General features: G+C 42.0%; 2 protein-coding genes across 4 annotated transcripts; both read left to right on the top strand.

Annotated features, from left to right (window-relative positions):
- The first annotated feature begins 12,068 nt into the window (after positions 1 to 12,068).
- Positions 12,069 to 50,922, top strand: LIPA (lipase A, lysosomal acid type). Of its 3 annotated transcripts, XM_058543484.1 has the most exons (11): positions 12,069 to 12,220; positions 15,257 to 15,309; positions 15,560 to 15,671; positions 17,460 to 17,577; positions 34,137 to 34,335; positions 35,471 to 35,580; positions 37,006 to 37,142; positions 41,085 to 41,231; positions 42,066 to 42,137; positions 48,503 to 48,574; positions 49,466 to 50,922. In XM_058543484.1, exons 3-11 carry the CDS (start codon positions 15,561 to 15,563, stop codon positions 49,697 to 49,699), a joined length of 1,200 nt encoding a protein of 399 aa, XP_058399467.1. In that variant the 5' UTR covers positions 12,069 to 12,220; positions 15,257 to 15,309; position 15,560; the 3' UTR covers positions 49,700 to 50,922. The 3 variants fall into 3 exon arrangements, with proteins under 3 accessions (XP_058399467.1, XP_058399466.1, XP_058399468.1); XM_058543483.1 differs by lacking the exon at positions 15,257 to 15,309; XM_058543485.1 differs by lacking the exons at positions 15,257 to 15,309; positions 15,560 to 15,671 and having other exon boundaries at positions 12,098 to 12,220.
- Positions 50,923 to 59,413: 8,491 nt separating this feature from the next.
- Positions 59,414 to 60,675, top strand: CH25H (cholesterol 25-hydroxylase). The gene has a single exon (XM_058542681.1). The coding sequence runs from the start codon at positions 59,435 to 59,437 to the stop codon at positions 60,245 to 60,247; it is 813 nt and encodes a 270-aa protein (XP_058398664.1). The 5' UTR covers positions 59,414 to 59,434; the 3' UTR covers positions 60,248 to 60,675.
- The last annotated feature ends 11,256 nt before the right edge of the window (positions 60,676 to 71,931 follow it).

The following is a 71,931-nucleotide window of genomic DNA, read 5'->3' as shown; positions in this document are numbered from 1 at the left end:
GAATTTATCAGAATAATGGAAAATGTGTTTAATATATACATGAATCTCTGAATTGGAATCTTGCAAAGTGCTTTTCAAACTTTCCACATATGAGTCACCTGAGCATCTTGTTAATATGCAGATTGTGATTCAGTAGGTCTGGGATGAGGCTTGAGGTTCTACATTTCTTACACACTCCCAGGAGATGTCAGTATGCTGGTCCATGGACCACTCATTACGTAGCAAGGTTGTAAATGTTGGGATTGCCTGATAATACCAGCAAAACGGAGATATGAAAAAGTCAAGGTGTGCTTGGAAAAGCTGTGACTCAGAGGGAAAAAAGATATGGCAATTATCCGACACTTTGCTCATCGTGGGGTCGTATAGAAGACTTAGACTGTGGGAAGATAGAGACCAGGAAAGAGAGACTCCAACAAGTGCTGAATGGAGAATGGAGGGGCCGTGAGAACAGCTGTGAGTAGAGTCTAGGGATGGACTGAGGCCGTGGAGGAAAGTATTACAAAGACTCAGTACCATTTAATTAATGCCTCTTTGCCTGCATGATGGTTTGCAGATATCAGATAGTGTGTCCTGAACTTTTGCTTTGGAAAGCTCAGTCCAATGGTGTGTGCTAAATGAGAGGTAGCAATTGTATGCCTGCTCATAGAGGATACCAGGGGTATGTAAGTCCTCAGCACCAGTCGAGTAAAAAACAATCTCCCTTTCCTATAATCTCATCTGATTCTAGCTTGGAGAAGCCAGCAGCAGGGATTGGGGGTAGGTAGGTAGGTAGGGAAAAGCAAGGGAAGGGGGAAAGAACAGATCACATCCCCTTCTCAAGGCTGGAATCCATCTTCAGGTGGGTCTGAGATGGGCGGAGGGGAGAAACTCTGAATTGGGAATTGAGATTGGAATTGGACCTGTCAGGGCAAGGAACAGCTCAAGCAATTTTTAAGGGATAGGAAGGGGATTTCAAAAACAGCACATTGGAGCAGAGTAATGGGAGAGAAAGAACGTTGTTTCCCAATGTATCCCAACAAGTCCAGCCCATTCAATTTAAACTAGTATCAGATGCACCGGTTTGCAAAGGAACAGATCAGAAAAGGTGCAAGATGGGAGAAGGAGAGGTCTTTTCTCCTCTGTACGGTAGGATGGCTGGACTTGAACTCAACCAGGGGGTTCTCCCACAACTCTAAGAGATTTATTCTCTTGTAGTCAGGAGCTAGATTTCTCTCTGCTTTCACAGAAGACTTAAAGACATGAGGGCTTTAATTTTCTGCTCTGACAGTTTAAGCTCTGACTCACACAGGAAGGGGAAGTGTTGGAGGGTAAGGAGGGATTCTAGAAAGTTGCCTATATAAATAAGAAACAAGCCAGCACATATAAACACAAAGGTACAGAACATCTTTTAAAGCTAATGTTGCATATGCTAGTTCCATCTATATTGTAGTTGCTTCCTTAACTATGTTCAGATCTGTGCTTTCTAGGAACATGTAAATAAATTCCGTAATGCCTGGAAGGACTCATCTTATTGGGCACAATTGTGAGACCGGCCTGATTGTCTATAGTTGGGTGGAATTTAGAATTGACACTGAATTCCATATATTCCCAGGGTTCACAGTGTAACCAGGATCTTGTGGGAGAACTCAGCCCTGCTGGTCCGTAAGCCCACTGTGGCCCTTACTCGGGTCTCAGTCTGCTCCCTTTCACTCCTTCTTTTCTCCTGAAAGTGCTAGGGATTTGGCCCAGTCCTTCCCTTCTCTGGAAGATTCCTTCTCTATAAGAAAATGAACGGTACAGACAAAAAGTGTTATTGCCCACACTCTCTACTTTAATATTTTCCCTGAGTTTTTTTTTTCTTTTTTCATTTCTTTTGTTTTGTAACCACGGATCACTTTTTAAATGATAACATGTCACAGAACTCTAATAGCAATTTGTGAATTATAATGTGATAGGGAGATAGAAGGCAAATTGTTTAAGGACATAAGTACAATTTCATTGTTTTAAAATATTGTATAAGTGTATAATAGAACAACCACAAAATCCTCAATGATAACCACTATTACAATAAAACAACAAAAACATTTTTAAATCAGTAAAAATCAAAGTTTTCACAAGGATTTACAAGGCCATTCTTCATAGACTCCTCCATCCCTCCACCCAATTTGGCCCCTTGGTTGTGACTGCACATGCCAGGGGCAGTCGGGGGCACCTGCTGGGTCTCTACCTGGAATGCTCCCTTGCCGCAATATCTACAGGGCTGGCTCCCCCATTTCCTTAAGGGCTTGAGTCAATTGTCCCTTTGTGTTAAAATAAAAAATGGCCTGCTGGCAGCTAAACTATTAAGAGGGAATGGAAAATTGAAACAGAAACCACAACTTTAAAAGTACCCTGACTTGTGGGGCCGGCCCAGTGGGGTAGCGGTTATGTTCTTTTGCTCTGCTTTGGCAGCCCGGGGTTCGCAGGTTCAGATCCTGGGCACAGACCGACATAGCGCATGGCAAGCCACGCTGTGGCGGCATCCCATATGAAGTAGAGGAAGATGGGCACGGATGTTAGCCCAGGGCCAATCTTCCTCAGCAAAAAGAGGAGGATTGGCCATGGATGTTAGCTCAGGGCTAAACTTCCTCACAAAGAAAAAAAAAAAGGAAAAATAAGTACCCTGACTCACAAAAGCAGTAAACTGCCAGACCACACCTTGATATGCATCACAGCTCAGAGTCTTTTAACACCAGTTTGCTTAGACCCATATGTCTTTTTTTGACAGCTTCATTGCGATATAAATCACATACCATAAAATTTACCCTTTTCAAGTGCACAATTCAGTGGTTTTTAGTTTATTCACCAAATTGTGTAGTGTACAACCATCCCACTAATTTATTTAACTCCAGAATATTTTCATTATCCCCCAAACCCTGTGCCCATTAGCAGTCACTACCCATTTCTCCCTTGCCTTTGCCCCTGCCAGTCATTAATCTACTTTCTGTTTCTATTGATTTGCCTATTCTCAACATTTCATATAAATGAAATTAAACAATGTGTGTACTTATGAATGGCTTCTTTCACTTAATATAATGTTTTCAAGGTTCGTCCACCTTGTAGCATGTATCAATACCACATTCCTTTTTATTGCCAAATAACTTTCTGTTGCATGGATATATCACATTTTATCTATCCATTCATCAGTTGAAGGACATTGGGGTTGTTTCTATTTTTTGGCTACTGTGAATAATGCTGCTATGAATATGCATGAACAAGTTTTTGTGTGAATGTAAATTTCTATTTCTCTTGGGTACATATCTAGGAGTGGGATTGCTGGGTCATATGGTAACTTCATGTTTAGCCTTTGAGAAACTGCCAACTATTTTCCAGTGCAGCATTTCTTAAAGTGAGATTATCACATGGTGATTAGGATCAAACAACAATAACATTTACTGAGTGCTTGCTATGAAGCAGGCACCATCTTAGCACTTCACATGGAAAATATCTGTGCAATCTTCTCAATAATGCTATGAGGGAAGAGGTACTAGCAATAGCCTCATTTTATAGATGCGGAAATCAAGGGACAGTGATGTTATGTGCTTTGCCTCAGGTTACATGCTAGTCAGTGTCTGCTTGTGAGCTGGGATACAAACACTGCACTCTTAACAAAATTAAAGGTCTCCAAGTGATAAGCGTCTGGTATTTCTCTTACTTTAAGTGTATGTATTAAAAAGAAACTTTAGCAAAAAAAAATGCCACTAGCATCAATATATTCTGCAAAACATTTAACAATTGATAGAACTCTGGTGTTTTCATAAACATGGTTGGTGAACTATTATTTTAACACAACGCTCTAAAAACTATCTTCCCAAATGTTAGGTAAATTATACATTTTAAACATCAAAATAACTTAGAAAAAAGTTGTTTTAAAATAAAAAGGGGTAAAAGGTTAAAATTTTTCTCAGAGTGCATACCATAATCAATGGTTATAAACTCTATTTTCAATAAATTTACTTTCAGACAATACAATGGGTGTAATTGTTTTTAAATCTCAGAAATATGTCCAGAAAAATCAGATGACCTGATTTGTCAAAACAAATCAGAAATGACACACACACGAACATAGTCATACAATCCTAAAAAAGCAGGGTACAAAATTTTATATATAAAATGATTTGTTATTATAAAAATGAAATAATTATATGTGTGCGGAAAATGGGTCTGGGGAAACATAGAGCAAATGTTATCAAAGGTTTTATCTTAGATTATTGTAGATTTTTGTTTTAGTTATTCTCATTTTCTATTTTTTTCTTCAACTAAGATTACTTTTGAAATTACAGGAATGTTACTTGTGTAATTAAAAAACAGAAATAATAACAAATAAATGAGTACTTAGTATTTTCCAGGCAATGTTTAAACACTTCCCATGGATTTTTATATATAATACATGGAAATAAATAACTCATTTAAAACTCTTAAGAACCATATTAGATGAGTACTCTGATAATACCCATTTTACAGATGAAGAAACTGAGACAAGGAAAGGCCCCAGAAATATCTGAAAAGTGAACAAAAATGACTAAAAGATACATTGAAAGTTGTAGAAAAATCTGCATGGTGCCCACCAAATTACTAATGCATTAAAAGAAATCAGTTATTGGAAATATTGTTTTTACCAGGGTTTTGTTTTAACAATTTGTTTTTGACCAACTCATCTGGAAGGGGAATGGAGAAGCAGTTTCATTGAGAAGGGGTTGTTTGAACCAAATCTTAAAAGGTGACGAGATGTTCACCAAGCTGGCACATTGTGGGTCAGGGTATGGGATGGATGAAGGCATTCCGAGTAGAAGACACAACCTGTAGAAGAGGTGACCTCTGAGAGACTGCAAATTGTTATACATGGCTGGAATTTAGGGTCTGAGGGGATGTGTGACCAGAAATGAGACTGGAGACATAAGCAAGGGCAGACCATGGAGGACTGTTGTATGCCCTGTGTGAGTCTAGACACCACAAGCCCAGGCACCTATAGAGGCAGGCAAAATATCCTCCCAGAGTGAAGAAGAGTGGTGGGCATGTGGCACTTGGAAGAGCACATGCCTAGTTGAAAGTGACATCTGCTACTCAGCACATTGTTGTCATGCGGGAAGGAGGGCCCAGGAGCCCTTTACGTTTTTCAAGAGAAGACAATATTATGGATTTTTATGTGAGCTCTTCTGATTTCTTTTTTTTTTTAGATTGGCCCTGTGCTAACATCTGTTGCCAATCTTTCTCTTTTTCTTTTTTCTCCCCAAAGCCCCAGTACATAGTTGTGTATCAGAGTCATAGAGTTGTAGCTCTTCTATGTGGGACGCCACCTCAGCATGGTTTGATGAGTGGTGAGTAGATCTGCACCCAGGATCCAAACCGGTGAACCCCGGGGCCACTGAAGCAGAACCCGTGAACTTAACCGCTATACCACTGGCCCACCCTGCTCTTCTGATTTCTAATTGATGGCCACTAATTCAAGTTTCTAGATCACTCTGAGGGCCCAGCTGTGTTGGCAAATGAAACACATCTGAGGGCTTCTGGATATGACCTCTGGATTAGGCAACATGCCCAGTTACTCCCAGTCACGTGGGAGGGCACTGAAGGCTCCGACTTAGTCATTTCCGTGTCCTCAGCTCAAGGCTTGGTCTTTAGTAGGTGTCCATAGATGCTGCTAATGGGAATCAAAGGCTATTAGTGCAGGGAATTAATGGGCCCTTATGCAATCATTTCTAGAAATTCTTCTGGTGCTGGGATGTGCCACTGCCAGCCACCATTCACTTTTTGTGATGGAACTAACGAGAAAGCCCAGAATAGGAAAAGGAAGAAGCAGCCCTTGCTCTCCTTCTCAGGTCAAAGCCTGGGGTGTCCAGGATTCCTGAACTCTGTTGATTCTCCCTGTCACAGCTCCTTCCCGTCACCCTCAAACCTATTTTACCTAGTACTTTCAACTGCGTGCCAATAAGCCTTTTACCAGAGCTTCCAATGGAAACAGAACAAAACTAGGTACCTTTAAATTGCCTCCTTTTGGGAATTTATTGAATTTACTGAGTACAAGGGATGGAGTCCCTGGGACTCTTAAGCATTGAAATGTGTGTAAGGGTAAGGGGGGTGAGACGGATTGGGGGTGCGACAAACAGGGCCAAAGGCCTCTCAGACCCCAAGGCCCTAATTACCAGAATGGGGCAGGACCTCTCCGTGTGAGGCCCAAATGTAGAACCCGAGTTTTCTTGGGGGAACTGCTGCCACCTACTGGCAACAAAGGGTGAGACAAGATTCAGTTTTAATGGCAGAAGACAGCTCAGCCTATCTTTCTCCCACCTACCTGGCCAGGAGAGCTGGGCCTTCTTGTTTTGAGGCTCCAGTACCCCAACTCTGTGCCTCCTGAGCTATACTCTGAGGGCAGGAGCCAGGTGTTGTTCAGTTCTGAATCCCCAACACCCAAGAGCGTGCCTGGCACTCAAAAAGGAGTGATGAATGGAAATAGGTTGCCATTCTCTGGTAGCGAATAAGAACTGGGTCTTTGGCATCAGGCTATTTGAGTTTGAATGCTATCTTCATGCCTTTAGCCTCTGTATCCTCATCTGCAGAAGAGGAAAAATAATTCTGTTGGGTGGTTAATGATTCAACAAGATAACGAATGTGAACTATTTACGATTGTATCTGGCACATAGCAAGGGCTTAGTAAATGGTAGTTATTAGTATTTTTAAACAGGTTCATTGAGGTATAATTGATGAAGATTAAACAGCACATATTTAAAGAGTACATATTGATGAGTTTTGACATATGTATATAGCCATGAAAATGTCACCACAATCAAGATAATAAAATATCCATTCCCTCCAAAAGTTTCTTCACGCCCCTTTGTAATCCAGCCTCCTCTCCCCTGCAAAATAAATTCCTTCCCAAAGCAACCTCTAATCTTTTTTCTGTCAGTTTGGGTTAATTTACATTTTCTAGAATTTTCTATAAGTGAAATCGTACAGTATGTCTGGTTTTTATCTCAACATAGTCATCATCTCAATTATCTCAACATAATTATTTTAAGAGTCATATATGTTGCTGTGTGCATCAATAGTTTTATTATTTTTTATTCCTGAGTAATATTTCATTGTATGGACATACCAAAATTTGTTTATTCATTTACCTGTTGTTGGGTATATGTGTTGTTTCCTGTTTTTTAAAAAAAATTTGCCTATTACAAATAACATTGCTATGATCATTTGTGTGCAAATACTTTTCATTTCTCTTGGATAAATACTTAGGAGTAAAATAGCTCGGCCATATGGTAGGCATATGTATAAACTCTAAAGAATGTTTCAAAAGTTGTTGTACCATTTTACGTTCCCAGCAGCAATGTGTGAGATTTCCAGCTACTTTGCATCCTCATCAACACTTCTTAATTTGAGCCATTCTGGTGGGTAGAATAGTGGTGTCTCACTGTGGCTTTAATTTGCATTTCCCTGATGACTAATGATAGTGAGCACACTTTCATGTCTTTATTTGCCATCTATATATCTACTTTGGTGACCTGTCCAAATCTGTTGCCCATTTTTGATTGGGTTTTGGCCTTCTTATTAAATGGTAAGGAGCACATCTCATCATTTTTATAAAGTTTTCAACAACAGCTTTGTTGAGATATAATTCGCATACCATACAATTCACCCATTTAAAGTGTACAGTTAAAGGGCTTTCAGTTTATTCACAGAGTTGTGCAACCATCACCACAATTAATTTTAGAACACTTTTATCATTGCAAAAGAAACCTCATACCCTTTAGCCATCAACCCACATTCTCCCCATCCCTCCTACCCCCACCATCCCTAGGCAACCACTAATCTACTTTCTCTATATATAATTTGCCTATTCTGGACATTTCATGTAAACGGATTTTTTTTTTTGGTGACTGGTTTTTTTCACTTACCATGTTTTCAGGGTTCATCCATGTTGTAGCATATATCAATACTTTGTTTTTTTATTATGCACTAAGATTCCATTTTATGGATATATCACATTTTATTTATCCATTTATCAGTTGCTGGACATTAGGTTGTCTCTACTTTTGGGACATTATGGATAATGCTCCTATGAACATTCATGTATAAGTTTTTATGCAGACATAAATTTTCGTTTCTCTTGGATAAATATGTAGGAGTGAAATTCCTGTGTCATATGGCAACTGTGTGTTTAGCCTTTGGAGGAACTGCGGATTGTTTTCCAAAGCAACTGCACCATTTTACATTCCCAGTAGCAGAATATGAGGGTTCCAATTTCTCCACATCTTCACCTACACTTGTTATTATCTATCATTTTGATTATAGTAACCTAGTGGGTATGAAGCGGTATCTCATTGTGGATATAAAGTGTCTTTTTAAGAACAAAAGTTTTTATTTTGAAGAAGTCCAATTTGTTGATATTTTTTTCTGTCACGGGTTGTGATTTTTTTTTTTCCTGAGGAAGATTCGCCTTGAGCTAACATCTGTGGCCAATCTTCCTCTATTTTGTGTGTGGGTCTCTGCCACAGCATGGCCGCTGACAAGTGGTATAGGTCTGTGCCCAGGAACCGAACCCAGACTGCCAACTCGGAGCGCGCTGAACTTAACCACTAGGCCATGGGGCCGGCCCCGATTATGGGTTATGCTTTTTATGTTGTATTTAAGAAATCTTTGGCAAACCCAAGACTTTCTCTCCTGTTTTTTTTTTTTCCCCTGGAAATTCTATAGTTTTAGCTCTCCAAGTTGTTTATGGTCTATTTTCAGTTAATTTTTGTATAAGATATGAGAGAAGGGTCAAAGTTCATTGTTTTGCATACAGGTCTCTGGTTGTTCAAGCACCATTTGTTGAAAGGATTATTCTTTCCCCATAGAATTGTCTTGGCACTCTGGTGAAAGTCAACTGGGGGTCTATGTCAGGTATCATTTTAAGCAGCCTTACTCCAGGGCTAATTTTGCTCTAATACTGAGGCAACATTCTTATGAATCTTCTACCTAGTGCCTTGTATATTACAAGGGTTTCCCACTCTGGCCAGGTGTAACCTGAACTATTACCAGTCCTGTGTGGACTTGCGGGATTTTTCCATTTGTTTCTTTCAGGTGGTTTATTCTCTGGTCTTGTGTAGTTTCTTCACATGCAAGCTCCAATTAGTACTCAGCCCAAGACTTGAGGAGAAAGAACACTCTGCAGATCTCTGGAGTGCTCTCTCTCTCTCTCTGCAGCTCTCTCCACTCCAGGACTCTGCCCTGCAGACTCTACTGCTTTAGTCTCCCTGAATTCTCATCCATCTCCTTCATTCAGAGAAGCCACTGGATTTTGCCTTGGTTCCCCTCTCCCTGAACTGCAGCCTGGACATCTGGGGCAATTGCAGACTCACTTCATTTGTGCTCCTTTTCTCAGGGATTGCTCTCCTATACTGTCTTTCAGACTAGCCAGTGTCCGAAACCATTGTTTCATACTTTATTTTGCTAGTTGTTTAAGGTGGGAGAGTAAATTTTGTCGTTGTTACTTCATCTCGGCTAGAAGCAGAACTGCTATTAGTATGGTTTCAGTCTTTGATCCACCAGTCTGGCTTATAAGGTGCCCATCCCAAACACACACACACACACACACACACACACACACACACACACACACACACTCTCTCTCTCTCATACACACACACACTCTCTCTCTCACACACACACGCACACACACACACTCTCTCTCTCATACACACACACACGCACACACACACACACACTCTCTCTCTCATACACACACACACGCACACACACAAAACACCTTGTACCTCCTGTCTTCTATAAAGCTTTCTCTTGATAGTAAAAGTAAGGGTCATCCACCACGTATTGTGGATTACAATGGCCCAAAGCAGGAAGTGGGGAAAATCCCCCCTTACCTGGGTGAAGGAGCTTCTTGATTCTCATTTATTCATCCACTCATAGATGACAACCTGGATTTAATTTGCCTGGGTTACATTTTGGGCTGCATCTCTTTCTACCTTTGTGATTTGGGGCAATATATTTCACCTTTTAAGCCTCCATTTCTTCACCTGTAAAATGGGGATATGGAGGTACTTTTGAGGATTGAATGAGACATGATATGTAAAGTGCTCAGCACAATGTGTGATACACAGAAATGTTGCTAAATCCGATGCTCATTTCTCAGTGCTCACCTCACTCAAGCTATCATTTAGTGTAGACCAATCACTTTCTCTTTCTTGAAATTTTTTTCTTCACTTGGTGTCAAGTACAACACTCAGCTCTCCTCCAACCTCACTGTCTTCTAAGCTTTTATCTCTTCTGAATCTCTATGTACATTCTTTGTTATTTATGCTTGCTCTATAGGAGACCTCATTCAGTCTCATGGCTTCAAATACTGTCTCTAATTATCTCTCTCGCCTGGAACTTGACTTTGAACCTGAGACCTATATATCCTAGTGCTGATCTTTGACATGTTGTCTCCAGACCCATTCTCTGTCCTTCTTCTCTTCTACTTTGTATTGCAGAGGGGGGAGGGGTCTGACCTCTGCAGGCTGCATTTCTTAGGCTCCTGTGTCAGCCCGCTCCAGGCCGCATTTGACACGCAGGAGGGACTGGTGGGAGATCAGAGGGCACGAAGAAGGAAAAGCCACAGTATTTTGAGCTCCTTTCTTTCTGCCTTGGGCAGTGTCTCTGACAGAATCTGCTGCTCAACACTACAGCCTCTGGTCTGTGGTGACATCTTCCCCCAATAATGCCTCAGCCCTTCCTGCCGTTGCTAGTCTCTGTGGGGCCTGCCTAAACCCTGTTTGTCTTCCCAGAAATTCCGCTAGTGTGTAACCATTGCCTCTGTGTGGAATACCGAGAGTGGGTTCTGTTTCCTGATGGGGCCTTAGCTGATAGAGTTCTCTAACAGGGTCTCAAAATCAACACATCTAGAACAAACTCTTGATTTCTTTCCCCAGTTGCTCTTCTTGGTACTTTCTCCATTTGAATTCATGGCCATCCCACTATACTATACCTATTAGTGCCATCCTTGATACCACTTTCTCTCTCATGCCTGTATCCAACTACCAGCAAATCCTGTTGGCTGGACCTTATGAACATACCTGGAGTCGAGTACTTTTCTCCACCTCCAATGCTCTCACCACTCTGGTCTAAGCCATCATCAACTCTTGCTCAGATTATTACAGCAGCCTTCTAACTAGTCTCCCTGCTTCCATAGTTGACTCTAGTAGTCAGAGTGATCTTTCTAAATTGTAAACCAGATTATGTTGCCTTTCTATTGAAAATCTTCCCCTGGCTTCTCATCTGAAGAAAGAATAAAGTGTTTACAATTGGCCCCCAACGGACCCAACTATCTCTAGGACTTCATGTTCTATCACTCTCCACCAAGCACATTTTGTTCCAGTGACACTGACTTCATTGCTCTTGCTAGAATCCACCAGGAATGTTCCTGCCTCAGGACCTTTGCACGTGGTATTCTCTCACCCTAGAATGCTCTTTCTCTAGTATCTACATGGGTCTCAGTCACCTTCCTATTTGTGTTCAGATGGCACCTCATCAGAGAGTGCTTTTCTAATTACCTACACATAACACAGCATCCTCCTTCATTATCTCTTTAGTCTGTGTTATTGTTCTTCATAGCACTTGGTACTACTTTCTATTATATGGTTATTTATTCATCGTGTGTCTCTTCCCATAGGAACGTAAGGAGGAGAACAGGGACCTTGTTTGGTTGCCTGCTATACCGCTAGTGTCTCAATAATGCTTGGCATTTTAGTAATAAAAATAAAATGTACAGCAAGATTACTTTGCATCAGGCACAATGCTAAGCGCTTTACATGGAGCATATAATGTCTTTTCATCGATAGAGCCCACGTACTCTATGCCAGGCGCCGGCCCTGCAGGACTCCTGGGCAGCCGCTAAGAGACCAGGTCGCAGCGCGTGCAGGTGAGCTCAGGCTCTGCCCCAGGCGCGGAGGCTGAGGCCTGGACGCGCAGCGCTGGGCCCTCCCACGGCGCATGCTCCGCGGGGGCCGCGGACCTGCTCCGAAGCGGCGGCGCTGGGCGGGGGCGGAGTCTCCGCGCGCTTCCCGCTGGCCGGCTGCTCTGACGGGCGTCGCGAATGGCCTGAGCGGCGTGCGGACGTCTGTCCTCCAACCCGGCCGTCTCCGCCCCTCCAGGTGCCCTCCCCGCGCCCCGGGCCCCGCGAGCGGGCTCTGCGGCTCTGGACTGCGGCGGGGGAGCACGGCTCCAGGTGAGTGTCTGCTCCCGCTGCGCCGCCGCGTGCGGATGCGGCCGCCGCGGCCTGCCTCCTCGGGCTCCGCGGGGAGGGCCGTGCGCCGCCCCCGGGGGGTCAGCCCCGCCGCCCCTGAGCCTCTGCAGGTCAGCCTGCAGGACCCAAGGCCCTGGGCCCCCGGCGCGCGTCTTTCCTGGAGCACCTGCAGATGCCTGTTTTGCGGGCGGTGGCCTGAGGCATCTCCCAATGACCAGGAGTCGGGGGCTCTCGCAAGTTGCCCGCCCTTGCCCGGGCGCCCTCCGGTTTCCTGGACAGCGCATCGCCGCTCGATGAAGCTGCCAGAGCTCTGGGACTGCGGTGACAGCCAGAATTCCTGATTCCCGGCTCCTCGCCTTCCTCGTCCTCTGCTCCCGTTAGCTCCTTCAGGCAGCTTGCCCGACCTCTCTAACTTGTGAGCCTGCGGCGTGGTCGGGAGCGGACTTTGGCATCGGTCCTGGTGAAAATCCTTGCGATACGCTTTAACCAGTTGGCCCTTTGCTTCCAGTACTTAACCTCAGTTTCCTGAAAAAAGGATTTAATGGTATTGCATAGAGTTGGTGGAGGAGTAATTAACATAGTAGGTCCCAAGCGGTGTCTGGCGCATAGCAAGAGATTAAATGGGAGCCGAAATTGTTGTTGTTATAATAATAATAATTATTATTAGAAAGCTAAATGACATGCTGCTTTGGGGCTCTTCTTAAGCCACTGAACTGTTGGACTGCCCCTGTCCCATATTTCAAAATCTGTATTGTGCCTCTAATATGTGCGTGGCACTTCAGTAGGTCCTGGGGGTTCAAAGTTGACTAAGTCACCTGCTCTGCCTTGGGGCTGGGGTGAAAAGAGGGCAGACAAGCACTTAACTGGGTTGTTACAATATGGAAGGAACTGAGATAAAGTTGCTTAGAGAGCCCAGAAGAGCATGCGGAATCCAGGCTGGAGGGGGCTTTTTCTCCGTTTGAACTTCTCAGTCATCATCCTTATGAGAATCATTTGACTGGTAGGTTGAGAAACTTGCTTCGTGTTGTGTTGGAAGGGAAAGTTAATTGGGTGACTTTTCTATTTGAGTAGCTTCAGCTGTTGTACTCTCATGGCGATTCCTCTGTGGACAGCTGGTCCAGGTTCTGTAGGATAGGCGCTGAATGGAAAGCAGCCACTGCCGGATGCTTCGTTGTTTTTAAATTGTGGTTATAACCTTTCATTATTCCTTTCAATCTACTTCTTGTTGCCTAGTAGTAATGAACTTCTGGGAGGTTGTATTTTTGATAAAAGGTAGCCCGGGACTGTACAGCCATTCCCAACCACCTTAAAGAAATATAAAGTGGTGAGGAAAGGCAATGGGCTTGCTGTGCCAGTGCAGACTCAAGATAACATTCCCTCTGGTCTGGAAGTTCAGGGTTCACCACTGCCTGGAGGAAGATAGCTGCAGCACCAGCAGGAGTTGCATCAACAGAAAGGAGTCGGTTCACTTTTGCAATCTTCTGAGAAGCAGTTTCTTAAGATTTGTGGAATACTCGGTTTAAGCACAAGTCTTTTAAAAAAAGCTGTATTGTATTATTGACATACAATAACAAGATATATATATATATATATTTTTGAGGAAGATTGGCCGTGAGCTAACATCTGTTGCCAGTCTTCCTCCTTTTTTCCTTTTTTCTTCCCAAAGCCCCAGTAGGTAGTTGTGTCATAGTTGTACATCCTTCTAGTTGGTCTGTGTGGGACACTGCCTCAGCATGGCTCGATCAGTGGTGCGTAGGTCCATACCCAGGATCGGAACCAGTGAACCCCGGGCTGCCGAAGTGGAGCGTGCAAACTTAACCGCTATACCACCAGGCTGGCCCCAACAAGATATAGTTTAAACATACAATTTTATAAAAGTTTTGACACATGTATACACCTGTGAAACCATCAGTAAATTCCATATGATGAACCTATCCATCACCCCCAGAAGATTCCTTGTGCAAACCCGTTTGTAATGTTTTCCTCCCGTCCCTTTTCTCCTCAGGCGTTGATCTCCTCAGACCATTGATCTACTTTCTGTCAATATAGATTAGATTGCACTTTCTCAAGTTTTATGTAAACAGAATCGTACCTGTTCCTTTTTTTTTTGGTCTGGCTTCTTTCACTCGCCATAATTATTTTGAGATTCATCCGTGTTATTGTTATAGTGGTACTCAGCATTATCCATTCACTCATTTGGGGCATTTGGGTTTTTCCAGTTTTGGACTATTACACGCAAAGCTGTTATAAACATTTTTATACAAGTCTTTGTATGGGTATACGTGTATGTATCTTTTTAAGTGATTGTATTTGTTTAGAAAAACGCAGGAGGGGCCAGCCGGGTGGTGTAGTGTTTTAAGTTCCTGCACTCTGCATTGGTGGCCTGAGGTTCATAGGCCTGGATCCCGGGTGCAGGCCTACACACTGCTCATCATGCTGTGGCAGTGACCCACATACAAAATAGAGGAAGACTGGCACAGATGTTAGCGCAGGGACAGTCTTCCTCAAGCAAAAAGAGGAGGATTGGCAACAGATGTTAGCTGAGGGCTGGTCTTCCTTGCCATAAATAAATAAATAAATAAATAATAAAAAAACACAGGAGGCTTGGGCTGTAGTCCCAGCTTTGCCTCTAACCTTCTGGGTGTCCTTGGGAGACTCACTCCACTTGGCCTGTAACATCCATCTCTAAGGTCTTTGCTATGCTCTGACGTTATGCCATCACTGCCAGAAGCTAGATGGTCTTTGTTGATGGTTGGAGGCTCTCAGAAGGAGAGGGGAGTGGTCTTCTTTCCTTCTGTTTCTCTTGTAGGCTTTCTTTTTTTCATTTCACTTTTTTTCCTTGGATGACAAGTTTGTATCCTGATGTCTAATTTTGGGGAAGAATGGAAGTGAGTAGATAGTAGGGGGCCAGAACTAATATTAGGCAACCTTAAAAATGTTTAAATCACAATTAGAGGGGAAAAGGTGGGAGGTTAACAGGCTCCAGAATTTTGCTGATCTTCCTTTTCCTCAACCTAGTCTCTTCTAGGTTATTTCTCCAGAAATAATTTGTGCAACCTTGTGGTGAGGAGGTGAGTGGCTGTGCTGGGCTTCAAACGTCACATGTTAAGTGGAGGTGGTGGGTGAGGAGGTTTGCTAGTAAAAAAGAATTCCTCATATTTTTAATTCCAGATATGGCTGCAGTCATTTGTTTCATATTTGCTGTTCACCTAACTTTTACTTGACCTAAACCAGGTTCAGAACTTTATATGGGAGTGTTATATACCAACATAATTTTGTGTAGTAAAAGTTGGACAAATAACAATAGACTGTTTCAAACAGAATGAGAATGCGGCTCTTGGGGTTGGTGGTCTGTTTGGTCCTTGGGACACTGCATGCTGAGGCGTCCAGATGGAGGCCGAAAACTGTGGATCCTGAAACAAATATGACTGTGGTAAGTTTCTCAAAGTTATCTGCTTTTAAAATGCATCTGTGACAAATGTTCACGATTTTCTTAAATCCAGTTATATGGCTACATGAAGCCACAAACTCTATTCTCTTTATATCTCATTATGTTTTTCATGTTCTCTGAATCTTAGATTCAGTTTGCTAGACTTTTTCCACTAGGTAATGTGTGTTTTACAAACCTCATTTTACTGTTAAAACTATATACTTCTTAATAAGGTAAGTGATATTTTTATAAATTCATTTTTAAGTCTCACTGAATTTGTTTAAACAACAATAAAAAAAGTGTCAGAACTGTGCAAGAATGTTAATATTATTGAGTGCTGCTTTAATGATACATTGAGTAAGGACTATGATTAGCAATGTCCAGGGAGCACAGTTCAATACAAAAATCAAAGTATCTGGAAAAAATTCTGTTAGAACAAATAAGCAAAAATAATCCCTTGAGTAATTAAAACATTTCAAAGTTATTAATCTTAAGTAAAAAAACCTGGAAATACCTCTTTTAGGCATAAAATATTGGGAAAATACAGATTGCTAAAGAAAACAGCAGCTTTAAAACAGACAATGAAGTGACCCAACTGAAGAATTAGGCAGCCTTAGAGACTAAGATAAATTCATCGTGAGCCAAGAGAGTCTGACCTGATATCAGAGTCGTAAGGTTAAATTTTATTTCTTGTCCCAAATCTTTTCTTTTTTGCCCTCCCCTTTTAATTATTTTCCTGTAAGAGTGATAAATTTAAATCCTTTCAAGTATTTATGGTAAAGAGGATAATAAGCACTTATTTGCATTAAATCTTCTGGATAATTGAGTTCTCCGTATCCCACTGAACTCCTGATGAACAATTGCCCCATGGATCTTTCCTTATGGAGTGGTGAATTTGATCATAATTCCTTATTTTTCATCCCCCCCTAGTTTTATTGAGATATAATTGACATATAACATTGTATTTGTTTAAGGTGTACAACATAATGATTTGATATGTGTACATATTGCGAAATGATTACCAAAACCATTTCATTGTTTCTTATTCAACTCCACCTTGACATTCTAGTGTAATCTCATTAGTCCGTTGATAAAAAACAGGTGAATATTTTTTATGCTTTATTTCCCAGGACAGGACCTCTTAAAACAAGGAAAGTGGTAGATCACAGTATTAGCCGTCACGTTTAGAAAAGAAAAATGAGTGTTTATTTGTGCCTGGGAGCCAGGATGGAGACAAAGAGGAGCAAAACTGTGGTAAAATTAGACACACTTGGTGTGGAACATGCTAGAATGGTGAAACCAAGGTTTAACCAAACACCTGTGAGTAGAACACATAGGTAAAACAAGTGGAAGATTGGCTTTTGTGATGGGATGTTGGCTACTAGATTGAGCAGACTAAAATTTCAATAACAATTGATTTTTTTTTTTTTTTTTTTTGTGAGGGAGATCAGCCCTGAGCTAACATCTGTGCTAATCCTCCTCTTTTTGCTGAGGAAGACTGGCTCTGCGCTAAAATCTATTGCCAGTCCTCCTCGTTTTTTTCGTCCCCAAAGCCCCAATAGATAGCTGTATGTCATAGTTGCACATCCTTTTAGTTGCTGTATGTGGGACGTGGCCTCAGCATGGCTGGAGAAGTGGTGCGTCGGTGCGCGCCCGGGATCCGAACCGGGGCCGCCAGTAGCAGAGCGCACACACTTAACCGCTAAGCCTCGGGGCCGGCCCCAACAATTGATTTCTTAAATAAAACCTGGAGAATATCATTGACATTTTGCCTTCTCCTTTGCTCCACAGAGTGAAATTATCTCTCATTGGGGATTCCCCAGTGAGGAACATCTGGTCGAGACAAAAGATGGGTATATTCTTTGCCTTCACCGAATCCCTCATGGGAGGAAGAACCATTCTGACAAAGGTCTGTGTGTTTTCTGTGGCGAGATAGGAAAGCTCTGAAAAGTAACTGCATTGCTGGAATTTGACCAGTTTTTATGCCAATAACCAAGTTCAGATTTAACTTGAAAACATTGAAATGGGATTATTTTTAGACTGAAGTCCTAAAAGTGTTACATTTATGCAAGACATATAAAAAATACTTCTTTTAAAGAAGTAAGGATGAGAGTCATCTAATTTCATATTTTGCTTAAACATTCAAAGGTCAGATTTGGTTGAGGATATGCTGAAATCTCTGCTTTCTTTGTTATAAGAACGCACCTTATTTAATGAAATGTTTTGAGCATTAACTAAATAGCTTTTGCTATTTGAAAATTAATTTTTTCAATAGGTAATGTATTCACGTAGTTCAAAATCAAAGAGAATGAAAAGATACCTAATGAAATACCTCCCTCCCTTCTCATTCTCCACCGCTCTAGTTTTTTATGTATCCTTCCAAAATCTCTTTATTTTTAATTTATGTCTAAAAAAATCTCTTTAGAAGAAAATACAAACATAGGTTATTATTTTTCCCTGCTTCCCTTTTAATATAAAAGGTAGCATATAATGCACATATTTTTGTTCCTTGGATTTTTTACTTAATATTTTGGAGATCTTTCCATATAATACATAGAGTACTTCGTCATTCATTTCTGCAGACACATGGTATTCCACTGTAGAGCTGTATCATGATTTGTTTAACAAGTGTCCTATTAATGGGCATTTGGGCTATTTCCAGTTTTCTGCTGACAAATACTGCTGCTGTAAATAACCTTATATGTATGCAAGTTTATTTATAAGATGCATTTCCAGAAATAGAATTTTTGGGTCAGAGGATATATGGATTTGTGATTTTGAGAGATGTTATTAAATTGTTTTCCATATGGTCTTGTTCTGGTAATTACTCTCACTAGGAATATGTGAAAGGTCTTATAGCTTTGGCTTAAAATATGTATATATATATTTTCTCTCTCTCTCGTATAACTCAATCAAAACTGCAGTTTCCAATGCAGATGAAGGAATTTCTAGATAGATTACTTGAAATTATTAAGCAGATGTCATTATAAGGATCTGATCCTTATTCAATCATATCTCCAGATGTAGCTTATTCTTTAACACTGTCTGTTTCTAGAAGTTTTTCTTTGGAAATGAAGGTTGAGATGAAAGTAATTGGATAGTTCTCTCTTCCTCAATTAAAATTTTACATGAGCAGAAGGGCCTTGGTTGCCTCGGTTCCTTCCCAGATTGTTATTCAAAGCAAACTTAAAAACCCTATGTTAATGTGAGCTGTGTAGCATCATCTGTTTTTTCTTAATATAATCTGATTTATCTGTTTTTTTCTCCTGTAAATTCTAGCCTTAATAAGGCTTTTAATAATGCTTAAATGGTCAAGACAGTCAGTGCTCTTTTTGAAATTTAATTCCTGACTTGAGGTTTTGTGATTTACGGATCATAAATAAACTTCCTTCTTATGAGCATGTTACAAAATGAGTAGTGAGTCACAGTGAGGGCTTCTGTTTTTTCCTTTTGCTCAAAACATGTTTTATTCTAGAGTGAACATATGATTTTGGTTTCCTTCCTTCTTTAAACAAATTAAACCCTGTATACTGATTTCAGATCCAATATAAACAAAAATATTTACTGATATTATTTCTCTTAAAAGTGGTTAGTTGACTAATACAATGAGTAATGTGAGTCACTGTTATAAGATGCAGGGAAACTGAGTAAAACATGTGTGGAGAATGTGCCTCCTCTTCTTTTTCTGTATCCACCTCCAGGCTTCTCTGTCCATACAACAGTTAAAGCCGATAGTGCTACATGCCCTGCGTGTATGTATCTCGACTGTTGCAGGTGAAGGTGCTGTGCCCTGAATATGAAGAAAGTGAGCATGAGTCTTGATTTGCTCCTAGGTGGTAGGAAGAAGAGTTAGGAGACCCCAGTGCTAGGTCTGTGTCTGCCCCTAAGTACTTGTGTGCTTTCTCCTCCAGGGCTTGGATTCTTCATGTGTGAAAACAGTCGGTTGGCTGGGATGATTTCAAGGTCTTCATCACTCTCTGATTCTATGGGTTATATCCTATATTCTTTTTTTTTGGCAGGAGTGGGTGGTGTGGGACAGTGAATACCCTTGGTCTTTGGAATGGGGAGCATGGACTATAAACTAAATCTGGCCATGGCATTAGATCCCCACCTTCTTCCTCTGTTGTGCAGAGGCCTCCCTATAGGGGGTCACTGTTGCTTATGTATCACCTGCTGTGAGCTAAGTTCAGAGGGGGATTTTTAAAGGAAATCTGTGGCAAATGACTCAGTTATCTAAAGGGATTGGTGATTTTCCTGAGAACTGCAGAGGTGCTTCTCTGACGGTTTACATTTCCATGGTCCAAGACAGAGGATGGAGCTGAGGATCTTCACTGTCCGTCACACCTGCTCAGGAGCAGTGTTGTCAGTGGTGTCACTTTGGCTCATTTAAGCCAGACAGACAAAAAGAATACAGAAGGTCCTTCACACCCATCGTGGAACTCATGTTCTTTTCGTCCATGACACTTCTTCTTCTGACCTCCTCTATTAATAACACCATTGTCTTCCCAGTGACCTAGACCAGAAACTGCAGAATCGTTCTTGACTCCCATCCTCAAGTAGCTGTCAAGTCCTCTCCAGGCTACCCGTGTTACATGGCTTCAGTTCGTCCCTTTCTTCACTTTGCCAGGCACCACCCTACCTTATGCTCTCGTTCCCGTTTAACTGGACATCTGAAATAAGCTCAGAACCTGAGGGAGGCTTGAGCACTTCCCTTTTTGAGACTTCCCATATATTGAAAAAAAGAAAGAATTTCAAAACAGAAATATGAAAATTTAGTCTGCTTATCTTTTAAGAAATTAGTGCTTTTAATGCACACAAAGATAATGCCATACATCTGTACTATTTACAAGTCATTACAAGATACATTAAAACATTATCCATTTATCAAGGATAAAGTGAAACCATTCCTCTTACCCTTTTTAATGTAGTTTTTCACAGTTTTTGTGCTCTAATTTGGCACTGTGACCTTACCCCTAGGTTCCGGGATTCTAACAAAGGCATTCTTGTCTGAGGATAGTTGCTAAATTGGTGTTTCTGTGAGAGGACTAGGGCTGGGGACCTCCTATTCTGCCGTCTTGCTGATGTCACCTCCATTATTTATTTATCAGTACCACATTGCTTGTGGAGCCCGAGTTTAAAGCTGTATGGTGAGCATCTTTCAGTCCTGTCTCAGTGGTCCTCTCTGACTGTATGTAGAGCCTCACGTGGAGCTCATTGGAGGTTTTTTCCTGTCACAGCACTTGGCCACATGGCTCCTCTACCCATGGCAACTGCTTCGCTTTCTGCCACCCTCCCTGTTCTTGTCCATTTTACATAGTTTTGCAGGATTAAGCTTCTTAGAGCCCAAGTATAATTATGTAGTATTGACACTCAACAATCTTCAGGGGCCTAATAAATGAAGATAACAGTTTTCTTTAATATTTTGTCCTAGCTGTTGTCTGTACTATTCACTCTTTTTATACAGCAGTAGACCTTTGCCATTCACCATGGACGTGTGCAAAGAAATTCATGATTCCCCAAATTAGTGATTACAGTTACAGCCTATGTTGTCTATGCTGTCTTCTTCTGTAGAATGGGGTAGAAACCTCTTTCACAAGGTTTATGAGGAAGGCTTGAGAACCATTGGTTGTCAGCTGTGTTTACTCATTATCTAAGAAACATTTATTAATCAAGTACACAGGTTTAAATTGGCGTCGTAGCCAAATTACAAATGGTATAATTGAAGTTGTGTCTGTTATATTAAGAAGTATCAAAGAACTACTCTCCAACACTCTGTAATCCAAATGAGTTATTTCCTTTTTGCTAAATTCTCCCTGGGCGTCAGCTGGTGACACCTCTGGAATGATGCTCATCCTGCCCACCATATTCATTTCTATATATTTTTAAAAACAATTCTTTCCATGCTCGCAGGCCCAGTTTAACTGCCAACTCTCCCTGGTTGCTTGAGCAGGAAGGAGACACACACTTCCTCTGCACTCCCAAATGCCTTGCTAACACCCCTCTTAAGGTGCTTTTCTTATTCTGCTTTGGGGCTGACTTACTTGTGAACTTCTCCCTCCCCACCATCCCTCCCTGCAGCCACTCTTTGAAGGCAGAGGCTATGTCTTTGTCCCCTTTGCATTCCAGCAGCACCATGTCCTCTGCCTGGCCGGCCTAAGAGTTATATCAGGACAGTCTTCAGAATTGGAGTTCTTAACTGAATGATGGCAGTTGACCTTCTCTCTATTAAAATAGACACTTGTGCACACACAAATTTTACATATAGTTGCAGAGAGTTTATGGACCCTGTGAAGAATCCCCTGTGTAGACAATCATTTGCCTGTCTGGTTAAACCTCTAGTAACTAGGCAGCTTGGAAAGCAAATTTAGAAGGCTCTTGGTGACCTGTGGAGTATATGCGTGCTATTTCCCAGTGTTCAGCAAACTTCTGTATCAGTGTTGCGCTACCTCTGCTTTGCGCTGACTCCATGAGGGAATTGAAATTCAGAAATCCATCACTTATGGGGAAGTAGTTCTGTTTTCATCTACTCAGCCTTATTTCATAAAGTCATGAGATGTTAGCACTAGGAGGATCTCAGTCCTGCCTGAGCTGAGGATTTAGAGAGCTTGTATTTTTAACATACTCCCTGGTTGAATTCCAACGTCAAATCCTTGGGTTTGGGAGTTTGGTTGATGTTGGTCTAGATCAACACCCTCGTTTTACTGGATGAGACAGCCAGGTCCAAAGAAGGAAAGGGATTTGCTTTAGGATAAGGATAGTGGCCCAGCCAGTCTGACTGCAGATTCACTGTTCTTTAAACTAGAGAACGTGGCCTTATGTCCTAAGTATTGAGCAAGTTGATCCCATGATAGTCAGGATATTTATTTTATTTGGCTAAAAGAAGGAAATACATGTAGGCTTTTCCTAAAATACATAAATCAGCAATAACAAGGCAGACTGGCTCCTTGCCTAACTGGGAAATAAAGCATCAAATAAAACACTAGTAGTGGAACATTTATATTTGACAAGTTATATGTCTGATGGCAAGATGAGTGAAGTGGCATTCTGGAATGTGAATAACTGCCTTCAGCATGCAGAAACAGGCTTTTGACCTGTGGCCTAGGCAAAGGCTCCTCAGGTGTTGCCCACTGAGCTTTTTGAGTCATAATTGAAAATTCACAGCCTGGCTTGTGGGGAAAGACCATTGGCCTGTGTTTTCCTTTGATTATTGTCTTAGGATTCTGACTGATTTCTAGATTTTCTGCTCTTCCCTGACATGTGGTTCCTAAAGAAACTGTTTCCTAGGTGCAGTGTTATAACAAGCTACACAGAGGCCTTGATAAGCTGGGATGTCATTCCTCACCTCCTAGCAGTACTAGACAGTTGTGGGGTCAGTGATCAATGCCCAGGCTTGTTGACTCTGGCTGACTGAGCTCATGCCCAGGCTTGCTTGGCGCTCTGATGGCACAGTGGGTAGGGGACTACATTCAGACCCTTTGCCAAAGGAGCAACATAAGTCAGTGTCAGCTGCACAGTTTGTCTCGTATATGCAGGTAGGGGCTGGAGCAAAGAGCCAGAGTGGACAGGAAGAGAAGGCTCTACCCGGCACCCCTCCCTCCTCCAGTATTCCTTCTCTTCCTCCTGCTTAACCACTCTTACCTGTTCTCTGTCCTCAAACTCAGTGTCACTTCTTCAGGGTGGACTTCCCCAGCCATTTACACCAAGTCAGGCCCCTGGCTACATATTCTCGTAGTTCTCTGTGTGTTTCCTTCATAGCAGTTAAGACAATAAATAATAACTTATTATGTAGGTGATGATGTGTGTGACCTCAGTCTTCCCCACAAGACTGAGCTCTTTGAGGGTGGACGCCTTTTCTGATTGATTACTTGATAATCACTCGGGCCCAAGGCTTCAGTCTGTCCAGCGCTCTTACAGTCCTGCAGCCCTCCTGGGACTGGGCGAAACACACCGTCGACGCTTTACAGTGTGCCTTGCTCAGGTCAACATTGCGTTAAGGAGTCCCCACTCCTGAGCTCGGAGGCACCCACAGACACAACTCAAGGGCTTCCTGTGGTGGGTAAAATGAGAGGCCGTGCACCTAGTGGTTAAGTGGGAGCGTGTTAACAGCACCAGCCTTGGGTTTAAGTTCTGGCTCTACTACTTTAACTAGCTGTGTGACCTTGGCAATTTCTTTAACCTCTCTAAGTTTTAGTTTATTCGTCTATTAAATGGGAAGAATAATACTTGCTACTTCATAGGTTGTTGTGAAAATTAGATGAAATAAGACCTATAAAGCATCTCACTCAGTACAAATGGAGCTGTAGTTTCCGTTTTTAGTTTTTAAATATCATCATGGATTTGATGGCAGTCTCTGATGTCTGCTTCCACAGTATCCAGACCTCCCTGACAGGGACTGTGCTATAGGCTGAATGTTTATATCTCCTTAAAATTCACATGTTGAAACCTAATGCCCAATGCTATGGTATTTGGAGATGGGCTTTGGGAGGTGATTCAGTCATGAGGGCAGAGCCCTCATGAATGGGGTTAGTGCCCTTATGAAAGAGACCCCAGAAAGCTCCTGTTCCGCCACATGCCCGGCTGAGTGAGCAGTGTGGGATAGGTTGCCAAGAGACCGAAGAAAAGACCGGGAGACAGTGAATGAGGCATATGGGTTTATTGGGGAGTTACTTACAGAGAAGGTCTAGTGGCGGCCAGCTGGACAGGAGATGTGCACCCGCTACCGCCCCCTGAGAGAAGCTTGCTTAAGTAGGCAGAGGACCAGAGGCTGCATGCTTGCCAAGGGGGATCGTCCCTGTATGACCCCCTTTCCAAGGTCCGGAGCGCCCCCTAGAGGGCCTCCGTGTTCCCTCAGACTGCGAGGGTCTCTGTGCTAACTCTCCCACGAGAAAACAGCTGGTTTAACCAAGCCCCGGACTGTTACCATCATTGGTGCTGGCACAAATGTCTGGTGGCCCAGACAAGGAGCCTCAAGGACATATAGTTTAAAAGGCATGTAGGCTAGTGCCCCTACAGCTCCCTTGTCCCTTTTGTCATGTGAGGACACAGCAAAGAGACTGCCGTCTGTGAACCAGGAGGTAGGCTCTCATAAGACACCAAATCTGCCCGTGCCTTGATCTTGGACTTCCCAGCCTCCAGAACTGGGAGAAATAAATTTCTGTTGTTTATAAGCCACCCCGTCTGTGGTATTCTGTTACAGCAGGCTGAATGGACCAAGACAGAATGTATTCTAAACTATATGGAAGGGAGGAAGGGGTTTATGTCAGGATTTATTTACCGTGGGCAGAAGGTGCTGAAGTGAGAATGTGATAGAAAGAACCGTGCCTGGGGCTCAGCGTCGACCTCTTGGCTGGGTGCCCTCCGGTATGTGCCTGCCTCTCTGGACCTCTCTGTGCCTTCTGTGAAATGAGCGTTTTGGACTAGCACTAGATAATTTCGCAACATTCGTCCAACTGTAAGGCTCCAAGAGCTCAAGATGCCACACTGTGAAGCTGTTGGAAGGTGGGCTGTGGTAGCAGAGAAGGGCAGGGGAAAGCAGGAAGGCGGTTTGGCATGGAGATGACGGGCACTTTGGTGTCACGTGACCTGGGTTTGGTTCCCAGCTCCACCATATACCAATTGTGTGTCCTGGGGCAAATTCCTCTCTGTAAGCCTCAGAGTCCCCATCTGTAGGGTGGGAAGAATGACATAAATGGCCTAGCGCCCTCTTGGGTAGAGTAAACTCTAACTATGGCAGTGTGCTGGAGAGTGAACATGGGTTTTGTGTCTTTATGTGTGTGAATGTGCAATGTTTTTTATTTCTTTCCTTCGTTATTGCATTTATTCATCAAATTTGTATGGAGCAAACGCCATTGGCAGGTTCAGTGTGAGGTGCTACTGACACTGCAGTGACTGAGACAGACCAGGTCACTGCCTTATGTTGTTTAATAATCAGTGACTGTTGCTGGTGGTGGGGAGGACAGCATTCTGAGGGATGGGATGGTTTTCTTCCCGGCTCTGTGATCTGGGCGCTATTGTGTTCACTCCTGCAGAGGGTCACCCGTTTGCAGCAGGGTGACTGTGAGATGTGAGCACGGTGGTCTGGACAGTGGCAAAGTGTGCACACCTTTCTGAACACTTCCTGTGGATGGGCCAAGTGCTGTGGTCCCTGCAGATCATCAAACGAATTCTCATGCAACTCTTGGATGTAAGAACTCTTATTATTCCCCTATTACAGGTGAGGAAACCAGGGTTTATAGGGGTTAATTAATTTGCCTGTGGTAACACAGCTGGTCAGTAGTAAAGAAAGGATTCCCATGGCTTGTGACTGAATTCCTACCCACTTGGCTCTGGGGACTGTAGCGATGTCTCTGATAAAGCCACAGTGTAGCAAGTGCTTGATTTAGATAACCTGTATACCGGCTTCTGTTGCTTAAGTTCCTAGTGATAAATGCTTTGGAGATTAGCCTCTCCTTAGTTTCTCCAGTGAATATAAGTGTTATGGCTGAGGCTTCCCACTAATGTTATTTATTTATAATGTTTTTGGCTGTTTGTTGAGGCCAACTCTTCAAACTAGAATTAGACCAAATTAGTAGCAAGGGACTACTAAATTCTCTCAGTAGCCGCCTGCTTTGGATAAATGAAAGTCTATTCTCAATAATTCTTGAGAAGGAGGCTCTAGGACTACCTTGAGGGGCCTGTTAGATGCTGACCAGGGATCGCCATGTCTGATTGGCCACTTCTCTGGGCCAGCCTGGTACAGCCGAGGACTGGACATGCTCCCTTTAGATGAGTCCACTTTGAACACAGCTGTGATTGGGCTGCATCAGAAGAGCCAGGGAGCTTGTCAAAAGTAAGTATTTCCCGGCTCCGTCCCTGGAGTTCCTGATTCCCTAAATCAGGGCCAAGGCCAGAAATGGGTGTGTTGTCTAAGTGCTCCAGGTGGTTTTGATATGCAGCCAGTTTTGGGAAATAAGGCTTGGCTTGCTTTGAAATGGCTGGGTACAAATGGAGTACTTATACCTCCTGTCCCCCACCACTTTATTTTTTAATGAAATGTTTTTAGAATAGTGCTTAAAAGTAAGGACTTCGGAATGAGGCCAACTTGGGTTTCAACTCTGACTCACTAGTAGGTGAGTGTTCCAGGGCAGGTTACTTAACCTCCTTCTCCAGGTCCCAGCTACCTCATTTTAACGTGTGGGTGGATGGTAACATCTCTGTTGTAACAGTGTAATCCCTGTGAAACACAGTGCCGGGCACATAATTGGTAGCTCTTATGACGAATACTAGTAATAACAGCAAATCAGTCGGAGGCCAGAATGCTTACTAGGGTTTATCTTAAGTGGTTGGGGCAGGTTCGGGAAGGACCTCAGGCCCAGAGCTTTGGGTGATCTAAAGCCTGTCTTAGGGATGGTTGAACCCGCTGTTGGACTTTGGGTTTGTGCAGAGCCAAGGGCGTACTTTGCTGAGTCTTGAGCTTCCTTGAATTGTCCAGCCCCGTGGATGATTGCAGAGGGGTCTAAAGTGAGGGGGCTTCTGACTTTGCGTCACTCAGTATGAAGTGGTGGGAATGTATGTGTGCCATAAGCTAGGCCCTTGTTGCCGTTTTGTCTAGAACCTGCCTTTGCAGAAGGTGAAGGGGGCCCTTATGCAACTTATAGCCTATCTTCTAAGCCATTCCAGAAGGTTTCAGGTTATACAGGCTTCTCCCAAACCAGCAAGGATCAGGCCTCTCTCTTCTTTAGGCACAGGAGACATACTGCCCGCCTCTGAGTCTTGGTTTGGGATTGCTGGCTGTGCAACTATGCACAGATACTTAGCCACACTGTGCCTCAGAGTCATTATCTGAAAAATGGGGGTAAAAACTTGTTCCTAACTATATTAGTTTTCCATTGCTGCTGTAACAAATTATCACACACTTAGTGGCTTAACACAACGCAAACTTACTATGTTATAGTGCTGGAGGTCAGAAGTCCTAAGATCAAGGTGTTGGCAGGGCTGCATTCCTTCTGGAAGCTCTGGGGGAGAATCAGTTTTCTTGCCTTTTCCAGTGGCTAGAAGCTGCCCACTTTCCTTGGTTTCTGGCCCCATCCTCCATTTTCAAAGCCAGCAGTGTAGCATCTTCCAGTCTCTCTCTCTCCCTCCTGCCACCCTCTTAGAAGGACCCTTGTGATTACATTGGGCCCAGCGGATAATCCAGGATGGTACCCTCATCTTAAGATCCTTAATGGCATCTGCAAAGTTCCTTTTGCCATGTAAGGTAACATATTCACAGGTCCTGGGAATTAGGATGTGGACATCTCTGGCAGGCCGTTATTCAGCCTGCCACACCAAGTCAGAGAGCTGTCAGCTGACTCATCTTAGACAGTTCATGCAGAGTGCTTAGCATGGTACCTAACAGTCAACACTTAGTATGCTGTTACTGTAACTGTGATTACATTCTCTTGGCTAAAGAATGCCACTTCATTTTATCTTTCTTCACAGTGCTTGTGTTCTAATAACATTTTATTGCATTTATGTATTTATTATTACGAGTGACTATTATTTATTGAGCTTTACTTTGTGTCAGCCACTGTGTGATTCCCCCTTTAGAAAAGGGCTCTTGGCTTCAGAAACATGGTGTAAATCCTCCAGGGTTTCATATCTAGTGAGAACCAAGGTCTGTGTCATGCCAACGCCCTCGTCCTTGTGATCTCCTCCTTGTTCTTCTTTTGGTTCTTTGTTAGACCTCAGCTGATTTCTCACAGCCGTTTCAGAGCATAGCAGAGGCCTGTCCAGACACTGTCCTTGTAGAGAAGGCCAGTACCTTGGGAGGCGGGAGGAACTTCCCCTTCCACCCGGCCATCTTCCTCTTGTGCGACTGTGGGCTCAGCAGATTCGTTTTCGGAGCTGGAGTAATCCCCTCCTGGCTTCCACCCACGTTTGGGCCTAATCAGGCCGGCAGCACTGTGGGCAGTCACCAGCTGCTTCTCTGCTGGCTCTGTGCTAACTTTTTAGGGGCCTTTGGCGCTCTCTGGGCCAAGATGCTTTTAGGCCTTTCACTCAGCCCCAGCCCTCCTAGAACTAGTTTGGGACAAACAAGCCAACCGTCGGGCCCAGCGGGGAAGGCAGCCCTTGTCCTGTCATACTGGTTTGTTGCTCAGACACCAGGCCTCAGGAGTGCGTGGACTAGGCTGGTCTTTGCGCTCACTGCCTGAGTGGGCAGGTTTGAATGTGGTGTTCCTGCCTCCCATTCTCTGTCTCCCCCATCTGCTAGAGATTACTTTCTTCCAAGCACTTGGTCCAACTCCCTCCAAAACAGCTTCCCCTCTTTGGCCTGTCATTCTCTGAGGGCCTTCTTTGTGTTCTGGAATGACTTCTCTCTGATTAACCTTCTTTCCCATAGCAAAGCAGTTAAGAGCATGGGCCCTGGCCTCAGACATACCTGGGTTCAAATCCCAGATCCCCCGTTTACTAGCTCTTGTTTAACCTTGGGCAAGTTACTTGACTTCTCTTAGCCACAGTTAAATGGGAATAGGACCAACTTGGTGGGATTTTCAGCACAGTACCTTAGAGCATATAAGTGTACACTCATAGCTAGCTATTATTTCAATCAGCTGCCTCTCAGCAGGGTGAAAAGAAACCCAATTAAAATAATTCACTGGAAGATGTGAATGGCAGTAGGTTTAAACCTAACAGAGAGAAACATCTCTTGCCAGCAAATCCTTAAGTCCTTGCTTGAGTGAGATGGAAAAGAATGACATAATACCTTCCTTTCTTCCCCCTGGTGGGAGCAGGTGAGAGATGCTGGCAGGCGGGTGGGCAGGCCTGTTTCCAGTGCCCTTGTCTGTTCACTGAATGCCAGAGGGAAAGTATGAGCAGTTTAGCACCCATTTTCCACCCCAGGCCAAGCTTTGTTAATATTTTCTCTTTGCGATGACCTCTGATGTCTGATAGAGGCCCCCTCCTCAGAGGGGCCCTTTTGTTCTGGGAAGAAAGGAAACTGGCCCAGCCTGGAAGGATGTGCACCCCACGAAGTCCTTGAGATCCCCTCTATTCCCAGATCAGACAAGGCACTGAACTTGACCAGTGGTTCCCCAACCTGCCTGCACATCAGACTCATGCAGGGAGTGTTTAATGTACGCTCGGGGTCTCGCCCAGCTGAGGCCTGGGGTGCAGTTGTCTACAAATTCAGGCCCCCGTTTCTTCACCACAATGCTTTATGGGGCAGTCTCTCTCTCACAATCATGCTCAAATATTCCTCCCCCTGGGTGAGTGACTTGCTCTTTCCTATGAGCTTTCCTGGGTGGTGGCCTGGCTTTTTGCACACTGGGCTAGAAGGTAATTGTGTGTCTGTCTCCTCGACCAGAATGGAGCTCCCTGGGGGAGGGAGCATGGCTTACCCACCTTTGTGTCCCCCGCATCTAGCACCGTGGCTAATACATAGTAGGTACCAGGAAAGGTTTACACAAAATGTAACGTGTATTTTGAATCACTTCTTGATTTTAACTTCTAGTGCTCTGCTTATTATACAGCAGGTTCTCAGTAAAAATTCTTCAAATGAATGAATAGGACACAGCTGAGGTCCTGAGGTTGCTATCAGGCCATGCTATTTATCAGCCATTTACCTCCAGTGTCAGCTCCTTTCCTCACCTGCTGGCATTTCCCATGAGAAAATAATGGGGTCTGTGATGCCCTTTGCAATTCTCGGCCCACATCCTCCCAATTTGAAAACATCTACCTTTTAAAGAACAGATTCAGTATTTTCTTCCTATCTGGTACCACCTTTGGTATCTGTTGTTCATTGAGCTTTTGCATTTAGCTTGAAGTGAGGGATGGGGAAACCCCAACAAACAAAAAGGAGAATTGGAAAAAAAGTGACTTTGATCCACTCCCTTTCCCTGTTGCAGATGTCTTAAAAAAATCGTTGAGTTTTGTCAACCCCCCCCGCCCCCGCCCAAGAATGGCTTTGCTGTCCCTCTGGGGTCTACACAAGGGGCTTGATTGTGTGTGTGTGTGTGTGTGTGTGTGTAGCCGTGTTCTCTTTATTTTCTCTTTCATTCTGTAGGATCCAGCTAATTGTGGCGTAGAGTTAGAGGCAATGAGTATCCACAGATTACCCCTTAATGTAAATAGTTTATCAAAATTATAACTAGACTGTAACTAAACTGTCATTTTCTTTATTCCTTTTTCTGCTAAACATAGACTCTTTATAACCTGGATTGCAGTCGTGGTTGTTTTAGGCAAAGCCAAGTCCATGGAAATTTAATGTATGGGGCAAATATCAGAGCTTTGGGAAACCCTTCCGTGGAGTGTAGAGTGAGGGGTCTGGAACTATTTTAAGATGTTCCTTTGAAGGATAAAGTCACTCCTGGAGGTAAGCCATGTGCAGGAGTGAGTGGTAGGTGCAGGCTGAAATAGGGGTATTTACAGACGCTGTTAGAAGCCCCAGATGTGCCATAAGCAGCACACATATATGAGAGCATGTGGTTGAGCTGGCCGCCTGCATTTCCTTGGCTTCACCCTCACCTCCTAGGAGTGTGCTAGTGGCTTTTCGTTGCCCTGTTGCTGTGGGAATCCAGGAGTTATTTATTGGTGGTAAGAGTTTCCTGGTGTATCTTGAACTTGCCACCTCCCACATTTCTCCTTTGAAGCTCCTAGGGGTTAAGCAGGAAAGTACGGAGAGGTTTCAGGGAGATTTTAAACATGTGCCGTCAAGAAAAGGTAGGATGCTGATGCCTGATGCTCATAAACTGGCAGCTGCCTCCCCTTCCAGCCGCAGTCCGGGTCTGGCTGCCCCACTCAGTATCCTCCTCGCCCCTCCTCCATTTTCACGCCCCCATCAGACCGTTCCTGCCTTTCTCAGTAGTCTGCCCTGAGAAGTCAGCTAAGCAGCCTCAGGTTTTCCACTAAGTGTCTGAAGAGGCACAGGTTGGCCACCTGTCATGCTTTCCTTCTGCCTCACTCTCACTCTCTGTTCTCCAGGGGACAGGACTGCATGGCAGACACCAGGTGTTATGTTACTGATGCCCAGCAGGAGTGCTCCTTGGAACAAGGCAGTCCTGTCCCAGTGGTCCCCATATGCTGCCAAAGTCTTTCCTTGGTCAGCCTGACTTTCTGATCTTTTAAGAGCAAATCTTCTTCCTCATGGCCCAGCCCCAAAGCACCTGTGATGGGTGAAAAGTGTCTTAACGTGCCGAGGGATAATGTTAGCACCTTCATGCAGCTCCTGGGCCCCCTTTGCACGGTATTGTGTGGTTACCGCTGAAAGATGACTGTCCCAATGAGGCAGCCCTGCTTTGGAGGAAGTGATATTTAAAACACGTTTCATCAACTACAATTTGACAATGAATTAATTTCAGTAATTATCATTGTCACTTACGGTGAAGTTTGTAATTTTAAGTTTTTATGATTATTCTTATTTCCCCAACTGGATTATAATCTTCATTGAAGGCAGGGAGCCTGCTCATAAGATGCTGCATATAGCACAGTGCATTGTACATAGAAGTTTCACAGTAAATTTAGTCTTGTTAATGGAGCACTATAGTGAACATTTTTGTTTGTTTGGGTTGTTTTTTTTTTTTTTTGGTGAGGAAGGTTGGCCCAAGGCTAACATTCGTTGCCAATCTTCCTCTTTTTGCTGAGGAAGATTAGCCCTGAGCTAACGTCTGTGCCCATCTTCCTCTATTTTGTGTATGGGATGCCGCCACAGCATGGCTTGATGAGTGTTGTGTAGGTCCGCGCCTGGGATCTGAAACTGCAAACCCCGGGCCTCCGAAGCAGAGTGTGTGCACTTAACCACTGTGCCCCCAGGCTGGCCCTACAATGAATATTTAAAGTCAAAGAAGGACACAGAAAGCTGCCCCAATCTTGGCCTATTGGCTTTCTATTCTCTCCCCACTAATAGAAGTTCACCCACGTGTCCCTGGCAGTCAGAGGGCTGCCATTTTGTGATTAAGAAATCATAGGGGGATTTTGCTGGGAGGGGATCCCACTATTTTTAGAGATGAGGGGAGTGGCACCCCGTGTTGCAGAGCTCCAGCAGTACCGTGTGTGTTTGTCAGGTTTTGAAGAAGCTCCTGGAGTTGTCTGTAGAGGCCACCTTGTATCAGAGGAGCTGTCATTTAAAAATCACTTTAATACTTACTGAATCCATATTAGGGCATAAACAGAAATAAAAATTTGTCCCTTCCCTTCCCATCTGACTATCCTGATGAATCATTCTTCCCATTTGTCTGTGATATTTTATACTCCTCACTTGCGGACATCATTGCTGCATAGCTGGAGTCTAGAGTAGGCTATAATTTTGTACTTGGTGTTTTTTGCCCTTTCAAGGTGAGGTTATAAGCTTTTCTGGGCTGCCACAGTCTTTGTCGTTGTTGACGGCTTAACTATAGCACCAAGTGGATTACAATTAATTATTTGACCACTCAACAATTAGCTTCTTTTTATTGTTTCACTGTTATAAAGAATGGGTAGAAGGCAAAGGGAGCTCTTCTCTGTTCATTTTGACCTATGTGTCAGTCACTGTGCCAGACACTTCATTATCTCATTTATTCCGCTTAATTATTTATAGAACTGAGACTCTGGTTAAGCAACTCAATAATATGAGCTAATGTTTATTGAACTCTTACTATGTGTCAGACACTTTGCTAAGACCTTTTCGTATAATATCTCACATCTCATTACTCCCTATGAAGAACATATTACATTTCCACGCTGCAGGGGATGTTAAAATTTCAGGGTTTGTTGAAATACCTTGCCCAAGGTGACACATCGAACTTGGAGAGGACAGATTTGAACCCAGGTTTGTCTGACTGTAAAACTCATGGTCAGTATAAAACTCACGGTCACTCCATGGGGGTGAGTTTTTTCCTCCTGTTTTTGTTCTTGGCTGTGTTCCCAGTGCTGAGAAGAATGCCTGGCACATAGTTGGTGCTTAATAAATGCTTGTTGAACGAATGACTGAATGGTTTTAACACTGTCTAAGCAGCCAGAGATCAGGTTTATTCACCTTCAAAGACTTCAATAAGTCTTTGTTTTTCCACTGCATCACTGTCTCAGGTATAGGTGAGTAGAAAATAAATTTGCATATATGTATACACACACCCAAAAGAATATATATTTATAAATTTGTGTTTGTATATGTGATGTTTTTCTTTCTTTTGATTTATTTTGTCAAGATACATTGTAAGAAATGCAGTTGCTAAGGCAAATTGTAGAAACATTTCATAAGTTCTTAAGACTATATATTAAAAATACTTTTTGATGGTTCAAGTCAGTGTGTCTTGTTACTAGATATGCAAAAATAGTCTAGTGTCACTGTTACTTGTCAGCACTGTTTAAAAATATTCTTTACTAATTTTATGTAAGAGTACATTGCTACCTCAGTATTTTAATTTGTTTCTATTTCATTATTTGCTTTGGGATCTTTTATGAATTACCTGTTTAGCAAGGTACCATGTTTGTTTTGAAGCTTAGTGCTTCTAACTCTTAAACATGAATGTTTTTCAGGTCCCAGACCAGTTGTGTTCCTGCAGCATGGCTTGCTGGCAGATTCCAGTAACTGGGTCACAAACCTGCCAGACAGCAGCCTGGGCTTCATTCTGGCAGATGCTGGTTTTGACGTGTGGATGGGGAACAGCAGGGGAAATACTTGGTCTCGGAAACACAAAACTCTTTCAGTTTCTCAGAATGAATTCTGGGCCTTCAGGTATATTCTCATTGATTATGACAGGGGTCTGTTTCCTTAGGACCCTTAACGCAGTCACACGGGGAGGCGGATAGATGGGTAACTCAAGGTTATGTGAGAGGGGAGACTGATGGCTCGTGAAAGATTTTAAACCTTGTTAGGGAATCACAGTAAGGTAAATTATAAGTAAATGATTACATTTAAGAATTAGATTCAATTTGGGATTTTTAGTTATTTTGGTATTCCTGGTGGTATGGGAGCTGCTTGGTAAATTGTGTCCTGTAACCTTCTTCCTTCCTCCATAAACATGCACTCCAAATGTTTACTTTTTTACTTCCAGAAACTCTCCTCTCTCTTACTTCTGGCTCTGCCAGTTAATCACATATGATATTGGGCATGTTGTATCAGCCTCTGTGTCTCAGTTTTCTTTTTGTAAAATGGGGATAATAAATACCTGTCTCATCAGGTCACTGGGGGATTAAAGGAGAGGATACAGGGAAAGAGCCTGGCACATCGTAAGTGGGGGTAACAATCGGCTCATCCATTTCCTGATGACAGACACACGCACATGTGCACAGGTCCAGGGCTGTGTCAATACCAGGTATTAGAGAAGGTCGGTACTGTGGGCCCCTCAGGCTGGCTTCCCATGTGTAAAACCAGAGCCTAGCTAAGGATATGAAACACAAGAATGAGAGCTTTTACCAAAGGCACATACAAGAATGTATTTGTCACACTATTTGTAATAGTGAAAAATTGGAAACTACCAAATGCCCAGCAGCAGTGAATGGACCAATTGTCTTGTATATTTACACAGTGAATAACCTACAACTATGTGCAACAGCACAGGTGTAGCCAGATACAGAAGAATACATACAAGAATACATACATACTGTTTGATCCCATTTATAGAAAAGTTCAAAAATGGGTAAAACTAATTTATGGTGAAAAGATGAAGATAATGGTTACCTTTGGGAGGCACGATTAGAAGGGAGCACTGGGAGGCTTCTGCAGTCCTGGTAATGTTTCCTGCACTCAGGGCCAGCTTACCCAGCTGTGTTCAGTCTGTGATAACTCATCAGACTGCACACTTACCATTTGTGTGCTGTTGTATTTGTATGCAATATCTCTATGAAAGAGTTGCTTTTTTGAATTACAGTTTTGATGAGATGGCAAATTATGACCTACCAGCTTCTATTAACTTCATTCTGAATAAAACTGGCCAAGAACAAGTGTATTATGTGGGTCATTCTCAAGGCACCACGATAGGTATGTATTTAATAAAGATTGGAAGTTAATGTCTTATTACAGAGTTTGCATTTGTTCTTAAAAGTGAAATATAAAAAAATAATGTTAGTTCAAATACAGTTTTGTTTTTGTTTTTTAATGCCAAGCAGAAATAATGAATAGGGTAAGGAATTTTGGTAGTATTTAGTCTTTTCTGGAAATTCAGACGTTAACATAAATAGGTAAACATGGTGTATGGTTTTCTTGAAATGGAAGGAATTAACCTAAGACACAGCCTATTATGTATTTTCCTAGTTAAGCAATATGGGGATGTGAGGGGGAGAAAACAAGAAGTTTTATCAGCGCAGAGACTTTTATATAGAAAACAAAAAAATACACTGATTTTTAAAGTTAAGTGGAATAAAACTACTAGGATGCCGTGTTACACTTTATTTACAAACAGTTTTTAAAAGTCATATGCATTTTTTATTTATGCTGATTATAAAAGTAATGTGTGTTCATTATAAACAAAAAGAGAACACTTAGCAAACTTTAAAAAAAAATAAAAATTGCCCATAATTCTAGCAAATAAGAGTTCCTCTGATTAGGGACTTGGGGCCTGTCCCATAATTTATTCAATTCCCCTTTTTGGTGTTTACTATGACTAATATCTTTGTGTTCATCACACGATCTCCTTAGAATACGTTCCTAGAAGGAGAATTACTATATGAAAGGTGTGAATACTTCTAAAATGTCTTGATATATATGGTAAAATTGCCTCTCACTGTCACGGACACTCTTTGCCAGTTTGAGAGGCTACAGACAAAAAGTAATGTGGATACATTTGCCTTTCTTATTAATGGAGTTAAGCATTCTTCTTCATTTATATTCCTTCTTCCATGACTTGTCTACTTGTGTCCTTTGCCCCGCTGCTTTCTAAAGTGACATTCTGGGGCCAAGTTTAAGGCAAGAAGTGACCTGAGAGGAAGCTAAAAGATATTTTAAAGCTAGAGCATTCTAAATGTGTAGGGTCCTTTTGAGTCTTTGGTGATCTATCTGAAAGCCTCTGTAAATCATTCTCAGGGACAGGCCGAGGGGCAGTGGGGCATGGCGGTGGGGGGTTGGAGCTGTTAGGAACAGTACCGTCTTTCCTTCGATCGCCTTACACTATTAAAGGTACATGGAACGTCTTCTGGTTCCAGCAACCTGGATTTCTTCCAGTGCATATCTACATTGAAATTTGAAACAAGCCCTTAACAAATACCTGATTTACTAGTTTAATCAAAGTCAGTGTTTGCGCTCATGGAAGTTCGGAGGGCGGTGTTTGAAGTGTTTTGCCCCCTGGTGGCCATGTTGCATGCATGGTTTTCAGGTGGCCACTAGAGGGCGAAAGGCATGACTGTCGTTAGCTTTTCAGAGAAAGTCCTAGAAGATGGAATTTCTGTTATCTTCCTTTTGTTCCCACAGGTTTTATAGCATTTTCACGGATCCCTGAGCTGGCCAAAAAGATTAAAATGTTTTTTGCCCTGGCTCCTGTGACTTCAGTCAAGTTCTGTACTAGCCCTATAGTTAAATTAGGACAATTACCAGATGCTCTCCTTAAGGTACTTGGACTCCAACCCCCTATCCCCACCCCTGCCTTGCCTCACAAATTTCCTTTTCAGATCTGAAGAATTGGCCATTAAAGGAAGAATCTGTGCCTTCCTCCTGTATATTTTCTGTCAGTGGAACAGTGGGATTTCTTCTCTGCATGGTTTTTCTTCCCCCCTACTTCCAGATCCTGGGGAGTCAGGGAAGGCATATCATTAATTCTACACCAGAGCCCCACATTGTCATGGTGAACATATCAGCGCAACTCTCTACCTGCCACACAAGGAGAACACAAGATAATCTGAGAGAATGGAGCTTAAACCTTTATTCCAGGTGGGGAGCCAGTGCATAGGAGTAGGCAGAAGATGGGAGACAGGAAATGTGCCGTTCCCACGGCCGACCCTGACCACGCTGAGGGCAATCTAAAGACATGGTTACTATTATATTTTATAATGTGGTCCCTAAACACAAGCCAGTAACTTCATCAGGGCTCAGCCCTAGAGCTATGTGATCCCCAAACTCTGTTCAAGGAGGAAGCAGTTTTTACAAGAAGGAGTTGAGAATCAGCTGAGGCCAGATGGTCCATTATGCATGTACTACATATGTTTTGTGTATGATATATTTATACACACACCCACATGTGAAATATCCTATAGGAATGTATACTTAAAATCAAGTATAACATATTCTATTAGCCATTTAAGAGACTCTCACCACAGGAAATACAGACTATACTCTGACCTCAGAATCTGACTGTCACATAAAATGGAATTCTCTGCACTGGTGACCAGACATGCAGATAAGATGTGGCCACCCAACTAAGTTTATTTGTAATGTCTTGGGTAATAGAAGCATGGATTTTCATTATAAGCAACTCAGAGGTTACAAATAGTACCCTTCAACTAGCAAGGCTTCTTTTAGTGCCTTCCTCAGAATAAAGCACAGTACTCAGTTTGGGATCTTTTCCTATAGACCTTGTGTGTGAATTTACATACATATATAGGTCCAGAGAGAAAGGTATCATTTTGTTTTAACATTGATGGTATCCAACTATGTATGTTGTTCTGCAGACTGCGTTTTTCATTCTTGGAGAGCTATCATGGTAATACATAAAGCTATCACATTCTTTTTAACTGCTGCATAGTAAGTTTTCCATTGTAAGAAACTACTGCTTTTTTAACCAGACTCCTGTGGTAGACATTTAGGTTGTTGCTAATTTGCTGTTGCTGTATCCTTGTGCCTTTTTTAATGGAGAACTGAAATTGCTGTGTCATAGAAATGTTTTTAAATTTTTTTTTAATTTATTTTTCCCCCAAAGCCCCAGTAGATAGTTGTATGTCATAGCTGCACATCCTCCTAGTTGCTGTATGTGGGCCGCGGCCTCAGCATGGCCGGAGAAGCGGTGCGTCGGTGCGCACCCGGGATCCAAACCCCGGGCCACCAGCAGCGGAGCGCGCGCACTTAACCGCTAAGCCATGGGGCTGGCCCTGGAATGTTTTTAATTTAATTTAATCCTTGGAGATTGTAATTTAGTGGCTTTGTAAAGACACAAACTCCCGCTCCCTCCCTTGGAGATGGTGTTTTGTTAAATCTGGAGTGGAGCCCAGGATCTGTCATTTTACAAAGCACCCTACATGATTCTAATGTAGGCTAAACAGACTGATATTTCCAGACAACAGTGTTTTATAATATCCTGGGACAGTGACAAGTGAAAGAATGAATGTTCATAAAACTTTGGAATTAGCTGCTCTAAGTATATGTTGCCTCCATGAAAGTTGAATATCTTAACTTTTTATCAGAATACAAAGGTACAAATTGTAAAGACATCACACTTGATATGAGGAGGCCTATAAATGTGTAATGCGAATTTTTTTTTTCTGTATATGCTGTCCTGCTTTGACATAATTTTCAATGGAGTTTGCCGTAATAGTGTTTGAGTAACAGTTCTGAAGTACAAGGTCAACTTCACATACTTTGTTGGTCAAAAGGAAAGCTTGGCTTATTGCGATTTAAGTCAATGATGTATTATCCTATTGTTTTTAGTAGACAACCTCAAAGATATATGCATTTGTCACATGTGACCATTATGTAGTCTCAAAGCCAGGAGTTTTAAATACTGATGCCTTTTCCTGTTGCATGACATCTGCAGGTGATATTTACTTGGTTCTCCCTAGCTAATCTTAATGTGATTAGTCTGGAGAAGAGGAACATTCGAGGAGGCCTGGTATCTGTTGGTTGTCTTGTAGAAGACGGATCTGACAGAGATCACAGGCTGTGTGTACGTGGATAGAAATTGCCTGAAGAAGTCTTGAATATGGTCCATAGGATGTTATAATTTTAAATTAGTGGCACGTTTTAAAAAGCAAGATATTTAACATTGAAATCTTGATAATAGATTCTTTTGGGGGGAAAGAAAAGCTGTGTGCCACAAAGCAGTTGTACACGTTAGGTTGAGCAAAGGCTTTCCAGTTCACCGCAGTTCTCCACCCTCCCTAATCATCCCTCTGGGCAGGGTGGCATTTTCCATTTTCTGTTTTACTCATTTATATTTACATGCCTGCCTGTATTAGTTTGTTAGGACTGCGAGGAAGAATCTGTTCTGTGTCTCTCCCTAGCTTCTGGTGGTTTGCTTGGTGTTCTTTGGCTTGTAGAAGCATCACCCCAATTCCTGCCTTCATCTTCACGTGGTGTTCTTACTGTGTGTGTGTTCCTCTGTGTCCAAATTTCCCCTTTCTATGAGGGCACCAGTCATATTGTATTAGGGCCTACCCTAATGACTTCTCTTAACTTGATTACCTCTATAAAGACCCTGTCTTTAAATAAGGTCTCATGCTGAGATACTGGGGTTTAGAACTTCAGAATATCTTTTTTTGGGGGCGGGAACACAACTCAATCGATAAAACTGCCTTTATAGGTATTTGAATTTTTCACTCCTGCTTGTCCCTCCAGAGGGTAGGCATCACCAAAAGTTTAAATTATAAGGGGACAAATTTGGGTTCAATATAAAAAAATATCTTTTCCCTATTTCTTATTGCACGAGTACATGAAGATCTGCCTTGAGGGCATAGTGATTGGTCTGGAAATACTTGAGCATGAGTTCAGTGGCTATTGGTCAGGGCTGGTATAGACCAGGAGTCAGCAAACTTTTTCTGTAAAGGTCCAGATGGTAAATATTTTTAGCTTTGTGGGCCCTATGGTCTCTGTTGCGACTACTAAACTCTGCCATTATAGCGTGAAAACAGCCAGAGACAACGTGTAGAGAAATGAGTGTGGTTGTGTTCCAGTAAAACTTTATTTATAAAAACAGGCAGTGCTGGTTGGGGAGGAATGGGGAGTTATTGTTTAATGGGTACAGAATTTGAGATGTTGAAAGAGTTATGGAGATGGATAGTGGAGATGGTTGCACAACAATGTGAATGTACTTAATGCTACTGAACTGAACACTTAAAAATGGTTAAAATGGTAAATTTTGTGTTATGTGTGTTCTACCATAATAAAAAAAAGTATTAAAAGAAACAGTAGCAGGATTTGGCCCACTGGCCAGTGGAAGTGGATTAGGTGATGTGCTCTAGGCATACCACTGACCAATCATAGTTTCGACTTTTTCTCGGAAGTCACTACCAGTCCTTCCAAGTCAGATGAAACTCTTTGGGGATGGCCCTGGGGTGAGTGATCATGAAGCCCTTTCCCCTTGTAAAAGTCTACTGTGAACTTACTTGATTTTCTGCCTCCTTTTCTTCATTTGAGACGTTAAATACACACCTATAATGTCTGCTTTTACCTTAGTAAACATGTTGCGTAAGTTTCCGAGTTTGAGCGTCCACTGGTTATCCTTTCTCTCCTGGGGCCATCAGTGGAGATACTTGGCACATGTCTCTGCTTCTGAGGTGGGTCATGGAGGCCAGTGTGCTAGAATGAAATGCTGAGGTATTCTTGGATTTCTTTTTATTTTGTAGGACTTATTTGGGGTCAAACAGTTTCTTCCCCAGAGTAAGCTTTTGAAGTGGCTCAGTATACATGTTTGCACTCATGTCATTCTGAAGGAGCTCTGTGGAAATATCTTTTTCATTCTGTGTGGATTTAATGAGAGAAATTTAAATATGGTATGTATGTTTATAATAAGACTTGCTTTAAATTTTCACTGATTTTATTCTAACCGGTAATGTGCTTATTTGTGTTGGAGGATGTGGGAGAGGCAGGCAGGACCTCACTAGAACTCTAAAGGGTTTCATTTTAAGAGGCTCAAGAATCAACTTCGGCAAGTGCCTGGAATACCATCCGCTGCTATCCTCAGGCCAGCCATTGTCAACTTCCTACATTGTACCTATATTGAAACTATTGAATGAGGAGGTCTGTCATACTTTCTCCCAATATTTATATTTATTCTAGTGATTTGATTCTTTTAAAAAATTACTATGTGTGTTTAAATTTAGAATGGCCTTTTATTTATACATTTATTTACTTTATAAAATGTAAACCCTTGGCCAGCAATATGCTGGTATTTCTAAAGATATTTGTAGTTTGTAATGTAGCATTTTGAAAACAGGTTTTAAAATTCTGGAATGAAGGCTCTGTGGAATTTTTTTAAATGATATTAATTTTTCTTGTTTCTGATGATAAAAGCAAGGTGTGATTATTATTTAAAATTTTGGAAATTCCGAAAAGTATGAAGAAGAAAATAAAAATGATCAATAATCTCAACTCATATAGCTCCATGGTTACCATGTTGCTATATTTCCTTCATATGTACTCTGTATGTGAGTGATTGTACATATTTTTGTTGGACATGTTTTATAGGACAAAATTGTTTTCTTGCTCTTGATCTCATATATTTGATATTGTGGCTCTATAGTCTTTAATGCTTTAAAGTGCAAAGTATGTTATTATCAATGCCTCCTTAATGCTGTTTTCATTCTTTATTTCAATTTATTTTGCAGTCTAGAGTGGCTGTGTATACAACACACTCTCCTGCTGGAACTTCTGGGCAAAACATGATACACTGGGCCCAGGTAGGCATTCCAGGAGTGCATTTGGGGTTTGTGTAAAATCAGCTTTAGAAAGATCTGTGCATTTCCTGAAGCACCTCTCTGCAAGCCCTTCCCCAATGGAAAGAGTCTACTTACAAATCTGAGCTGGTTTCCTTCCCCAGAGTTCTGGGTTCCTGTCGTCGTGTTTGTGTTGCTTTGTTATCCTTCCTGGGGCAAACTCTACTCTGCGTGAGTTCACCAAACAGTTATTGGGATTGACTTCTTTCTTTTCTTTCCCCTTCCTCTGTCAGTTTTTCATTGAGTCCCAGATTTATTTTATTTCTGTGTTGCTTCATAAAGCCAGATTTTAGAGCAGCTTTAGCCTAGAAGCTGCTATTTCAACATTAACCCACGGACGTAATAAGCCTGAAATATCAGTGGAGCTAAACCAATCATGGACGAAAGTGGGAGCCACTAACTTTTAAAACAGAGTTTTATCACATATCACAAAAGTAATGCATGTTCATTCTAGAAAATTTAGAAATTACATATAGGCAAAAAAATAAAAATTCTCTTAAGGTAAAAAATAAAATTATTCTATAATCTTACACAGAGATAGAGGATGTGTATCCAAAGATATGAAATGTCTGAGTTCTACTCTGTACCTCTTGCTGCATATCATTTCAGAAAGAAGTTGTTAAAGGTATAGATGGGAATGATAGTTGTAGAAATAGATTAAATTATTTTCTTCTACTTTTTTGTAACTTGCTTTTTTTTTCCTTTCCGTCTAACAGTATATCAGGGACTTATTTCTACCTCAGGACATATTTTTGTACAATTTTTTTCTCTTTAAATTCTTTTTAAATAAGAAATAACTCACTATTTAAGCTCCAAACCAAGATGTTATGGATGTCTTGGATAGCAATTTCCAAACACCGGGCAGTCACTGCCTGCATCAGACTCACGTGAGTTGCCTTTAAAAGTACACCTTTTAATAAATTATTGCTTAAAAACAATAAAGGGAGTTGGGTTCTTGGTAGAGCAGTTGTACTGGCTACATTCTAGACTTCTAAAACAAAGATTCCCGTGTCCCATCCCTAGAGATTCTAATCCATTTGGACTGGAGAATTTGTAATTTATTTTTTTAAAACAACTTTATTGAAGTATAAGTGGCATCTGATATTTAAAGTGTACAATTGAGTATGTTTTGCCATAGGTATACAGCCACGAAACCATCACCACAATCAAGTGAACATATTTATCACCCCCAAAAGTGTTCTCATGCCCCCTTTTAACATCGTCCTCCCCAGTCTCTCCTCCTCCATCCCTAAGCTGTGACTGATCTGCTTTCTGTCACTCTAGGTTAGTTTGCATTTTCTAGAGTTTTGTATAATTATACAGTACGCACTTGTTTTTGTCTGGCTCCTCTCAGCATAATTATTTTGAGATTCATCCATGTTGTCGTGTGCTTCAGTAGTTTATTCTTTTTTTTTTGCTGAGTGGTGAGAATTTGTATTTTTAAAAAACTCTGCCCAGTAGCTTCTTCTGCCCGACCGGATTTGGGAAGCACTGATCTGGGACATCACTGGTGCTTTAGTATCCTTCCTCAGTTGTCCCAGAAACCCTGTCTGTTAGGAGTGCTGTAGTTCACCTCTCCCTGGGCTCACCCCTAAGGAACCAGGCAGGAGCGTGCCTCAGGCTTTTAGCCCCGTGTAGTGACTGTAAGGCCCAATGTTAAATGTCAATGACTCAGTGCTGGAGCTTGCTGTGGCTTAGAAGAGGGGCCTCTGGGATGTGGGCAGCTCACGACATGCTGAAGAGCACATCCTTACCTCTTCAGGAGTGTCCTGGAACCTTCCAAAGTCCTCAGGTTCACGAATGTTCAATCAGGCCCCTGCTGTTCTCCTCAGCCACGTGTCTGTTTACAGTCACTTGTTTTCTTTGTATCCCCTGTCGTCAGAATCCTCCTGCCTTTTTGAGCGTTGTTACCCTCTTACATAATGGACATTTTTCAAAAAGGCCCAGTTTCTGTCACCTCCTGACTTAGTGCAGTCTTGCGTGAAGGATGGCTGAAGACAGATGCTGAGCTACCACGCAGCTTAGTGACTGTTGCAGCCCACATATGGTATGCCACATGCCTCCGCAAAGTACAAATGACTACCGGAGCCCGCCCCTCAGGGGCTTTGGGAATGTGGCATCCAAGACTACTCTGCTGTATATTACAGAGTGGTGATAATTCACCCTTCTGTGTCACAGGCCTCCACTGGGGCATTGGGTTTGCAGTAGATCGGCTTGCAGTAGATCTTGGATCGGCTGCAGTCCAGGCCTCTGCTCTTGTCCCAACCCCTTTTATCCAGCAGCTGGCTGGGTCAAAGGCTGAAGGCTGAGGTTCAGAGCACTGCTCTCAGGCCCAGTTGTGACTTTGTGGTTTTAGGTCCTAACCACATTGGAATGTTCCTCGGGAACATTGCCGGAGCCCAGATTCATTGCAGAAGGCAGCCTGACCTTTGCTCTTCTGCTCACTGTGTCATCCCTTTGGCATGAAAATAGTTGCTTTGTGCAGCTGTTTTGTAGGATCTTCTCTATTCTCCCTCCTCTGGGCTGTTGGCCAGGGGCTGCCACTCTCTGCCTATCAAGGACACGCTGACGCAGGCAGCCCGGTACCTGCTGGGAGAGACTTTTGCGAAGGTGTACTGGACATGGATGCTTGCAGGCTGAGGGCTACAATTCAGGAGTGAAGTTTGGAGGTTCTTGTGTTAGGGGCTTAAGGGTGCCCTTAAAAGGCATTTTATTCATGGCACCTTCAGAAGTTTACTTTTAGTTTAAATAATTAGCATTCTTTTTAAGAGTTCTAAAACCTAGTTCTTTACTGGGTTTTTAGTTTCCAAATCTTCTTATTCTCCTTATAAACCTGACAAGTTTCAGAGACCCCCAGAGCCAAGACTCTCGTTACTATCACTAGCTCCCCTACCAGCTATGCCCAGAGCCCAGGCACTCTCTCCTATTTGAAGAAGGCCAGTGCTAGCGTATCTTTACAGTGTTGTTCAGAATTACTTAGGGTGCTATAAAAAATACAGATTCTTGGGCCTACTGAAGACTTACTGGGAATCAGAATTCCTGGGGGTGTGTCTCTGGGATCTGCTTTTTAATAAGTACCTCATATGATGTGATGTTCTCTATTGTTTGAAACCTGCTATTGGAGAAAACAAAACAAAACAAAATATACATTACGTAGGCTCTTTAAAACATTGTAGAAAGACATTTAGTATAATTTTTATTATACATGTAATTTATATTCATTATGAAATTTGTAAAAATATGTCAGTACAAAGAAGAAAATACATCACCCATATGTCTGCCACCAGGGATAACTACTATCAGTATTTTGGTATCGTAGGGGAGGTAAAATTTTTTCTTTACCCACTTAGGGTTTCTGACTGGGACTGATATAAAACAGATTAGCAAGAGAAAAGCATACAAATTTTATTTACATGTACATGGGAGCCCTCACAAGAAAAATGAAAATCCAAAGAAGTTATCTAGGCCTAAATGCTTATATACTAGGTTGAACAAAGAGTAGCAATTGTGGAAAAGTAACTAAAATATATGGGGAGGTTTAAAGGTAATAAGAGTTATTTTAACAACGTCTTTTTGTATAGATTTCTCTCAGCCTCCACTCTGTCTCTGGAGATCAGAATGTTTCTTCCTCCTGTTATAGGGAGGGCTTCTTTCACAAGGGAATTTGATCTCCTGCTTTTAGAAAGGAAAAGGAAGGTCAGAGTGCCTTCCTTGTATCTGCTTTTTTTCAAGGGCCTTTAATTCAAAATAATCAATATACCAAAGTGGCGTATTTTGGCGTGGCATGTTCTGAACTCTTTCAGTACAATATTATAATTTTTTGGTGTAATTGTTTCCATTACAAAAGTAGGATCATGCTGCATGCACTTTTAGGTAACTTTCTTTTTTAATTAATTAAACACATTATATTTGTTAGATACAGGCTAAGTTACTGTATCAGAGATTCTAAAATACAGCCTCTAAATGTGTAGTTCCTCTTTCTCATAACACAGTCCAGACATTGGTGGCACAGGATTGTGGTGGAGGAGGCGTGACTGTGCTCCAGAAAGTTGTGCAGGGACTCATTTCCCTCCACACTGTAGCTCTGCCATCCCTGGGATGCTGTCCTCTTCTGCCTGGCTGAAGCTGGGTCACCTCCACGTCTGTTCCAGCCCACAGGGTGGAAGCACATGAGGGATGTGGTTCCTATCCTGGCAGCCATATGCTTAGTGAAAGCTGTAGGGATTCTGCTACTGAAAGGGAGAAGGCAAGGATGGGAACCGGGAGTCAGGGGGGAAGGGGGAGAGGCGGGGGAATTAGCGGTCTCTGCTGTAGTCAAAAATACCTTTCCAGGTCAATAACTAAATTTTAAAATATTTGTACTCTAGGACAGTTTCCTGTTTCTTGAGTTTATTATTATTATTATTATTTTTGGTATGATAGGGTTTTTTTTGCAATAGTAAAACATCCTAGGACAACTATTCTTGAATTAGAGATCTGTCCTTATACATTAGGCAGATTACTTTCTAAGGATACTGTCATAGAAGTAGACTTAGGGGTCAGAGGGAAGGTGTATCTTTAAGACTTCTATTACGTATTGTACTTTACAAAGGTTGAACCTATTTTAAGTTTTCATTACCATTCAAGACCTAAAAATAATTTTTAAATGTCTCTTTAAAAACCGTCTGTCCTAATATTGTAAGTGTTTCCTCCTGGCGTTCATCCACATGTGATTATTCCATAAGTGTAACCGTAGTGCGTGTTCAACTTTATTTTCTGACTTTTTCCCACTTAATATTATTTATAAACAGTTTTTCTATTTTATTACATTTGTATTTATGACAGTGGCATACTGTTGTATATATTGATGTAACGATGTATTTAACCAAATATCTCTTATTGGACTTGAGCTTATTCCCAGGTTTTTGTTACTATAAATAATCTTCACATTTCCCTCCTTCTGAGATGCCCTTTCAAATGGATAGTCTGAAGTCCTATGCCTTTGAGCACAAGTCAAGTCTGAAGTTTAGTCTGAGCTCTAGGCAAGTTTTTCTTTTGTATTCTATACTCATTCTGGGTGCTTTATATAAAGGCCCCAGGACGTGTGTGAGAAAGTGATAAATTGATGTCTGCCTACAGTGGCAGAACAGCTTGCGTTGATCTATTTTCACTGACGACTAGAGCTGGGGAACGGATACACTGACAGGTACTGTAAATCCATACTTGGTTCTGCTTGTTCAATATTCCGCAGGAATTAATATCTGTCATTCCCTATGACAAAAGCAGATGCTAAACATTTCTCCTGCAGTGTGTAATCTCACACTGTCTTTTATTACATCAAACAGGAGAATTTTGTGCAATTGATAAGAACTGAAACTTCACATGAATTAAAAGCAGTTCTGACAAAGAATGTCTAGATTTTTCCTCTTTACCAGGCGCCACTATCTGGCCAAAGCTTAAACAGTTTCTAATTCGTTTGGGTTGCCAATTTTGGATTTAATTCTTGACATATTTTTAATTTGGGAGTATCGAGGGAGTATGGATTTCCATTATTTCAAAATTTACAAATAGGTGAATTTTTGTTAATATTTTTATATCATACTGTTCTAAATATGCATAAATTTAAATTTCATATACAATATCATCCCATGGCTCTAGTATCTCCAACTAGTTAGAATTGTGCTGGTGTGCGGTACAACTTGGTGATTATACTGGTATTCAAGAAAAAGTGTCAGATAATCATTAAAATATTAAATAATATAACTAGTAGAGTGGATATATAGAAAATATGGAGATTTTATGTAATTTATATAAATATATTAATTTATATATTAATATAAATATAGTGTTTACACTAATCCCTAAAGTATGTAAATATATAATTAATGTATTTACATACTAACATAAATGTATTTATATTAATCCATAGAAATATGTATTAATCCATATGTAAATATATATTAATCCATATATTATATGTAATATCTATTTCTTTCCCAAGTAAGATAGTTAACTCTAAGTTTAAGATTCAAATTTCAGTAAAAAACCGCAACATAAAGTTTATCCAATGGGTACAGACGTTGATCTGGTATAATTCACAGCATGTGTGTGTAGCTGCTGTATTGTGTCATGTAATAGCTACTTTCCAATCATACAAAGAGAAATTGAGTCATTTAGTAAAGGAGAGCAAAATAATGCCATTTTATTTTAAATTGCACTTTGGAAATGAAGAGTAAATCTGGATATTAGTGTAAAATTGATTTCTGAGGACGTGGCTAACTCTAGCAACCTGTGATGTTATCTCAGACTTCTTTGTAAGATAACTTTTTTCCAAATTATCTTCTTTTTAGGTTGTTAGATTCCACAACTTTCAAGCCTTTGACTGGGGAAGCAGTGCCAAGAATTATTTTCATTACAACCAGGTAAAGTGTTAAAGGTCTATAGAATTAAATTGGACCCTGAAGACTCATCAGGGAAGCCAGCCTGAGTTATCAGGGTTCTGGCTGGGCTCAGGTGCTGTGGAAATGTTGGGGGGAGTTGATGGGATAGCATTTGTTTTCCCTCACTCAATTTCAGAACAGCCCAAGCTTTGCGGTTGGTGTTATGAACTGGGCCTCCCCTCTGACGTTCTCTGGCACTGTATAACAGCTGTCACTGTCATATGTAATTCATAGTGGTCAGGAACACAGGCTTTAGAGTCAGACAAGCCTACGTCTGTTACCTGGTAGCTGGGGGTCCTTGGCCAAATTACAATGCCTAAGGCTTTTCTTCTGTATATAAATGAATTGACCATCTTTAGAATGCTAAGTCCTCTAAAATGGGCACTTTGCCCATGTTTTTCTTGCCTAATTCTCACAAAATCCCTGTGGCACAGATGTGATTATTATTATTATTAAAGATGAGGAAACTAGTCTTAGAGAATTTCTGTGACTTGTGTTATACGCCAGAGGGAGGAAAAGTAGGAAGATGTGACTCCAAAGCCCCTTCCTGACCACTCTGTCTGTGGCTTAACATCTGCTCTCTGGAGAACAGCACCTTCCTCCCAGGGGATCCAACACTTTTTACCGTGCCCAGCACAGGGTAACAGCTCAGGAGCTGGCACTTATTATAGTCAGTATTCTTTCATTGTGGGTTAGGTTTCTTTTTGTTCTGGTAATTATGATAGCAACTTGAAAAGTAAACTGAGAGTGATTTTCAAAATTAGTCTTTTATTCTCAGATCAAATTTACTAATCAGTGTTTAATGGAGATTGTGTTGATTCTGTTTTTGTAAATTAAAATAACAACAAAGCTTTCTGTGGGTTTTCGCTATAGAGTTCCCCTCCCACTTACAACATGAAAGACATGCCCGTGCCGACTGCCGTCTGGAGCGGGGGCCAGGATCGTCTCGCGGACGTCAAGGACATCAGTGTCCTACTGACCCAGATCACCAACTTGGTGTATCACAAGTACATTCCTGAATGGGAGCATCTCGACTTTATCTGGGGTTTGGATGCTCCATGGCGGCTCTATAATGAAATGGTGAATCTCATGAGGAAATACCAGTGAAAGCCAGGCTGGAGAAATTTACCATCAAGTCAATGATCAAGTTAATTTCTCTAAAATACTTGTTTTTCTTTTGCATTTTTATATCCAAGAAAATTATGATGTTGAAGATGCTCAATTCTCTCTAGTTAGGATTAGAAACACACTTGCTTTTTTTGTTTAATCATGGCCGAATATGAAACTAGTGTCTCAACCAATGTGTAGTCTCTTTAAGTCTTTTATAAAACCACTCACTTGTGAAAAGGTCATTACCATTCTCTTTAACCTTATAATTTAAAATATATGCTATATTGCCTTTTTACCCCCACACAGGACGCATTGACATATGTGTTGGAATTTTTAAGCTGTGTGCTGGCACTGACTTGAAAAAAGTGTGGTGTATAAGTACCCAGTTCTCATCTCTTTGCCTTAAAGGGCTCTCCAGTTGAATGGCCTTGTGTTCAGGGATCTAAGTGACACTTTCTCATGTTCTCATGCAGTAGGTGCAGCGTCAAATCCAGTGACCCCGCAGCTGTGCCAGTTATAATGATTCCGTAATGAATGTTAACAACCTAATTGTGATAGCTGTTATTTAGCAAATGTTTAAATTGCTCAGCTCAAGCAAAATAATTTGCTGGAGTCTTCAAAAATAAATTACACTCATTAAAAAAACAACTATATTTTAAATAGCTTGAAGACTGATGCTTTCAACCATCTGTGTTCATGAACTCTTAATTGTATGGCAGGCCATAAAACCCCTTGTTTGAGAAGAAAAGTCCTGTGGAGAGACAATATCACTATTTTTCCTGAAATTAATGTACTGTCTTAACCAGCTGCTATAGCTCAGTGATGACGTATGTGAAGCAGGAGCCCTGAGGCTGCCCATGAAGAGCGTCCTAATTCATTTTCACACAAAGGAAATGCGAGCGTGAATGTTTTAAGATTAAAGCTCAGGGACTTGTTTTGTTAGTTTTGTATATGTCCATATTTTTAATGCTCCTGATTTGCATCCCCATGTCAGGAAGCCCATATTTACCTGCTGTTTTTGCGGCATTATTTCCTTAACAATACTGTCAGATGGGCAAAATGACAATTGATATGTTTTTCTGATATAGTTACTTTAGCTGCAATAATAAACAATACTTGGTATTGGCTAAAATGTGCTGATAGCATACTACTACTTTGTAACATTTAAAAACTCCTTTTTAAACTTTTCAATAAAACGCAATGAGCCTCACAGCCCTGAAGGATTGTGTGTGTGTGCGGCCTCCTTTATTTAATAGCCATTCTCTACTTCCCTTTCTCTCTTAGCAGGACTTAGATTTTTCTTTCTCATCTTCTCCTCCTTCTCCTTCCTCTTTGTAAATTTCAATGATACTGCCCATGAATGTTTGATCCTTTCCCATGGTGAGGTGAGAGTGGTCTCAAACCTCAGGAGGGTTGGGGGACCGTTTGGAAATACTGGCTTTCAGCGTTATCCTGCAGGGTCCATTGAGCAAGGCTGTGAGTGGAGACTAAGCAGTGATTAACTTCATCTGCAAGGAGTGGCCTGCTGCAGGCAGGACCATGGATTCAGGGACTGTCCATCCAACTCCCTCCTTGAACAAATGAAGCAGCTGAAGTCGGTAGAGGCAAGTCATGCCATAGAGCCTCCAAACCATAGATTTGGGGGTCTAATGGGATCTCTCCCACTACCCTGTGAGTTTGAGAGCAGAAGATATATCTTACTTATCTTGGTATACCCAGAATTTAACAAAGCCTGGAGTATAGTGAGTCAATAAATATATGTGGACTGGCAAAATGTGCGAAAAACGATGGACTTTGCCGTTTAGCTAAAGGAAATTAGATGCACAAATAACGTCTGGGAGGGTCTAAGGACTGAAGTGGAATCTATTTTTTCGTGGCACTCATAGGAAAGAGTAAAACTGTACTAGATGCAAAGGATATATGTTCCTAGGGGGATGCCACTCTCCTCGCGGCCCTTATCTCCCCTAAAAAAACCTTCTTTCTCCTTTGACCAAGGCAAATAGGCTTGGCCAACCAGCTACAAGATTCTTGGGTAGGGCCAGAAAGAAAGGGACAGTAAGTAGTTGTTTTTGTTTGTTGTTTTCCACCAATAGTGGGAGAGAGCTTGCCAGAGAATGGTCTCAGTGCCGTAAGTGACCTGTTTCTCTAGCCTTGTTTGCTGCCAGGGGGCTCCCATAGATGCCCTTGAGAAGTTGTGGTCAGTAAAGCTCCCACATACCAGATGAAAGGAATGAGCAGGGGCCACATTCTATAGAGTCTACATTTTATTGGCATGCTTTTCTCTTCCTTTCTAAACTTTGGAGATTTTCCTTCAGTGTGTGGGCCAGTCTAGAAGTGGAGCTATTGCATAGCCGTTCTTCTGACAGTTGGGTTACATTGCACATTTGTCCTGGGTGGTGGTCTCTTGTTCCTGACATAGCTGCATAGGTCCTTTACATCCTTGTGACTCTGGCTGTATTAATGCAGTTTTGTTTCATCGTTGGCTGAGGGTGCAAAACAAGGTTGGAGCTTGTGCCTCAAGAAGTCCTGTAACAAGTTGGTAAGAGTTCTAACTCTGTTCTTTTCAACTAGGTTTGATATATATTCTTTTGAGCAGAATACAAAGATCTCCACAGACCTCTAGGCAAGGAGAAGATAGTTAATATTCTGCCTTCTTGGAACTCTAAGAATACTGTGTGTACTTGGGCAAAGCCACCCAATGAAGTCACAATTAAGAATGAATTCATTTTTTTCATTTGCCATAAGAGGGCACTCATGGCTTTGCTTCCAAACATTTTCTTTTCATAAGCAGCCTTTGTCTAGTCCCTTCCTCTGGGAAAGGCCGAGAATGTTGTTGGCTTACGAGCCAGTTGGTAATTTGAGGACTGGAAAGAGCGACCATGTCTGTGGTCATTTCTATCCAGGATTATTACTAATTCTTGCCGAATACATAATATCTGAAAAATGTCCTCAAGAATAGCTGTGCTCCAAATATGACATGAAAATAAAAAGTTACCTAATAGGTAAACTAGTGGTCAGAACCTCAGACATGGCAGAGGAAGTGAAGAAGGCTTTAACCTAGACCTCACACTTATTAAGGACCAAAATTTAGGCTATTGATATTATCTCCAAATAACGAAGATTATTTTGTGTTTGTTGGTTTTTGTTAATTTAAGTGTATACATTTAAAATATACTGTAATTTTAACTTGTCATTTACTTTTGAATATATGGAGAGATTTTCAAAATGTGACCCCTGAAAGGCAACAGATTGTAATAATTATTGTAAGTTTTAAAAGTTTGTCAGTAATCCATTCAAGAATATTTATTGAGTATTGTTTTGTGCTAGATGCAGATTTCAAGTTCAGTTCCAAGCTAAGCAAGTAAAACTCTTTGCCAACTTGTTTTAATATTACTAAAACAAATACTTTGCATTTTACATTGTGCTTTCCAGGTTTTTAAAGCCTTCTTGTAAGGCTTTGATCTTTGTAACAATCTTTTGAGAAGTGAGGCAAGTATTTTCTCTGCTTTACAGGCAGTGGTATGCCTTTTAGTGGGAATGATTTTATAAGCTTTAAATATTTTAAAGAGGTAGATGAGAGTTCAACAATATCAGTAGAAGCACCCACTTACATGTGACCCAGATGGATCAAAAATAGAAAGAGCCAGCCCTGATGGCCTAGCAGTTGAATTTTGGCTTGCTCTGCTTCGGTGGCCCGGGTTTAGTTCCCAGGCACGGAACAACATCTCTAGTCTGTCAGTAGCCATGCTGTGGTGGCAGCTCACATAGAAGAACTAGAAGAATTGACAACTATACACAACTATGTAGTGGGGCTTTGGGGGGGGCGGGGAGGAAGAAAAAGGAAGAAGAATGGCAACAGATGTTATGTTAGAGCGAACCTTCCCCTGCAAAAAAATAAAACAATAAACTTTAAAATCAAATACGCAGCAGCATCTGTGACAAACAGGGTATCAAGGAGTCTCTTGTGGGAGCTAAAATCCCCCATATTCTTCATTTGCATTCCCTACTGTTTTGGTGTGGGTAGTTGATGTTTTCTGAGTCTTTTGTAAAGTGTCCTATAAATGCAACTTTGATGCCCCGTTCCGCCACTAAACTCCTCCTATAGAGGTACCTACCTTGAAACTGACAGGTTCTGCTCTCAGTTTGGCTGTAACTTGCTGTTTAACCCTAGCTAGTCTAGACTTTTCTGAGACTGAGACTATTCAACTTTCCAATGAGGAATTAGATTCTGATCTTTGAGATTACCCCACTCTCTACGTATTACTGCTGTAAGGTGTTAGAACACTTCTCACATCTGATATCCTGCAATAATCGTTTTGGTTAGATAGATGCCAAGACAGTCTCACCTAATTTTGGAAAGAAAAAAAAATCATAAAGGTCACACAGAAAAAGAGATTATGTCATTGGTATTGGGCTTTGCCTGCTACATGTTCTATTTTTTGGGAGTGGGGGCAGTATTCGAAGTCTTTTGGTGAGTTGGTACCAAATAACTTTGAGATTGTGTTAAATATGCACAGACTTGATTGTTGTACTCTCAGAAAAGTAATCTGATCTCTGGGATAGCTAGAGAAGAAAAGATTCCTGTCCTCCAACCCTGTAAGCTTTCCTGTAAAGTTCTAGGTACTTGCACTATAAGCATCTTTGCCATAAACATCTTTGCCACAAATATTTTTGCTGCGTAACTAATGGGCCATAAGGCAATTTTGCCATAAAAGATAAAATAACTGGTTGACAGTTTGGTTTCATCTAGAAAATACGGTGATAAAACTTACTGGAAGTGTGAAATAAGAGTGTAAAGCCGGATTGTATACTGTATGAGAAAATGATAACACATCAGTTTGCAAATCCTTCATTGAGCACAGTCAGTCCCTCCCACTCATCAAAACTTACTAAGCTATGCCAAATTTAAAAGAGGTGGCTGGGGCCGGCCCAGTGGTGTAGTGGTTAAGTTCGCACACTCTGCTTCGGCAGCCCAGGGTTCACAGGTTCGGATCCTGGGCACGGACCTGTGCACTGCTTATCAAGCCACGCTGTGGCAGGCATTCCACATATAAAGTAGAGGAAGATGGGCACAGATGTTAGCCCAGGGCCAATCTTCCTCAGCAAAAGGAGGAGGATTGGCAACAGATGTTGGCTAAGGGCTAATCTTCCTCACCAAAAACACTCCCCCAAAACCAAAAGAGGTGGCTGATCATTCACAACAGTCTTCAAGAGCATTAATTATTGATTCTTTAGCTAATTTAGATACAACAGCCTGTTCTCTAGTAAACTTATCATGCAATACTAGAAGTCAGAGGCAAAAGAAGAATCAACCTCCTCCTATTCCCCCCGCAAAAGAAATGGTTATGTGATTCCTGATGAATATGTTTCTTGAAAATGGTGAAAATATTTTTGCTATTTTATAGTGGAGAATATGATGTGAACAGAATTTTGATTTTTGGCACAGAGTTTGGCTTAGATGATTCGGTGAAATATAAGGACTGGGCATATGATGGAACATTTAAATGTAGTTTAGATATATACTACGTGTTTCATTGTGTCCTTTTTAGTGTCCCTCTTTTATTTTTTGTTACTTTATCTTTTACAGCAAAATTGCCTTACAGCCAGTTAGCTATGCGGCAAAAATTCTTGCAGCAAAGGTGCTTACAATGAAAATACTAGACACGTGTCAGAAAGACAATGCCAAGATAAAAATGATACACAGAAAGTGATAATCAACTGGAGAAGCGCAAGAAATAGTGTGGCCAAAGTCCTAATACCATCAGAAATCAGCAAACGCCCTCTTCTATGGAAAACCATCCCAGTAGGTAAGTAGACCTAAATTACATCAAGTAGTGCTCCAGAAAAAAAAGATTCTAGTTTTTTTTAGCCTTGATTTAGAGTCAATATCTTTTATTTATTTATTTTTTTAAACTTCATTTATTTTTACCCCCAAAGCCCCAGTAGATAGTTGTATGTCACAGTTGCACATCCTTCTAGTTGCTGTATGTGGGACTCGGCCTCAGCATGGCCAGAGAAGCAGTGCGTTGGTGTGCGCCCGGGATCCGAACCCGGATTGCCAGCAGCGGAGCGCACGCACTTAACCACTAAGCCATGGGGCCGGCCCAAGAGTCAATATCTTTTAAAATGAGCACTGAGTCCACAAATATCTTTTGAACACTCATTATGTGCAAGGTATGATGCCTGGCACTGTGGGAGAAAGTCCTAGAAGATACACTCTGTGCCTTAAAAAGACCTACTAAGGGGGTAGCCCATGGCCTAGTGGTTAAGTTTGTCATGCTCCGCTTTGGCGGCCCAGGCTCAGTTCTCGGGCATGGACCTACACTGCTCCTTGGTGACCATGCTGTGGCGGCGACCCACATACAAAATAGAGGAGGATTGGCACAGATGTTAGCTCAGGGCAAATCTTCTTCAGGAAAAAAAAAAAAAGACCTATTACTCTAGCAGGCTGTTAAATAAATTTTGTGTAAATGTAAATTGTTTAAAGGTGCATGTTTGCCAGTTCAAGAAATGACACCACTTTAGTCAAGATTAAATAGGGTTCAATTTTATTTGGGTCCATTAAGAGATGCTGTTTTTGGTCACCCAACATGTTGCGTCTACTTTTTCAGCATCCTCCATGACATAGAGTGGACAACTGATGAGATTTAACTGGCCACTTTCTCTGAGATGGTTGCTCTTGTATATTGGACACAAACTTCTTTCCTGGGTGGAAAGGCAGAGAAGCTGGTGGCTCTTCTTCAAAGCACTGTGAGTAAAGGGAGAGCCTGGCCCAAGCAGACTGAAGCTGTGGCTTCCAGGTCTTGCTGCACAGGGCTTTATGTAACCAGCCCATGGAGAATATTCTTAGTGATAGAGGATGGAAGAACCAAAGAAGGAAAAGAATGGGTTGGTTGGGGCTGAGGGCTCAAAGGAGACAGTCCTGAAAGCAATCTAATAGCTAAGTCCAAATTAAGCAAACCTGCCAAGGTCACCCACTAAAAAAAATCTGTGAAAGCATCCAAGCATGATAGCTGACACCCCAAGAAAAGCACAGCATGTGCTGAATGGAAATTGGAGAGTTGACTCAATTTCTGTTGAGGGCAAATCTGAGTGATATTTTACCTGTGAGCAGAATTCATTTGTAATCCTGAGAAAGTGGGCTTTAATGGTCCCTTTGGAGCACTGAGGGGCCCAAGAGTGAAGGAGAAAAAGCCCTTCCTCTTCTCTCTGACATGCTGCTTGAGCCATGCAAAGTTCAAGGGCAGGGTGATGTCAACCAGGAATGAGAAAGAAGAGAGTTCCTGGGTTGCCCTAAAAATGAATTGGAAAGAGCACTGGAGGAAGGGAAAAATTGAAGAGGAGCCTAGGAAGGACAGCTTGTCTAATTGGAAGAAACCTACCAGCAGGGAGGCCAAGAGCCTGCATTATACCTGTCTCTGCTACCATCTAGATATCCAAGCACCATTAGAAAATTCACTCTCTTTTTTTGCGTTGGCTATCAAGAAGCTCAAAGCTGTTTCTCAACCTTTATCTCATCAATACATAAGCAGAATATCATAATAATATTCTTATGGCACACTGAGGTTTAAAAAAGAAGGCCTCAGAATGGCCAGAGGCTGGGGGCTCCGGAGAATGGGCATCTGAGGGATCTTGGTGTTTCATCAGTGGCAGGTCAGGGACACACACCAGTTGGGAAGTTCTGAATTATGAATTGGCCTATTGTAGATGTGCGTGTGTATATAATATCCTATATATCCCATATATATCTTATATATTATATAATTATACATTGTGAATGGCCTATTATATATCATATGCATAATATATAGAGTATTTACATATATACATATCCATATATTATTATATTTCTAGGCCCTTATATTAGTCTATATTTTTGTTGTGCTTATTCTTTTCTCATAATATATGGCTTTATAACTTTTATTTCTCCTTACATAATTTTATTTGATTTTAATTGCAAACTGCCTCAATTATTCTTTAAGTAAAATGTTGAGTACAAATTTAAAGTAATGTGGGTCTTATTTTGTATGTTTACCGTGTTCCAGGCACTACGCTTTTACTTCTGTAAGATCACAGCTATTATAATAATGCCTATTTCTTGGCAGCATGAGGGACTCAGCTCTTTTAAGTACTCAATGAAATCACTTCAAGCAAAACACTTTGCTAATGCCTGGCAGCCACTACATGGTAGCCTTATTACTTTCCCATTTAACGTTCAAAATAGCCTCATGAGATGGCTTCCATTATTATTTCTCATAGGGCAGGGCAGATACGAAAATGCAAAGTTAGGAGGAGTGAAGCGCTGGCCCCAACATCACAGACACAAGAAGAGGCAAAGCTAGGATTAGGAGTGGTCCCTGGCTTCCAAGTTTTTGTCAGAAACATCTATCCTCTAGGCATCTTTTGTCAGTGTCAGCCCAACAGATCAAACGCGGAGGGTGTTTTTTATGCTAGTCCGGAGTCTCCCCAGAGCTCTCCTAGTACCGACCTCCTTGCCCTCAATCCTGGGTCAGTCTACTCCTTTGATGGCGGAGAAACGCAGGGATGGGGCTGGCCGCACAGTCCTGCTTTCTGGGCCAGGGATGACTTGGAGGGATGGGGATTGAGGACGAGGGGCAAGTTGGTGTCTGGAAGCCAGCCGAGGGACGGGCAGGGTAGGAGCGACATCATCCTGGTCAACAGTCTCCCGGAAGTCTTCAGGGCCGCACAAGTATTCCCTTGAGGAACGAAGTGGGCGGTTTACTAATTTCATTGCTTCCACCCAAACTGAGATGCAGCTGCTTTTTAGCCAGATCTGGGTAGGCTCTGGGTGTTAAACCTAGCGCTTAACTTTTTTTTTTTTTTTTTGGTAAAGCAAAGCCTAGCAGTTGCAGTTCCCGTTCTTGCCACCGTGTCTCCCCGTTCTCGTCGCTGGTCTGGGCGCTCCGGGGGCGCTGCAGGGGGACCGCCCGCAGGCCCGGGTTTGCGGACTCCGCCGGGCGAGTGTGCGTGCGTGTTCTGGAGCTTGCCGCGAACCGGCGGGGATAGCTCCTCTTGGGAGACGCTGGAACTAGGGGAGGTTTCCGTCCCGCCACCGGTCCCGTCTGATTTCCTGCGCTGAGGGTCGCTGCGCACGGCAGGGGACCCGCGGTTCCCTCTGCGAAAGGTTAGTTTGCCACTCGCTGCTGGTTAGATCAGTACAGGGTGCTCAGACAGAAAAGATCCGAAATACAGAAGGTATGTCGCTTTAAAAATTTTTTTTAAATGCAGTTACATTTGCGCCTTTATGAAAACAGATAGACGCAATTATGTATATTTAAAAATACAAATAATTCTGCATTGATTGCAAAGGAGCTCTTTCTGGTGGTGATGGAAATATTCTCTATCTTGTTTGGGGATGGTGATGACACGTGAATTGTTATCAAATCTCACAGAAATTCTACGCTGAAGTTCTGTGCCTTGTGTTCTGTGTAAATTCTACGTCAAAGGAAAAATCAGAACAAAATTCTGCATGCATGTGAAAAGTTACTAAGTGCCATCGTATATTGCATGTATAAGTGCCTATTAAATGCAGCTGTAGATGTGTATTTACAGTAACTAAGCGCAATTCTCTGGGGTTATTTATTTATGCAAGCTCCACGTAGCGGGGAAAGGGAGAGAAGCGGCGGCTGACATCACTCGGGGGCGGGGCCGCAAGTCCTAAGAAAAGTCGGTGGAACGCGAGCCGCGGCAGCTGCCAGGCACAGCCTCACCATGAGCAGCCGCAACAGCTCCGAGCTCCCTGTCCTCTGTAGCTCCGGCCAGCTGTTCCTGCAACCCCTCTGGGACCGCCTGAGGACCCGGGAGGCCCTCACCCAGTCGCCCTTCTTCCCTGTCATCTTCTCCATCACCACCTACGTGGGCTTCTGCCTGCCCTTCGTGGTGCTGGACGTCCTGTACCCCTGGGTGCCCGCGCTGCGGCGCTACAAGATCCACCCCGACTTCTCGCCCTCGGCGCGCCAGCTGCTGCCCTGCCTGGGGCAGACGCTCTACCAGCACGTGGTGTTCGTGTTCCCCGTGACGCTGCTGCACTGGGCCCGCGGACCGGTCCTCCTGCCACCTGAAGCCCCGGAGCTGCTCCAGATGGCGCGTCACGTCGTGTTCTGCCTGTTGCTTTTCGACGCCGAGTTCTTCTTGTGGCACGTGCTGCACCACAAGGTGCCCTGGCTGTACCGGACCTTCCACAAGATGCACCACCAGAATTCGTCCTCGTTCGCGCTGGCGACGCAGTACATGAGCGTCTGGGAGCTGTTTTCCTTGGGCTTCTTTGACATGGTGAACGTCACGCTGCTCGAATGCCATCCGCTCACCGTCCTGGTCTTCCACGTGGTCAACATCTGGCTGTCGGTGGAGGACCACTCGGGCTACGACTTCCCCTGGTCCACGCACAGACTGGTACCTTTCGGGTGGTACGGGGGCGTGGCACACCATGACTTGCATCACTCTCAGTTTAACTGCAACTTTGCCCCTTACTTCACACACTGGGACAAAATATTGGGAACTCTGCGGTCTGCTTACACCAAGTAACACGCACCCCTCCTGGCTTGGTGGTGTGGCTGCGGTGGGCAGTGGTTGCCCCTCAGACTCTGTGCATTTCATGCTTGACTCAGGAGAAACACATGTGGACTTTTTTTTTTAAAGTAATTTATTACCTGATGGAAACTTATGGATAAAATCTGATAAAGTAATATATATATAATGTTTGTATATCAACAATTGTATTCTTGGTGTAGAAGTCTAGATCACTTCAGTAGCCTTGATTCCTGGATATGTAGCAGACATTCATCACTGGCATATTTAAGTCACCTCTAAAAGGAATTTCTTGTAGAACAAGGAATTTCCTATGTTTGCAAGTGTCCTAGAATGAGGCTAAAAGAACATATTTTTATGGAGAATCTGATCTCTGACTCTATAAACAATGAACCATGTTCCTGCTGGACAGTGACCAAGATTAATGTACCTTTTTTTTTCTATTTTTTTAATAGAACTGTATATTTATATTGAAAGAAATGTTATTTGTGCTTTAAAAAAGAAAGAAAGAACATAACACCAAACAAGTACTGGCTCCTGTTTCACTGGCATTTTGACTGATAAAAATTAGAATGGAAAGAGGGAGCTGGGGTGGTGGGTGTTCTTCAGAGCCTCCATCACTCCCACCATGGAAAGAGAGGAATCTGGTGAGGGGCGTGTTGTGGGAGGCTGCAGGAGAGGAGGAGGCGGGAGAAACGGTCTGTTTGTCTGCTTTGGTCTAGAGATTTCACAGAGGGAAAGAGGGAAAACGCTATTGTTCTAAGGCGACTGATTGAATTACTATTTGATTATTTGGGGAGTGGGGGTGGTGGTGGGGGATGAATAGAATTAGTGGCGTGTCTTGCTTTGCAAAACTGGTAAGTCATGTGTGTGCGTTAGAAGGGCTGATAGATACAGAAAGGTCTTCCAAGTAACCCCCCTCTTCATGAAGCCACCTAGTACAAATGACCATCATACACATTGCCTCTGCAATCTGGGATTTTTGTATATCACTTTTCTTAATTAAAACATACATGCAAACTGCATACCCCTTTCTCAAAGGAAAAAAAGTGAAATTTGACCCCAGATCCCTAGTTCCTCATCTGTAAAAGGAGATTGTGTCCGAAATGTTCTCGCAGATTACTAGTGACAGTAAATGTCCCTATTACTGACCACATACCTGTCATCCATCATGTACCCCATCTGGCTTCTGCCTAATTGTTTTAATTTTATCTTTGGAACATAGTTTAGATAGAGTAAAGTTAAAAAATCAAGACAGTTTAGACAGAAAAGTATAAAGAACAGCAGCTTTGTGTGTAACTCTAGGCTCATTATATATGAACCTAGCTATCTTGTTTAAAGTGAAAAATCCATCTAAAGACCTAGTCTCCACAGTCTGCCAAATGAGAGTCCTGAGAAATATGTTCAGGCCTTCCAAATCTTTGGCAAAATGCAATCAGAATGGCGGACTGCTTGGCTGATTTTGTCATATTCCTTCCCAGTGTGTGTTCTCTCAGCTTCTTTGCTGAAGTCGCCTCCTCCTCTGTCCACAGCAGGACCGTGCTGGGACTGAAAGATTATATTGATGAATAAAAGTGAAATCCGTGAACGCAGGCAGTGAGATGTAAGGGGAAAATGCTGCGTTGGAGGTATTACATTAATATCATGATCAACATGCTGAGTGGAGAAAGAAAAGAAGGATGAACAGGCAGGTGTGGAACATGTACTATTAGTTGTTTCGAGCAGCTCCAGGCGCCCAAAAGCTGCCTGCAAATCTGGGACAATGACAGCTTATCACAGCTCACTCACAGAGAATTTTTAAAATGCGTCATGTTGACTCACTGTAACAGGGAGTTTTGCATTTGGGGCAAATTGTACTCATGGAAATCACTTGGGTTTAGAAATACTTTCTCAGAATAGGTTGTCTTATCAGTTTTTAATACCTTGGCAGGTGGAAGTGGGGGAGTGGAGAGGATGACCAATTTTTCAGATAGTTTGAGAGCCTAATACTAATGATGATGAAATAGTTCACATCTACATGCACTTTCCCGCATTGTTTCACTTGCTCCTTACAACAACCCTCCAAGGGATGTAGGATAGTTATTATTATCATCATCTCATGTTGTGGGTGGAAAATTGGTCCCTACACAGGTTAAGTGACTTGTTCCAGATTGTAAAATACTAGAAGTTGGAGCCAGTTCTCGAACTTAGCTCTTACAGCGTACACTATACGTCTCTTGTGATGATGCTTATGATAATCTTCACAACTGCCAGAGAGATGCAAACCCTGCGACTCCAACAAATGGCCTCTCTCTGCTATTCTTCCTCAACCACTGCCCCTCAAACACAGCATCCCTCTGGCCCACTACTGTGATGTGGATATCCCCGGATTCAAAGCCTCTGCTTGGGAGGGGAGAAAGCCAGGGAAAGCAGGCATAGGCCAGTCTAAGCAGGCCTTGGGAAAGCATAGGGCAGGTCAAGGGCTCTGTTTTCTGTGTCCCTCATTGCACATCAGCTAAGAGCACACGTGCTGAAGCCAGATTGCCTCGGGGGAAACTTGACTTTAGGATTTATTAGCTGAGTGACTCTGGCCAAATTACTTAACCTCTCTGTCCCTTGGCTTCCTCATCTGTAAAATATAGATAATCATAGAACCTACCTCACAGCGTTGTTTTGAGAGAAATTTGAGCTACTATATGTGAAGTGCTAGATGCGTTGGAGGTCTGGCTGTGTCTGTGTTTGCTATGATTGATGCCTCACAATGCGAGCACCAGGCCCGCAGTTCACGACCGTAACCTCCTGTCCACAAATGTGTTTGAGTTCTCCTATCTTACAGAGAATGAGAAAAAGCTGAGTTTTTGATCCTGCTTCCATCAAAGCTGCTTCTCTCGTCATCCTCTCAAGGCCCAATTGTTGGAAAGAGGCAGAAGTCTGTGTTTGTCTGATTCTACTTCCTCACTTCGGAGTCACCCGCCCTCCCCTCTTCCTGAAACTTTCACTCCCTGTTCACTGCCATCTTCCTCATTATCAAGTCCATCATTTTTCCCCCTTGGTTTTTCATCTCCTTGGCTTTTTTTTTTTTTTAAAGGTATTTGTTTTTGCAAACCAGCCTCTTCTTAGAATGTGGTTCTTGCTTGGTGTTAGTGAGGTTTCTCTAAACTATTTCCTTTCTAATTCTCCAGCTGTTTCTTCTTCCTTCAGTGGCTCCACGCTCTCCTCAGCAGGGAGGCAAGGCTCAAAGTGCTTCTCTTTTTATTAAAAAATACTTATATTGTGTGTAATGAATGTCCTTCCTACCATCTTCTTGTGCACTCTCTAAATCTTCACTTACATTGCATTCTAGTACACACACACAACGTATACGTACACATACCATGTGTTTGTGCATATATACATTGTACCTGCATACACACTATGTATGTACTATATATGTACATACCACACACAAACCATATGTCCACACACTATTATATATACACAGACATGCATTTGCACTCTATGTATGTATATGTATATATGCACATACACTATACATGTATGTACACTATATATGTATGAACACACTTTATACACACTATACGTGTGTATGTATACTCATTATGTAGACACACACTATATATACACATGCAAACATGATATATGTATATATAGAGAGAAACACTATCTATGTAAACCCACACTATATATATATATATATATATATATATATACCCCCTCCTCTCTCTCTCTCTACACACACACGTACACACACATACACACACGACCATTTCTGTCCTGTTTACCATTTATCTCTGCCCCTAGTACTATGCTTCATTCTTGGTAAATATTGACTCAGTGTTGCATGAATCCCAGAAGCAGTAGAAACACAGCTTTGTCATTAATCATGTCTTTCTTCATCCATTCTATCCTCCATCCCAGCTTCCTAACTAAGGCTATACTCACAACCCATAATCTCTGTTCTAGAGGTCATAGTCTACTGGAAAAGAGAATCAGGCAAACAAGTGCATCTAATCTAAGGTCGTCAGTGCTTTAATGGGACGTAGTAATAAGTTGTTAAGGGATCCCAAAGAAAGATAGGTCATTTGAGTAATAGAAATCGTGAGGGATTTGTATGCATTCACCAGGCAGGGGGAAGGGCGTACTGGCAGAAGAAACAGCACCGCAAATCAGAGAGGAATGAAAGAACTTGGCATGCTTGAAACATGGGAGGAAGCTCAGAGCACTGTGCGAACAAAAAAGGAATGCCATAGCATATTGTCTTGCCACTTGTCAAGCCATTGAAACTGCTTGGAACTGTTTGCTCACCTGCCTGTGTCACAGGGTCTTTGGGAGATTGTATATAAAATTGCTTTGAGGCCAGTGTTAAGGCTTGCTATTATTTGTTGATTTATAATGAGTACATGGATGAATGCATTGAAAACTGGACTTGGAAATGACATTCCAAGAAGCTTAGGTGCATTCGCTGGGCAATGGAGAGGGAGTGGGGTGAGAGCTCCAAAGATTTTAAGCAAAGGAGTGATGTGATTAGATCTGGTGTAAGAAGATAACTGGCAGAAGAGTATGGTGGTAGTGATTCCAGTTAGGAGACCATTGCAAGTTCTGTCTGGATTCCAATCCTGGCTCCACCACGTATGAACTTTGTGAGCTTGAGCAAGTTGATTAATTTCTCTGAGGCTCAATTTCCTCATATGTAGAAAGAGAGTGGTAGTACCTGCCTTTAGAATCGAGGTGAGGAGTAAGGGAGCTATTTAGAGAATTTAGCACTCTGCCTCACATATAGCAAACATTCTGTAAATAGTTACCAATGGGTTATGATTACAGATGAGAGATAATAAGCCTGATCCAAACAAATGGAGATGAGGTGGGGAGGAAGAAATGGATTTCTCTTTTATTGTAAAAGTAACACATGCTCATGGAAAAATTTCAAACCCTAGAGAACAGTGTGAAGTAAGAAGTAACTTCCATCCCCCTTCAATGAACTTATTCCCACTGCAGACATAATCAAAGTTAACCCTTTTTTGGGTGCCAAACCAGAAAGTCAGTCATTCAGTATCTCTCTCTCTTTCTCTCTTTCAGCTGGGATGCATTAAATGGTTTTTAAAAGTTAAGAGAAAGCAAGTTAAATTCTTTAGACAAAGGCCCAAGGGCATTTCCTCCCTCTAAATGTCTTTTGCTTATTTCCTTTTTCTATACCTTTTGATCACTAATCAAAACAAGAAGAGAAACTTAAGTTGTCTCTCTGGCACAGCTTCTGTGGAAGGCTTGCTTGGTGGTGTGACTGATCTGTACTTGAAATGGCAGGCCAGAGGAAAAGCAAGATTGTCCTTGTCTCCTCTTCTCTCGTCTACAGTTCTCCACTGGCACCTCTTACAGTACCTGCACTCTCTGCCTTCTCGTGAAGCAATTGCTTTCTCTATTGGAGTGAAAGGTCTCTGAAAGGAGAAGCCGTGTCTTGTAGATCTTTCATTCCTTGAGGATCTTACACTTGGAAATTGCTCAATAAATGTCTCTGGAGTGAGGTTCTAGGGTTTGGAGCCTGGAGAGTCTGGGGTCGAGCTGCCTGACTTTTTGTTTTGGGGGAAGTCACAGAATCACTCTGAACATCAGTTTCCCTCTCTGTAAAATGGGTGGATGTTGGAGTAATAATAACTGGCCTTGCCTGCTTCCTCAGGCTGCTGTGAGATCAAATGAGTTGGAGCAGTAGGATGCTGAGTGGATGAATGGATGCTCTGTATGTTGACTGTGACAATGTGGACCTTAGGCACGTATGAAGGCAGGAAGGTGTTCCAGCTCCTATCTCTTTCCATCTCTGCCATGATGATTCTCCGTCATGGCTTCCCTGCTGAATCTCAGGAGGATATAGGAGAGGAGGGGTGCCTCAGAGGGACGGGAGTTAGAGGAAGCTGGCCCCAGGGCAGGGCAGTTTGCAGAAATAGCCCAAACAGTAGTAGTTGTGCCAGAATTAGAAGTAGTGTTAATCTGAAACATGCCAGGAGAGGGCTCTTCCTTCTTTCTCTACCAAGGATGAGCTCCAAGCCAAGAAGTGCAGCCTGCTAGAATTTGGCAGCAAAGGGCTTTTGAGAGAAGAAGCCTTTGGTGTTGGACACTAACTGGAAAAAGTCACCCCTTACTAGGCAGTTTGAGCTCCCTGTTAGGTGGAGATAAGAAGAGTAGCTCATCCTTGGCAGTGGGTTTGATCTGCCTGAGAGCCAGCAGTACTGAGGGAAGACAGCTCATGCACTGACATTGTCAGGCTCGGAGAGTCTATGAAAGCTAAAGCTGAGACACCGCTCTCCAGCTTCCCTATTTTGTGAATAAGGAAACTGAGGCTCAGAGATGGGAAGTGACCTCCCCTGGGTAATACAACTGGGCTGGAACTCAAAGGACTTGTGCTCCTCCTGCTTCTCCCGCTGCTTCTCTCTCACCCTCTGGGTCCTTAGAGCAATTGCAGGCTGTCTCCTGCTGAGTAGCATAAATGCGGTTACGGGACACTGCTTAGAAATCGTCGAAATCCATATTCTTTGTTAATCATTTGCATAAACACAACATAAGTAACTCTGCTGATCTGTAGCAACTTGAGTGAAGTGCTTATTTCAAATTTTGCTAAGATCTATCCTGCCACACACCTTTGTGGATAATTGGTGTGAACTTTTATCCCTGTGAACTCTGAGAATCTCTGTTTAGAAAATGTTTAAGAAAGTATCCATATGATCGAATACAACTCAGCAATAAGCAAGAGTGAACTATTGATATATGCAACACCAAGGATGACTTCTTAAAGTAATTATGTTAAGTAAAGGAAAGCAGACCAAAAAAGTACGCACTCTATGGTCCATTTACATAAAATGGTGTGTACTATATAGTTCCATTTATATAAAATTCCAGAAAGTGCAAATGAATCCATTGTGACAGAAAGTAGATGGGTAGTTGTTTGAAGGAGGGAGGGGGCAGTAAAGATGGTTCACCAAGGGGTATGAGCAAACTTTCAGAGATAATGGGTATGTTCACTATCTTGATTGTAGAGCTGGTTTCATAGGTGTACACATATGTCAAAATTTATCAAATTGTACACTTTAAAAACATGTAGTGTATTGTCTGTCAATTATAGTAAATAATAATGATGATAAGTTAATCAATGACCTCATGTTCTGAATTTTAGCTTTGAAGCACTTTACTATGAACAAATATGATAGGGGACTTAATATCATAGGCACACATAGACACACACACAGAGTCTAAGATCAATTCTTTGCTCGTCTGTACACCTGATCTATCAAAGACAGCCTCAGGAGGAAGGCTTGTTTGAGAGCCTGCAAAATATAGACCCCTTTCTCCGAGGATCTCCCCATTTCCCACCCCCCACTACCTCACACACACAGTTTAGGCCCCTGCAGCCATGTTATATTATATGATCCCTCTATTATGGCCACTGCTTTCTGGACCTGGGTTGGAAATCTGATCCACATAGCAATAAGTAGATTATCTCCCAGAAATTTAGGATACATAAACAAGGAGGTCAAGATAACCATTTTGGGGCTACCATCTTGTGCCATTGAATGAAGATGCAAAGAAAGCTTATCTGCAGAGCCAGTGGAGGATGAGCAGATGTTCAGGTAGGAGAGATAAGACCCACACATCCCTGGAAAGAGAGTGGGGGAAAGCAGAGGAATGACAGCAGTTAGCTGCTTTGGTTTCTGGAGGCTTTCCGGGCCCAGGTGCCAGTCGGTAAGCCCGCTGTACTTTCTGCCTTTGCATATTCCATGACTTTCCAATAAATTTCTCTTCTTGCCTGTTTAAATGCCTTTCTTTTTCTTGTATTCAAAGAGAACATTGGTTGAAACACGAGGGTTCTGTGGCATCCTTCTGCCTTTAGGTTGAAGGAGGAAATCCCTTTGATGCAAACCAGTCTAGGAGTTATGGGTGGTTGTCATCAGTGGACAACAAATAGGCACATCCTAAGTGCTGGCCAGAGGCCAGGTGGACAAACTGACTATGTGTGGTTGTTAGGGGCCAATGTGAAGCACAAAATGAGTGCTCTGACACTATGTAGTAGCAATAAACCCCATCTTGAACTTCTGTCACCCAAGGTGAGCAAGTGATGCTGTTTTATAGTAACTTGAGCACAAAGTTTATTTCAAACTTTTGCTAAGACATCCCAAGTCCCATAAAAGAGTCTTTGAATCAAAGCCTACTTGGGAGCCCAAACCTTACCCAAACCCCATTCTTCTTGCAGAGAACATATCTCTGTTTCCTAACAGATCTCTTATAGGCAATGGGTCCAACAGTGGCACGTTGGGTTCTCCATGGGTTTGAGGTCTCTGCCAATGGTAGCAGCTTTCTAACACATAACCTGATTTCTTCTGCTGGGCTAATTTCCCACATGATGCATCTTGATATTTTCTTTGTCTCTGTCTCTCTGTCTCCAGCTGTGTCTCTTTTGTTGACTTTTTCTTTTCTGTTTTGTTTTGTTTCGTTCTCTGGCTGACATTTATCAAATGCTTGCTATGTACCAGACTCTATTTGACACATTTTACATTTAGTAACTCATTTAATTCCTCACAGCAATCCCATAAGTGGCAGAGAGAGCTTTAGAAACTTGCCCCACATCACTCAGCTAGTATGTGGCAGAGTCGTGATACATACCAGAGAGACTGGTTCCAGAACCCACTCTTGTCATCACTGTGCTCTGCTGTCCCTCAGTAGCTTGTTTTTTTCTTTGTCACATCACATTCTCATGCTTTCATAGAAATATGAGTTAAAGGTTGCTTAAAAGAGTTTGTATTTGGTTTCTTCTTTGTGACCTTGTTCTTCTTTCTGCCAGGAAAAGGTGAATTCTTACAGGCAAGGATTATACTGTCATCAAGGGATGTTAGACCCTGAACTCATTCAAGGGGACATTTCTATAGGCAGTTTTTCCCTTCAACATATGAATTTGGGGGGCACAAACACTCAGTCCATAACAGTACTTGTAAAGGATGTGTATTCTGTTGAGTGGACTGTTCTGCAATTGTCAGTTACATCAAGTTGACTAAAATGTTATCCAAGTCTCCTACATCTTTATTTTCTTTCTACTTGTTCTATCAGTTATTTAAAGTGGGATTTTGAAATCTCTGATTATACTTGTGGATGTATCTATTTCTCCTTTTAGTTCTATCAGTTTTTGCTTTATGTATTTTGAACTGTGTTATATGAGGTATAGAAACATGTAGCATTTTTACGTACTCCTAATTTATTGAGCACCTACCATGTGACAAGCCTTCTTCTACCTGCTTTCTATACATCAACTCCTTCATTGCTAAGGGCTTATACAGTCATTACTATCTCAGTTTTAGAGAGGAGAAGAAAACTGATGCACAAAGTGGTGAAGAACCTTGTGCAAAGTGTTACATAACAGGATAAAACTCCAAGCAGTTAGATTTCAGAGTCCTCACTTTTGACTGGCATCCTATTTTAGGTGTGGAATGGGGATTAGAACTTTGGGCAAGGTCAGGGTAAGGAATGTGATTAGACCGTAAGCTCCGTTGAAAATTCAGCCTTTTGTTGTAATTGTTGAACTGGTTCAAATCTTGGCACATCATGCACTTCTATTATCCAATGAGAAAACAAAACACATTTCCTGGTAAAACAGAAGTAGTTTATGTTGGAGCCAACCTTTAACTTCCACACGTTTCTATTCCTTTCTCTTGGTGCGTCTGTGTGGCCTGAGAGCTGATCTCTCTCTTGTCCCTGGGTTGTACAAAATCAGTCCCAAGGTGGCTGATGAGAAAAAAGGAAGTATCTTAAATAGACTTTAGCAAGTCCATGAAATCCATTGCCAAAGAAGCTCAAGAGCCAACCCCACTTTGCCAATAGAGCTTCATTCAAGTGCCTCCCTCAACTCCCTTTGTTTCTTACTGAATCACTCAGAGATAGGGCATTGGACTTTAATCAAAGGAAGGGATGTGAGTTTTGGCTTTTCTACTTACTGACTTTGTGACTTTGGGAAAGTGACTTAACAAATCTGTAAAATGGATCTACTAATAGTAGATCTACCAATAGTAATACATAAAACACTCCTTAAATGTGGGGAACTATTATTATAATTATTATCTCTCTTTATAAATAAAGGAGGCCTGCTGCCTCTAGTATCTGCTTGGCAGCCTGAGTCAATACTAATAATTGTCCGTTACTGAGTTCCTTCTGAGTATCAGGCTCAGATGCCTTTTATCTACATGATCTCATTTAACCTTCATTTAACCCAGCAACCTTGTAGGATCTTCTTCATTGTCACGTTTTTACAGAGGAAATCGAGACTCAGAGAGCTTATATGACCTTCCCATGATCACGCCCAGAGTGTATATGGAAGCCAGGATTCAATTTCAATCTGTAAGGAAAGCCACTTTCTTCCACACATTTCCCTTCTACTCCCTCCCTCAAATGATAGAGAGGGTCTCCTAGGCCTGCCACGTACAGCCATGCAGGTTGTACATTAAACAACTCCAGGGAGTGTCATTTTCATAGGCATTAATGTGAATGGTGCCCCTGGAGGTATGCAATGCACAACTTATAGACACGTATGTGGAGGCACTAGAGCAGCTAATGAGTTTCATTCAGAGAGGAGAGAGGACTTTGCTGACAAACACGTCCTCACCCTTACATTTCTCCTTTCAATCATTCTTGGAGGTGCTTTCCATGCTTTTATAATTCTGAGTAAATGACCTGAAGGGACCTGACCACATTACCTCTAACCATGTGCTGTGATTCTCTTAACATGACGGTAATGGGTATGCCTGCATTTGTAATATTCTTTGGGTATTTACCTTCCATGTGCCCCTGCATGCCTGCCACCTTCCAAAAAATTGCCGTGAATGAAACTGCCTAGCTGGATTTGGCAGTATGATGCCGAAACATAGGCAAAAGTGAGCTATCTTCTTTGAGTTCATCTTGAGAAAATTCCTTCGTGTACTTGTGTGTGCTTAAGCTGCTAAAGGTCTTAGAGGTAGTCTTCCATGAAGTAAACTCTTTCATGTTTCATTTTCCAGAAAATGCAGCTTGGCATCGATCTGTGCCTTTGGCTGTGAGATATGCTTTTATCCAAATGTAGGAAATATGAGTTTAGGGATAAGTTAGAGGACATCAATAGTTTTCATTTGGGCACGTTTCCTTCTTCTCTAGGCCAACTTCATAAATGCTATGGTCCACGGAGGCCTTTCCCTACAGGCTAAGCTTTAATAATGGTGTTTGCACTCAAGGGAGCTGGAGGCAGTAGAAACACTAACTTCCAGTGGCTCTGAGAAGGGTTTATGGTCTGGGCTGGACTCTGTTAATGACTTCATTTAATTACCACTATTTTGTAATAGTTACAAAAGATTATTATACTTCTTTTACATTTATATAGGATTTTATAGAATGCTTTTAGGAACTTATATCTATATTATAACCTTGTGAAGTTACATTGATAGATAATTTTATGTCTTGCGGAAGAGAAATCTGGAATGTGAGGCTAGAGATGTCAAAAAAGATGTCCAAATTCACAAAGCAAATGAGAGTCTAAACTTTGTTTGAACTTTCCTTCCCAGAAGGCCATAGCAGTCACTGAATCCATTTGGAGGTCATGGAGACTTAATCCTTTGCTTTTCTCAATTCCTAAGCCCAAAGTTTCACTACAACAATGTGGAGAACATTTAAAACCTCTCCAAATTAGTAGAGTGATTTTAGACTAA

The sequence above is a fragment of the Diceros bicornis genome, chromosome 6, assembly GCF_020826845.1.
Source record: "Diceros bicornis minor isolate mBicDic1 chromosome 6, mDicBic1.mat.cur, whole genome shotgun sequence".
Taxonomy (NCBI): domain Eukaryota; kingdom Metazoa; phylum Chordata; class Mammalia; order Perissodactyla; family Rhinocerotidae; genus Diceros; species Diceros bicornis.
Note: the sequence above shows the minus strand (reverse complement) of the source record. Positions and strands in the feature narration are given on the sequence as shown.

Bases quoted from the DNA above. Each gene is read 5' to 3' on its own strand.
- LIPA (XM_058543483.1), top strand. From the start codon at position 15,561: ATGAGAATGCGGCTCTTGGGGTTGGTGGTCTGTTTGGTCCTTGGGACA. The intron at 34,336-35,470 runs GTATATTCTCAT...TTTGAATTACAG, and splicing joins AATGAATTCTGGGCCTTCAG to TTTTGATGAGATGGCAAATT. The intron at 48,575-49,465 runs GTAAAGTGTTAA...TTTTCGCTATAG, and splicing joins ATTATTTTCATTACAACCAG to AGTTCCCCTCCCACTTACAA.
- CH25H (XM_058542681.1), top strand. From the start codon at position 59,435: ATGAGCAGCCGCAACAGCTCCGAGCTCCCTGTCCTCTGTAGCTCCGGC.